Below are 58,217 nucleotides of genomic sequence, written 5' to 3' on the forward strand. Positions count from 1 at the left end.
CTACCCTCTACAGACCCCTACCCTCTACAGGCTAGCACTACAGACCCCTACCCTCTACAGGCTAGCACTACACCCCTACCCTCTACAGGCTAGCACTACACCCCTACCCTCTACAGACCCCTACCCTCTACAGGCTAGCACTACAGACCCCTACCCTCTACAGACCCCTACCCTCTACAGACCCCTACCCTCTACAGGCTAGCACTACACCCCTACCCTCTACAGACCCCTACCCTCTACAGACCCCTACCCTCTACAGGCTAGCACTACAGACCCCTACCCTCTACAGGCTAGCACTACACCCCTACCCTCTACAGGCTAGCACTACACCCCTACCCTCTACAGACCCCTACCCTCTACAGGCTAGCACTACAGACCCCTACCCTCTACAGGCTAGCACTACACCCCTACCCTCTACAGACCCCTACCCTCTACAGACCCCTACCCTCTACAGACCCCTACCCTCTACAGGCTAGCACTACACCCCTACCCTCTACAGACCCCTACCCTCTACAGGCTAGCACTACAGACCCCTACCCTCTACAGACCCCTACCCTCTACAGGCTAGCACTACAGACCCCTACCCTCTACAGACCCCTACCCTCTACAGGCTAGCACTACAGACCCCTACCCTCTACAGACCCCTACCCTCTACAGACCCCTACCCTCTACAGACCCCTACCCTCTACAGGCTAGCACTACAGACCCCTACCCTCTACAGACCCCTACCCTCTACAGACCCCTACCCTCTACAGGCTAGCACTACAGACCCCTACCCTCTACAGACCCCTACCCTCTACAGGCTAGCACTACACCCCTACCCTCTACAGGCTAGCACTACACCCCTACCCTCTACAGGCTAGCACTACACCCCTACCCTCTACAGACCCCTACCCTCTACAGGCTAGCACTACAGACCCCTACCCTCTACAGACCCCTACCCTCTACAGGCTAGCACTACAGACCCCTACCCTCTACAGGCTAGCACTACACCCCTACCCTCTACAGACCCCTACCCTCTACAGGCTAGCACTACACCCCTACCCTCTACAGGCTAGCACTACAGACCCCTACCCTCTACAGACCCCTACCCTCTACAGACCCCTACCCTCTACAGACCCCTACCCTCTACAGGCTAGCACTACACCCCTACCCTCTACAGGCTAGCACTACAGACCCCTACCCTCTACAGGCTAGCACTACAGACCCCTACCCTCTACAGACCCCTACCCTCTACAGGCTAGCACTACAGACCCCTACCCTCTACAGGCTAGCACTACAGACCCCTACCCTCTACAGGCTAGCACTACAGACCCCTACCCTCTACAGACCCCTACCCTCTACAGACCCCTACCCTCTACAGACCCCTACCCTCTACAGACCCCTACCCTCTACAGACCCCTACCCTCTACAGACCCCTACCCTCTACAGGCTAGCACTACACCCCTACCCTCTACAGACCCCTACCCTCTACAGGCTAGCACTACACCCCTACCCTCTACAGACCCCTACCCTCTACAGGCTAGCACTACAGACCCCTACCCTCTACAGGCTAGCACTACACCCCTACCCTCTACAGACCCCTACCCTCTACAGACCCCTACCCTCTACAGACCCCTACCCTCTACAGACCCCTACCCTCTACAGGCTAGCACTACACCCCTACCCTCTACAGACCCCTACCCTCTACAGGCTAGCACTACAGACCCCTACCCTCTACAGGCTAGCACTACAGACCCCTACCCTCTACAGACCCCTACCCTCTACAGACCCCTACCCTCTACAGGCTAGCACTACACCCCTACCCTCTACAGATCCCTACCCTCTACAGACCCCTACCCTCTACAGACCCCTACCCTCTACAGGCTAGCACTACACCCCTACCCTCTACAGACCCCTACCCTCTACAGGCTAGCACTACAGACCCCTACCCTCTACAGACCCCTACCCTCTACAGGCTAGCACTACAGACCCCTACCCTCTACAGACCCCTACCCTCTACAGACCCCTACCCTCTACAGACCCCTACCCTCTACAGGCTAGCACTACACCCCTACCCTCTACAGGCTAGCACTACAGACCCCTACCCTCTACAGACCCCTACCCTCTACAGGCTAGCACTACAGACCCCTACCCTCTACAGACCCCTACCCTCTACAGACCCCTACCCTCTACAGGCTAGCACTACACCCCTACCCTCTACAGACCCCTACCCTCTACAGGCTAGCACTACAGACCCCTACCCTCTACAGGCTAGCACTACACCCCTACCCTCTACAGACCCCTACCCTCTACAGACCCCTACCCTCTACAGGCTAGCACTACAGACCCCTACCCTCTACAGGCTAGCACTACAGACCCCTACCCTCTACAGGCTAGCACTACAGACCCCTACCCTCTACAGACCCCTACCCTCTACAGGCTAGCACTACACCCCTACCCTCTACAGGCTAGCACTACACCCCTACCCTCTACAGGCTAGCACTACACCCCTACCCTCTACAGACCCCTACCCTCTACAGGCTAGCACTACACCCCTACCCTCTACAGACCCCTACCCTCTACAGGCTAGCACTACAGACCCCTACCCTCTACAGGCTAGCACTACAGACCCCTACCCTCTACAGGCTAGCACTACAGACCCCTACCCTCTACAGACTAGCACTACAGACCCCTACCCTCTACAGGCTAGCACTACAGACCCCTACCCTCTACAGACCCCTACCCTCTACAGGCTAGCACTACACCCCTACCCTCTACAGACCCCTACCCTCTACAGACCCCTACCCTCTACAGGCTAGCACTACACCCCTACCCTCTACAGACCCCTACCCTCTACAGGCTAGCACTACAGACCCCTACCCTCTACAGGCTAGCACTACAGACCCCTACCCTCTACAGACTAGCACTACAGACCCCTACCCTCTACAGGCTAGCACTACAGACCCCTACCCTCTACAGACCCCTACCCTCTACAGGCTAGCACTACACCCCTACCCTCTACAGACCCCTACCCTCTACAGACCCCTACCCTCTACAGGCTAGCACTACACCCCTACCCTCTACAGACCCCTACCCTCTACAGGCTAGCACTACAGACCCCTACCCTCTACAGGCTAGCACTACACCCCTACCCTCTACAGACCCCTACCCTCTACAGGACTACCTACCCTCTACAGACCCCTACCCTCTACAGACCCCTACCCTCTACAGGCTAGCACTACACCCCTACCCTCTACAGACCCCTACCCTCTACAGACTAGCACTACAGACCCCTACCCTCTACAGGCTAGCACTACACCCCTACCCTCTACAGACCCCTACCCTCTACAGACTAGCACTACAGACCCCTACCCTCTACAGGCTAGCACTACACCCCTACCCTCTACAGACCCCTACCCTCTACAGACTCCTACCCTCTACAGACCCCTACCCTCTACAGACCCCTACCCTCTACAGGCTAGCACTACAGACCCCTACCCTCTACAGGCTAGCACTACACCCCTACCCTCTACAGACCCCTACCCTCTACAGGCTAGCACTACACCCCTACCCTCTACAGCTACACCCCTACCCTCTACAGGCTAGCACTACACCCCTACCCTCTACAGGCTAGCACTACACCCCTACCCTCTACAGACTCCTACCCTCTACAGCCCCCTACCCTCTACAGACTCCTACCGACTCCTACCGACTCCTGCAGACTCCTACCCTCTACAGACTCCTACCCTCCTGAGTGCTATGTAGCCTACAGACTCCAGTTCCAGCCAACTCTGTGGGTTCAGACCCATGGTCTTACATCAGATAAGGTTCCGAGTCCCCCTATCGTCAGTTGAGGGACGATCGGTGCATCGGAGTGACTCCACCTGGCGTAAGACAATGGGTACAGATGTGGATCCATATTGACCACCACTTACATTTTTACATTTTAGTCATTTAGCAGACGCTCTTATCCAGAGCGACTTACAGTAGTGAATGCATACATTTCATACATTTTTTGTTTTTCCGTACTGGTCCCCCGTGGGAATCGAACCCACAACCCTGGTGTTGCAAACTCCATGCTCTACCAACTGAGCCACACTTAGGTGTTTACTGTGCTCGCTATGCACAGTGCTGTGTGTTGGTGATGCTGAGCCATGCTGCTATTAAAACTAGCAACATTATCAAAGCTTTTCCATATTGCACTACTTCATCATTGATGGGGAAGTGTTTTGTGTCCCATTGTTTTATTATGCTGGCATTGGGAGTGCTGCTTATGTAGTGAATTAAGTCTGCACAGCTTGGTTTGACTGAGTTGTTTCTACTTGTTTTGATACCATTAATAAGGCCAACACTGGCTGTACATGGGAAATACTGTCAGGCATTAAAATGACTAATAAACAGGTGGAATTGATGGTTTTGTTAACAGACCTTTTTATTTATGCAGTTTTTTTTGTTTTTTTGGGGATAGATAGATTCACACACACACACAACCTGCTTATTAACTAGCTCAGTTGGTCCTGTTGTGGCGAAGACTAGTGTTTCTCAATTCTCATACTGTATGAATTAATTACGTTTTATGTTTGTGTCGACTCGCCAATTGACAACCCATCCCTTATCGGATTCTCGGGAACAGGCCCAAATCCCCATCATTTGCGTGAAGAAAAGTTGGAGAAAAAAGGGGGGTGGAGGTTGAGATGCCTTCTGAGAAAACCATCCGTTCCATTGGCCAAAGTACAAATAATATCGATGAGCTACGATCAAGATTATCCTACCAACGGGACATTAACTGTAATATCTTTATGTTTCACCGAGTCGTGGGTGAACGACGACACGGATAATATAGACCTGGCCGGGATTTACCGTGCACCGGAAAACCAGAAGCTCCCTCTGGGGTGGAGGTGTGTGTCTGTTTGTCAATAACACCTGGTGCTGTGATGTCTAATATTAAAGAAGTCTCGAGGTTTTGCCTCATGATAAGTTATGGTAAGACGAGGGGTGGAGGTGTGTGTCTGTTTGTCAATAACACCTGGTGCTGTGATGTCTAATATTAAAGAAGTCTCGAGGTTTTGCCTCATGATAAGTTATGGTAAGACGAGGGGTGGAGGTGTGTGTCTATTTGTCAATAACACCTGGTGCTGTGATGTCTAATATTAAAGAAGTCTCGAGGTTTTGCCTCATGATAAGTTATGGTAAGACGAGGGGTGGAGGTGTGTGTCTGTTTGTCAATAACACCTGGTGCTGTGATGTCTAATATTAAAGAAGTCTCGAGGTTTTGCCTCATGATAAGTTATGGTAAGACGAGGGGTGGAGGTGTGTGTCTGTTTGTCAATAACAGCTGGTGCTGAGATGTCTAATATTAAAGAAGTCTCGAGGTATTGCTCGCCTGAGGTAGAGTATCTCATGATAAGCTGTAGACCACACTATCTACCAAGAGGTAGAGTACCTCATGATAAGCTGTAGACCACACTATCTACCAAGAGGTAGAGTATCTCATGATAAGCTGTAGACCACACTATCTACCAAGAGGTAGAGTACCTCATGATAAGCTGTTGACCACACTATCTACCAAGAGGTAGAGTATCTCATGATAAGCTGTAGACCACACTATCTACCAAGAGGTAGAGTACCTCATGATAAGCTGTAGACCACACTATCTACCAAGAGGTAGAGTACCTCATGATAAGCTGTTGACCACACTATCTACCAAGAGGTAGAGTATCTCATGATAAGCTGTAGACCACACTATCTACCAAGAGGTAGAGTACCTCATGATAAGCTGTAGACCACACTATCTACCAAGAGGTAGAGTACCTCATGATAAGCTGTAGACCACACTATCTACCAAGAGGTAGAGTACCTCATGATAAGCTGTAGACCACACTATCTACCAAGAGGTAGAGTACCTCATGATCAGCTGTAGACCACACTATCTACCAAGAGAGTTCTCATCTATATTATTCGTAGTCGTCTATTTACCACCACAGACCGATGCTGCACTAAGGCTGCGTTCAGCTGTATACGGCCATAAGCAAACAGGAAAACGCTCATCCAGAAGCGGCGTCCCTAGTGTCATGCCGTTGGCCTGTGGGAAAGGCAATTCCAGTCCTCAAGGGCCTGATTGATGGTGTCACAGTTTTGCCTCAGCCCCAGCTAACACACCTGACTCCAATAAGCACCTAATCATGATCTTCAGGACAACAACCTCTCCCTCAATGTGAGCGAGACTAAGGAGCTGATCGTGGACTACAGGAAAAGACGGGCTGAACCGGCCCCCATTAACATGGACGGGGCTGTAGTGGAGCGGGTCGAGAGTTTAAAGTTCCTTGGTGTCCACGTCCCTAACGAACAAACATGGTCCAAACACACCAAGACAGTCGTTCAGAGGGCACGACAACACCCCCCCCCCCCCCCCCCCCCCCAGGAGACTGAAAATACTATGGTGGAACAAGCTCCCTCACGACGCCAGGACAGCGGAGTCAATCACCACCTTCCGGAGACACCTGAAACCCCACCTCTTTAAGGAATACCTAGGATAGGATAAAGTAATCCTTCTAACCCTTAAAAGATATAGATGTACTATTGTAAAGTGGTTGTTCCACTGGATATCATAAGGTGAATGCACCAATTTGTAAGTCGCTCTGGATAAGAGCGTCTGCTAAATGACTTAAATGTAAATGTAAATGAAGAATCTCAAATATGAAATATATTTGGATTTAACACATTGTTGGTTACTACATGATTCCGTGTTCTTTCATAGTATTGAAGTCTTCACTATTATTCTACAATGTAGAAAATAGTAAAAATATAGAAAAACCCTTGAATGAGTAGGTGTCCAAACCTTTGACTAGTACTGTACAGTTGAAGTCGGAAGTTTACATCCACTTAGGTTGGAGTCATTAAAACTCGTTTTTCAACCACTCCACACATTTCTTGTTAACAAACTATAGTTTTGGCAAGTCAGTTAGGACATCTACTTTGTACATGACACAAGTCATTTTTCCAAAAATGTTCGCTAGGTAGCCCTTGTTGTAGCCCATCATTGTTGTGCTTTCTAGCTAGTCTCACAGTACCTGCCTCTCATTGGCTCAGGAACATGAGGAGAGTTGTAGCTGATAGGCCTATACCCTAGTGGTTTATAATGTAGCTAGTCTCGTTCTTTCTACAATAGTTTTCTCTCTTGAATGGAGTTCCTCAAGTTTTTCTGGTTACACTGATATCATCAATGTCTCTATTAATTTTATATTTTTTTTATATTTCTTTGTGCGTTGATTAGGGAAAGCAGCTTACAACCAAGAGAAAATGTTGCTCTGAAAAAAGTCTCAACAGAAAGGTGGATAATGACAGAAGTTTCAGGGAGGAATGGATAGAATATTAGGCTTTCTTACCATATTTCTCCCATGTCAAACCAGAGTGTCTTGTTTGCAACGAAACGGTTGACATTTTTTGCTAATAATTAAACATTAGACATCCTTATGAATCTAAGCATGACACTATATGAAGTTACCTTTCCACCCAGACAGAGGCTCGACCTCACGCAGAAAAAGTTAGCTTCAACCGCTGGCTACTCCTCCATTGGTTGCATAAAACCAACAACAGAAATGCTTCCCTAACAGCTGCCTGGATTTAAACATGTTCTCTTTTTAGAAAGTGAAAAGCTCAATTAATAGGGACAGAATAGCAAAGTCCATTTTTTTTGGGGGGTTTCCTCGAATATTGAGGGCAGCTTCAGAATGTCATAGAGACAAATCAATATCCCCATATGCATGTTAAAGCTTGTTTCTAGCATAAGGCATCAAAGAGTTTAAACATTGTTATAGAAGGCTTTATATTATCTATACTGACAAATGTATGGATAGAATAACTGGGTCTGTCAAACAGGTAGGCCTACTCCCCTTTTTTTATATAAGAAGAAACACAGTCCAATTGTTAGTGAAGTGGAATAAAAATTAAGACAAATTACTTTCAGCACTAATTGCTGTCCACCCCTGTTTGATTAAGGAAAGCCTACAAATGAAATGTGTTATTCCGCATTTAACCCAACCCCTCTGAATCAGAGAGCCGCATGGGGCTGCCATACTTGTTCAGGGGCAGAACGACAGATTTTTTAACCTTGTCAGCTCAGGGATTCGATCTAACCACTTGGCTACCTGCTGCCCAAAGTTGATTATGCCACAGTCACTCTAAAGCTGTCTGCCCGCTTACCTTTTTAGGCCTCGTGTGGCTCAGTTGGTAGAGCGTGGTGTTTGCAACGCCAGGGTTGTGGGTTCAATTCCCACGGGTGACCAGTACAGAAAAAAAATATATGAAATGTATGCATTCACTACTGTAAGTCGCTCATGGATAAGAGCGTCTGCTAAATGACTAAAATGTAAATGTCAAAATGTAGTTGACTTTCTCCTGCACTCGCTCTCCTCATTAATAAGTTAATGATTGAAACTGTGTCTGTCTCATGACATGATGGTACATGTAGTCTATGGGTTACAGAACAACCAGATAGACTACTACTCTTTCTACCGTTTCCTCCATCTGCTAAATCACTTATGTTAAATCCATGTTATGGAGCGTTGTTGGAGCATCACAGCGCCGAGTCTCTCCACCGGCAGCCTGGAGAGGCGCGCTGGGAAACGGACAAGCTAAATATTTAGCGTCCCTGCCTTTGGCAAAACTGGCCACTGTTTATCACAGGGTGGCATCAACGATCAGCTAAACAGCGCTCATGCCACTAGGTGAGAGAAGATATCATTGTTTTTTGGGCAGACTATTGTGAGGTGTTATGTGTTGTTGGAAAATGGTGCTGTAGGCGGCAGGCCATGGGACCTAATCATAGTTATATTTACAGTCCCTATCAATTCAATATCTTCTCTGTGGGCCGAGTCATAAAGTTTTGTCATTTAACTTTTCAAATGTATTACCTTTTATTGTGGTATAAACACAACCAGTCATGATTTTTACCCCCATGGGATTGTCAAACAATCACTTTAAAGGTATTGTAACGACCCTGGGTTTATAAAACGTGGATATCGACTCTGCCGTTTGAGCATGTTTTTGCGGCACAGTCGACAGCGCGCTGGACTTCGGGCTAGAAGGTCGAGGGTTCGAGACCTGCTCCCTCCCTGCTGTTTCATTACAGTATTTTACTAGGCTACCTGCACACATTCCTCCACTCGCAATATATTATCCAAACACTGGGGAATGGAAAGGGACAAGACTTTTCTTTCTGGAGCCAGAACGAGGTCGGTGGTCTAAACCCCTTCATCGGTGACTGATCAACAGTCCGGTCATTCAACGAGATACGAGTCGTTTTCATGACTTTTTTTTGGTCATTGAAAAATACTGCACCAAACATCTTAGATGTAAAAATTGCGCGACTAAATTGTAAAGTTACTTTAGAAATCCTGAACGATTTGAGGAGGAAGTGTAGGTCTATTGGCTACGGCGTCTCAAAAAGGACAAACAATACTGTAACGAGCCTGGGTTTATAAACGCGGAGCTAGAAGGTGGAGGGTTCGAGACCTGCTCCCTGTTTCATTACAATACTGCTTTTTCTTGATTTTCAAGTGAAGGTCTTTTAAAACGCCAAATCCATCGAAAAGTGTATTTTTAAGAGTTCACACACGTGAGTGTCAACGCCATCATGCACTTCAAATTAGAAAGCGAGTCTATTTTTCCTCTTCTGCTGGTAGTAAAGTGAGCGCATTAATTGCCCAAAATATTGTTTGTGCATTTATGTCTGGAAAAGTGTATATTTAGTGTTAAGTTTATCTGCCAGTGGTAATAATACCTGTTTGAAAACAATAACCAGGTGAGAAAGTAAAGCGACCTGCTATAGAAATAGTGTCGGGTAAAACATGAGCCTGTCACAATAATGAAGACAAAATGTAGGCTATTACAGCATTATTTATCATTACCTTATGATTTATCATTACCGCATTATTTATCATTACTGCATTATTTATCATTACCGCATGATTTATCATTACCTTCATGATTTATCATTACCGCATGATTTATCATTACCGCATGATTTATCATTTCCGCATTATTTATCATTACCGCATGATTTATCATTACCGCATTATTTATCAGGCTGATCGACAGGCTCGTCCTCTGTTTCTAGACGCGTCTATCAGGCTGATCGACAGGCTCGTCCGCTGTTTCTAGACGCGTCTATCAGGCTGATCGACAGGCTCGTCCACTGTTTCTAGACGCGTCTATCAGGCTGATCGACAGGCTCGTCCGCTGTTTCTAGACGCGTCTATCAGGCTGATCGACAGGCTCGTCCACTGTTTCTAGACGCGTCTATCAGGCTGATCGACAGGCTCGTCCGCTGTTTCTAGACGCGTCTATCAGGCTGATCGACGGGCTCGTCCGCTGTTTCTAGACGCGTCTATCAGGGCGTCACAGGAGCTGCAGAAAGTTCTGGCACAGTCCGCCATATTTAAAGGACCGGCCGTCTTCCCGGACAGCACTGTTCAAGCACGACGTTCACTGGGACTTACGAGGAAGGTAAAATATACTTTATGTTACTATGGGTTTACTGGTGGAAAGGTAAAGAGACTTTATGTTGCTATGGGTTTACTGGAAAGGTAAAGAGACTTTATGTTACTATGGGTTTACTGGTGGAAAGGTAAAGATACTTTATGTTGCTATGGGTTTACTGGGAAGGTAAAATATACTTTATGTTGCTATGGGTTTACTGGAAAGGTAAAGAGACATTATGTTACTATGGGTTTACTGGGAAGGTAAAGAGACTGTTACTAGTGAATTGTAATATTTTGTTTTCTATATTTGCCTTTCATTAGAACAAGCTCTTTCGATTAAAAACAGACGACAGCTTACTAGCATTGCTAGACGAGATTCTAGTTTTAGTAGGCTAGTATAGCCAACTAGTATATGTGGCTATTTATTTCAAACATAACATTGTAGTTTTTATCGGTATTTCTAGCTACATGGTAGCTAATATTCCCGCTAATCTTTAACTTCAAAGAAGGAGGTTAGTTTTACTCGCTTTTAGGGCTAACAGTCATTTTTATTTGTTGTATCTAATTCTCACGTCTCTCTCCGGTTAGTTACTACAGATCCGACCACGGAGATGGTTAAAGAGACCGGTTTCTATGACACTTTAGGTGTGAACCCTAAAGCCACACCGGACGAGATTAAAAAAGCGTACAGAAAACTGGCACTGAAATACCATCCGGACAAGAACCCGAATGAAGGAGAGAAGGTAAGCTGACTGCAGACACGGCTATTTTAAAACAGCGCACATGGCTTCCAGGACTGACAGGGGCCATGTGATTCAGGAACATTCTGGAAGGAGCTGTGTGGTTTGCCAACCTGGTCTCAGAGCATTTCGTACTATTCTGTACGTATATCCGAGACACTCTGTTTAGTATGATGATGTTTATTTTTTTTATTTTTTTAATGGTATGTATTCATTTTGTCAATGTCCATCACCCATTTTGGTATGATAATACAACATGTAATTCGTAATTTATGTTACGACTTTGCAAAACGGATTTCCAAAAAGTACAATATGTTACATATTTGCTCAATGTATGTTACAAATTCTGTCTAGGTGGCTAACATTAATTAGCTAGGCCAGGGGGTTAGGGTTAAATTTAAGAGTTAGGTTAGGGGAAGGGTCAGCTAACATGCTAAGTTGCATAAAAGTGGCTAATTAGCGAAAGTTGTCAGTGATTCGAACTCACAACTGTTGGGTTGCAAGATGTTTGTGTTTTGTTTTGTTTCCATCCCAACCAAGCACCCAATTAAGTAACCATCTGCCTTTTTGTAACCAAACATAACTTATACTACACGGAACAAAAATAAACGCAACATGTAAAGTGTTGGTCCCATGTTTCATGAGCTGAAATAAAAGATCCCAGAAATGTTCCATACACACAAAAAACTTATTTCTCAAATTTTGTGCACAAACTTGTTTAAATCCCTGTTAGTGAGCATTTCTCCTTTGCCAAGCTAATCCATCCACCTTACAGGTGTGGCATATCAAGAAGTGGATTAAACAACCTGATCATTACACAGGTGCACCTTGTGCTGGGGGACAATAAAAAGCCACTCTAAAATGTCCAGTTTTGTCTCACAACACAATTCCACAGATTGTCTCAAGTTGAGGGAGTGTCAAATTGGCATGCTGACTGCAGAATATCCACCAAATCTGTTGCCTCCAACATTGGTTTTAGACTTCGGCAGTACGTCTGACCGGCCTCACAACCACAGACCACGTGTAAGGCGTTGTGTTGGCGAGCGGTTTGCTGACGTCAAAACGTTATGAACGTTGTGCCCCATGGTGGGGTTATGGTATCTATGGGCAGGCATAAGCTATGGACAACGGACACCATTGCATTTTATCGATGGCAATTTGAATGCACAGAGATGCCATGATGAGATCATGAGCAACATCGCCATTCATCCTCCTCCATCACCTCATGTTTCAGCATGATAATGCACAGCCCCATGTCCCAAGGATCTGTACACTATTTCTGGAAGCTGAAAATGTCCCAGTTCTTCCATGGCCTGCATACTCAGACATGTCACCCATTGAGCATGTTTGGGATGCTCTGGATTGACGTGTACGACAGCGTGTTCCAGTTCCCGCCAATATCCAGAAACTTCACACAGCCGTTGAAGAGGTGTGGGACAACATTCCACAGGCCACAATCAACAGCCTGATCAACTCTATGTGAAGGAGATGTGTAGCGCTGCATGAGGCAAATGGTGGTCACACCAGATACTGACTGGTTTTCTGATCCACACCCCTACCTTTTTTATAATAGGCGATGTCAGAGGAAAGCCCATAAAATTGTCAGACTCCAGTCACCCAAGTCATAGACTGTTTTCTCTGCTACCGCACAGCAAGCGGTACTGGAGCACCAAGTCTAGGACCAAAAGGCTCCTTAACCTCTCTGGTATCATTGGGACGCTAGCGTCCCACCGCGACAACAGCCAGTGAAATTGCAGGGCGCCAAATTCAAACAGAAATCCCATAAGAAACCATAGATATTTTCCAGCCAAGGAGAGGACTCACAAAAGTCAGAAATAGCGACTAAATTAATCACTTACCTTTGATCTTCATCTGGTGGCACTCCCAGGACTCCATGTTACACAAATGTTTGTTTTGTTTGATAATGCCCCTCTTTATGTCCAAAAACCTCTGTTTTGTTGGTGCGTTTTAGTTCAGTAATCCAAAGGCACAAAGCGTGCTCTTAACATCCAGACAAAGTCAAAGTACAATAAAAGTTTGTAGAAACATGTCAAACGATGTTTAAAATCAATCCTCGGGTTGTTTTTGTCATAAATAATCAATAATATTTCAACCGGACCAAAGCTTCGTCAACAGAAAAGGAGAAACAAGAAAGGCGCGCTCCCGGTCGCGCGCTGGACTCATGTCTGGAAATGTCCACTGTCCACTCATTGAAAGTGCTGTATCTCCCTCATTTTTCAGAGTAAAAGCCTGAAACAATGCCTAAAGACTGGCCACATGTAGAGGAAGCCATAGAGATCGTGAACTGGGTCCTAAGTCTTTGTATGGTGGATAGGCTTTCAATGGAAAAACAGGCATTTCCAAATAATAGTATTTCCTGGATGGATTTTCCTCAGGTTTTCACCTGCCATATGAGTTCTGTTATACTCACAGACATTATTCTAACAGTTTTGGAAACTTTTGTGTTTTCTATCCAAATCTACCAATTATATGCATATCCTAGCTTCTGGGCCTGAGTAGCAGGCAGTTTAATTTGGGCACGCTTTTCATCCAAAATTCCGAATGCTGCCCTCTATCCTAGTGAAGTTAAGGGATTGTAAGTAAGCATTTCACGGTAAGGTCTACACTTGTTATATTCGGTGCATGTGACAAATAAAGTTTGATTTGAGGTACATGTAGGTAGTTATTAAAGTGACTATGCATATATAATAACCAGAGTAGCAGCAGTGTAAAAAAGGGGGTGGGGGACAATGCAAATAGTCTGGATAGCCATTTGATTAGATGTTCAGGAGTCTTATGGCTTGGGAGGGTAGAAGCCTTTTGGACCTAGACTTGGCGCTCCGTTACCGCTTGCCGTCCGGTAGCAGAGAGACCAGTCTATGACTAGGGTGGCTGGAGTCTTTAACAATTTTTAGGGCTTTCCTCTGACACCGCCTGGTATGGAGGTCATGTGAAATCCATAGATTAGGGCCTAATGAATTTATTTCAATTAACTGATTTCCTTGTATGAACTGTAACTCAGTAAAATCTTTGCGACTGTTGCATTTTGTGTTTGTTTCCGGGACACTCAAATGTATACTGAACAAACGTTTACAATGTTACGTCTAGTCTGAGACCAGGGTGGGATTGCAGCGCCACCTTAGCTCTGCTCTAGGCTAGTTTAAATGTACTGGGTGAGCACTGAAAATAACACGCACCTGTTTGCTCTTCAGTTGTTCTCTCACCGTAAAATTAGCCTGAAGCCTAAGATGAGTGGTGTTGCATAAGGATTCATTTCTTCAGAGAAGCAAGGATACATTTATTTTCACACTGACTAGCTGTATTGATATGGCAGTTAAACTGGGGGATAATAAGGAAAGTCCACACTAATATTGAAAGGAAAAATCTATTCCATCTTTTACGTATTGCAGTAAAAGACACAAATGTTGAAATGTAGCTACAATTGTTATGGCGTTTGGTTATTACGGTGTTATAAGCATAAAAAAAAAAAACCTTTTTGGCATGATATTGACATAACGGTCTCTCGCCTCCAGTTCAAGCTGATATCTCAGGCCTATGAGGTTCTGTCGGAGCCTAAGAAGAGGGACCTGTATGACCAGGGTGGAGAGCAGGCTATCAAGGATGGCGGCATGGGAGGAGGCGGTTCTCCTATGGACATATTCAACATGTTCTTTGGAGGCGGAGGAAGAATGCCTCAGAAGGATAGGAGAGGTAATACTAAATGTTACAAATGTCCTGTCTCGTATTGGGGCGGTTTCACAGATGAGGTTTACACTAGTCCAGGGCTAGAAAGCAAGACCAATGGAGGAATGTCTATTAAATAAAAATAAAAAATAAAACGTTTTTAGTCCAGGATTAGGCTAATCTGTGTCCAGGAAACTGCCCCGTTATCTGTTATTTGTGTTACAGAAATATGATTGTGTGTTTGGTCCAGGTAAAAACGTGGTCCATCAGCTCACTGTGACCCTGGAGGAGATGTACAATGGAACCAAGAGGAAATTGGCCCTGCAGAAAAACGTCATCTGTGGAAAATGTGAAGGTATGTTGAGATCCAATATCGAAACAAAGCTTCCCCCATTATCAGAGCTGAGCCCATAGTCACAGATCTATCAGAGTACTGATGTAGGATCAGTTTTACCTTTGAAATCATAATGACTGACCCTGACCCTAAACCCTCTGACCCTCTGACCCCAACCCCCTAACCCCAACCCTGACCCCTGACCCCAACCCTGACCCCAACCCCCTAACCCCAACCCTCTAACCCTGACCCTAACCCTGACCGTAACCCTGACCCCAACCCCCTAACCCCAACCCTCTAACCCTGACCCCAACCCCCTAACCCCGACCCCTGACCCCAACCCTGACCCCAACCCTCTAACCCTAACCCCAACCCTGACCCCTGACCCCAACCCTGACCCCAACCCTCTAACCCCAACACTCTGACCCCAACCCCCTAACCCCAACCCTCTAACCCTGACCCTAACCCTGACCGTAACCCTGACCCCAACCCCCTAACCCCAACCCTCTAACCCTGACCCTAACCCCAACCCTGACCCCTGACCCCAACCCTGACCCCAACCCTCTAACCCTGACCCTAACCCCAACCCTGACCCCTGACCCCAACCCTGACCCCAACCCTCTAACCCTGACCCTAACCCCAACCCTGACCCCTGACCCCAACCCTCTAACCCTGACCCCAACCCTCTAACCCTGACCCTGACCCCAACCCCAACCCCTAACCCTGACCCCAACCCTCTGACCCCAACCCTCTAACCCTGACCCCAACCCTCTAACCCTGACCCCAACCCTGACCCCAACCCTCTAACCCTGACCCCAACCCTCTGACCCCAACCCTCTAACCCTGACCCCAACCCTCTGACCCCAACCCCCTAACCCTGACCCCAACCCTCTGACCCCAACCCCCTAACCCTCTGACCCTAACCCTGACCCCAATCCTGACCCCAACCCTCTAACCCTGACCCTAACCCTGACCCTAACCCTAACTCTAACCCTGACCCCAACCCTGACCCTAACCCAAACCCCAACCCTCTAACCCTCTGACCCCAACCCTCTGACCCCGACCCCAACCCTCTAACCCTGACCCCAACCCTCTAACCCTGACCCCAACCCCTGACCCCAACCCTCTAACCCTGACCCCAACCCTCTAACCCTGACCCTAACCCCAACCCTGACCCTAACCCAAACCCCAACCCTCTAACCCTGACCCCAACCCTCTGACCCAACCCTCTAACCTGACCCCAACCCTCTAACCTGACCCCAACCTGACCCAACCCTCTAACCCTGACCCCAACCCTCTGACCCCACCCTCTAACCCTGACCCCAACCCTCTGACCCCAACCCCCTAACCCTCTGACCCTAACCCTCTAACCCTGACCCCAACCCTCTAACCCTGACCCCAACCCTCTAACCCTGACCCTAACCCTGACCCTAACCCTAACTCTAACCCTGACCCCAACCCTGACCCTAACCCAAACCCCAACCCTCTAACCTCTGACCCCAACCCTCTAACCCTGACCCCAACCCTGACCCCAACCCTCTAACCCTGACCCCAACCCTCTAACCCTGACCCCAACCCTGACCCCAACCCTCTAACCCTGACCCCAACCCTCTAACCCTGACCCTAACCCCAACCCTGACCCTAACCCAAACCCCAACCCTCTAACCCTGACCCCAACCCCCTAACCCCAACCCTCTAACCCTGACCCCTAACCCCAACCCTCTAACCCTGACCCCAACCCTGACCCCAACCCTAAGAGGGATACCTGATCATAGAGCACATTTACTCCGTGGATACAGGTCCAGGTCTCGTGTCTTCCTTCCGCGTTCCACCCGGGTTCTGAAGTCCATTACTCTGGTTTTCTTTACTGCAGGTTACGGCGGTAAGAAGGGTGCCTTGCAGACGTGTGGGTCATGTAAAGGCAGAGGAGTGGAGATCAAGGTGCAGCAGATCGGTCCAGGAATGATCCAGCAGATTCAGACCATGTGCGCAGAGTGCCAGGGAGAGGGCGAACGCTTCAACTCTAAAGACCGATGCAAGACCTGCAACGGACACAAAGTTGAACGCAAGAAGAAGATTCTAGAGGTTCACGTTGACAAAGGTTTGTTTGAGGTCCTCCTTCCCTTGTTGGGATGTTTCAAATAAGTTATTTACTGTACAATACTAAGAAGATATAAAACCCCCCACCCCAAAGGGGATATTGATTTTCCCCAAATGCCCTAGAGTTTGAATATCAGAAGTTTCGACTTGCTGTAAATAATAGCAAGGGCGCCCTCTAGTGTCTAAAACTCCCGTCAGCTGTAGGCAGCAGAAAGGAACAGATACCAGTGAACTAACCAAGACATATTTACTGTAACCTGTAGGTAGGTAATGAACTAACCAAGACATATTTACTGTAACCTGTAGGTAGGTAATGAACTAACCAAGACATATTTACTGTAACCTGTAGGTAGGTATGAACTAACCAAGACGTATTTACTGTAACCTGTAGGTAGGTAATGAACTAACCAAGACATATTTACTGTAACCTGTAGGTAGGTAATGAACTAACCAAGACGTATTTACTGTAACCTGTAGGTAGGTATGAACTAACCAAGACGTATTTACTGTAACCTGTAGGTAGGTATGAACTAACCAAGACGTATTTACTGTAACCTGTAGGTAGGTATGAACTAACCAAGACGTATTTACTGTATCCTGTAGGTAGGTATGAACTAACCAAGACGTATTTACTGTAACCTGTAGGTAGGTATGAACTAACCAAGACATATTTACTGTAACCTGTAGGTAGGTATGAACTAACCAAGACATATTTACTGTAACCTGTAGGTAGGTATGAACTAACCAAGACGTATTTACTGTAACCTGTAGGTAGGTAATGAACTAACCAAGACATATTTACTGTATCCTGTAGGTAGGTATGAACTAACCAAGACGTATTTACTGTAACCTGTAGGTAGGTATGAACTAACCAAGACGTATTTACTGTAACCTGTAGGTAGGTATGAACTAACCAAGACGTATTTACTGTAACCTGTAGGTAGGTAATGAACTAACCAAGACGTATTTACTGTAACCTGTAGGTAGGTAATGAACTAACCAAGACGTATTTACTGTAACCTGTAGGTAGGTATGAACTAACCAAGACGTATTTACTGTAACCTGTAGGTAGGTATGAACTAACCAAGACGTATTTACTGTAACCTGTAGGTAGGTATGAACTAACCAAGACGTATTTACTGTAACCTGTAGGTAGGTATGAACTAATCAAGACGTATTTACTGTAACCTGTAGGTAGGTATGAACTAATCAAGACGTATTTACTGTATCCTGTAGGTAGGTATGAACTAACCAAGACGTATTTACTGTATCCTGTAGGTAGGTATGAACTAACCAAGACGTATTTACTGTAACCTGTAGGTAGGTATGAACTAACCAAGACGTATTTACTGTAACCTGTAGGTAGGTATGAACTAACCAAGACGTATTTACTGTAACCTGTAGGTAGGTATGAACTAACCAAGACGTATTTACTGTAACCTGTAGGTAGGTATGAACTAACCAAGACGTATTTACTGTAACCTGTAGGTAGGTATGAACTAACCAAGACGTATTTACTGTAACCTGTAGGTAGGTATGAACTAACCAAGACGTATTTACTGTAACCTGTAGGTAGGTATGAACTAACCAAGACGTATTTACTGTAACCTGTAGGTAGGTATGAACTAACCAAGACGTATTTACTGTAACCTGTAGGTAGGTAATGAACTAACCAAGACGTATTTACTGTAACCTGTAGGTAGGTATGAACTAACCAAGACGTATTTACTGTAACCTGTAGGTAGGTAATGAACTAACCAAGACATATTTACTGTAACCTGTAGGTAGGTATGAACTAACCAAGACGTATTTACTGTAACCTGTAGGTAGGTATGAACTAACCAAGACGTATTTACTGTAACCTGTAGGTAGGTAATGAACTAATCAAGACGTATTTACTGTAACCTGTAGGTAGGTAATGAACTAACCAAGACGTATTTACTGTAACCTGTAGGTAGGTAATGAACTAATCAAGACGTATTTACTGTAACCTGTAGGTAGGTATGAACTAATCAAGACGTATTTACTGTAACCTGTAGGTAGGTAATGAACTAACCAAGACGTATTTACTGTAACCTGTAGGTAGGTATGAACTAACCAAGACGTATTTACTGTAACCTGTAGGTAGGTATGAACTAACCAAGACGTATTTACTGTAACCTGTAGGTAGGTATGAACTAACCAAGACGTATTTACTGTAACCTGTAGGTAGGTATGAACTAACCAAGACGTATTTACTGTAACCTGTAGGTAGGTAATGAACTAACCAAGACGTATTTACTGTAACCTGTAGGTAATGAACTAACCAAGACGTATTTACTGTAACCTGTAGGTAGGTATGAACTAACCAAGACGTATTTACTGTATCCTGTAGGTAGGTATGAACTAACCAAGACGTATTTACTGTAACCTGTAGGTAGGTAATGAACTAATCAAGACGTATTTACTGTAACCTGTAGGTAGGTAATGAACTAACCAAGACGTATTTACTGTATCCTGTAGGTAGGTAATGAACTAACCAAGACGTATTTACTGTAACCTGTAGGTAGGTAATGAACTAATCAAGACGTATTTACTGTAACCTGTAGGTAGGTATGAACTAATCAAGACGTATTTACTGTAACCGGGGCTCCGCGTACGCCGTAGGTAGGATGAACTAACCAAGACGTATTTACTGTAACCGTGGTAGGTATGAACTAACCAAGACGTATTTACTGTAACCTGTAGGTAGGTATGAACTAACCAAGACGTATTTACTGTATCCTGTAGGTAGGTATGAACTAACCAAGACGTATTTACTGTAACCTGTAGGTAGGTATGAACTAACCAAGACGTATTTACTGTAACCTGTAGGTAGGTATGAACTAACCAAGACATATTTACTGTAACCTGTAGGTAGGTATGAACTAACCAAGACATATTTACTGTAACCTGTAGGTAGGTATGAACTAACCAAGACGTATTTACTGTATCCTGTAGGTAGGTATGAACTAACCAAGACGTATTTACTGTAACCGTGGTAGGTATGAACTAACCAAGACGTATTTACTGTAACCGTGGTAGGTATGAACTAACCAAGACATATTTACTGTAACCTGTAGGTATGAACTAACCAAGACATATTTACTGTAACCTGTAGGTAGGTATGAACTAACCAAGACATATTTACTGTAACCTGTAGGTATGAACTAACCAAGACGTATTTACTGTAACCTGTAGGTAGGTATGAACTAACCAAGACGTATTTACTGTAACCTGTAGGTAGGTATGAACTAACCAAGACGTATTTACTGTAACCTGTAGGTATGAACTAACCAAGACGTATTTACTGTATCCTGTAGGAGGTATGAACTAACCAAGACATATTTACTGTATCCTGTAGGTAGGTATGAACTAACCAAGACATATTTACTGTAACCTGTAGGTAGGTATGAACTAACCAAGACATATTTACTGTAACCTGTAGGTAGGTATGAACTAACCAAGACGTATTTACTGTAACCTGTAGGTAGGTATGAACTAACCAAGACGTATTTACTGTAACCTGTAGGTAGGTATGAACTAACCAAGACGTATTTACTGTAACCTGTAGGTAGGTAATGAACTAATCAAGACGTATTTACTGTAACCTGTAGGTAGGTAATGAACTAACCAAGACGTATTTACTGTAACCTGTAGGTAGGTAATGAACTAACCAAGACGTATTTACTGTAACCTGTAGGTAGGTATGAACTAACCAAGACGTATTTACTGTAACCTGTAGGTAGGTATGAACTAACCAAGACGTATTTACTGTAACCTGTAGGTAGGTAATGAACTAACCAAGACGTATTTACTGTAACCTGTAGGTAGGTATGAACTAACCAAGACGTATTTACTGTAACCTGTAGGTAGGTAATGAACTAACCAAGACGTATTTACTGTAACCTGTAGGTAGGTATGAACTAACCAAGACGTATTTACTGTAACCTGTAGGTAGGTAATGAACTAACCAAGACGTATTTACTGTAACCTGTAGGTAGGTATGAACTAACCAAGACATATTTACTGTAACCTGTAGGTAGGTATGAACTAACCAAGACGTATTTACTGTATCCTGTAGGTAGGTATGAACTAACCAAGACGTATTTACTGTAACCTGTAGGTAGGTATGAACTAACCAAGACGTATTTACTGTATCCTGTAGGTAGGTATGAACTAACCAAGACGTATTTACTGTAACCTGTAGGTAGGTATGAACTAACCAAGACATATTTACTGTAACCTGTAGGTAGGTATGAACTAACCAAGACATATTTACTGTAACCTGTAGGTAGGTATGAACTAACCAAGACATATTTACTGTAACCTGTAGGTAGGTATGAACTAACCAAGACGTATTTACTGTATCCTGTAGGTAGGTATGAACTAACCAAGACGTATTTACTGTATCCTGTAGGTATGAACTAACCAAGACGTATTTACTGTAACCTGTAGGTATGAACTAACCAAGACGTATTTACTGTAACCTGTAGGTATGAACTAACCAAGACATATTTACTGTAACCTGTAGGTAGGTATGAACTAATCAAGACGTATTTACTGTATCCTGTAGGTATGAACTAACCAAGACATATTTACTGTAACCTGTAGGTATGAACTAACCAAGACGTATTTACTGTAACCTGTAGGTAGGTAATGAACTAACCAAGACGTATTTACTGTAACCTGTAGGTAGGTAATGAACTAACCAAGACGTATTTACTGTAACCTGTAGGTATGAACTAACCAAGACATATTTACTGTATCCTGTAGGTATGAACTAACCAAGACATATTTACTGTATCCTGTAGGTAGGTATGAACTAACCAAGACATATTTACTGTAACCTGTAGGTAGGTATGAACTAACCAAGACATATTTACTGTAACCTGTAGGTAGGTATGAACTAACCAAGACATATTTACTGTAACCTGTAGGTAGGTATGAACTAACCAAGACATATTTACTGTAACCTGTAGGTAGGTATGAACTAACCAAGACGTATTTACTGTAACCTGTAGGTATGAACTAACCAAGACGTATTTACTGTAACCTGTAGGTATGAAGGGGGGTCAGAAGATACCATTCCACGGTGAGGGCGACCAGGAGCCCGGTCTAGAACCAGGTGACGTGGTGATCATCCTGGACCAGCAGGACCACCCAGTGTACCAGAGGCAGGACGATGACCTGCACATGAAGATGAACATCAAACTGGTTGAGGCCCTCTGTGGCTTCAAGAAGACCGTCCGTACGCTAGATGGAAGGGAGCTCGTCATCACCTCTCCACCAGGTAATGCCTTAGTGTGGCTGTTAGAAGAATTCACCCCCCCCCCCCCCCACTTGGATTAAAATTTACATTTTGTAACATTACAGCCTTATTCTAAGGAAATTTGTGTGATTGGACCTTCTCAAGTAGTACTAGAGTATCTCTGGCCTGTTATTCCACTTAGTGAACCCCTGCAAATTATGTGATTTGGTTAAACACATTTATACTGCTGAACTTATTTGGGCTGGCCATAACAATGTAGGTGAATACAACTATTTGTTTAACTTTTTTATTAATCAATTTGTAGAATTGTCTTTTTCACTTTGACTTTATGTAATATTAAGTGTTGTACAATCAAAGACAATATCAGCATTAATTTTGTTTCCTACTTTGTAACGCAACAAAATATGCAAGTTGCGTGATTGTGTGATCTTTCTGTTTCCAGGTAAAGTAGTGAAGGCCAACGATGTGAGGTGTGTCTATAATGAAGGTATGCCCATCCACAAAGACCCATACGACAGAGGACAGCTCATCATTCAATTCCAGGTTAGTAAGCTCTATTGGTCTGACTTAACTAATACATGAGGTGTGTGTGTGTGTGTGTGTGTGTGTGTGTGTGTGTGTGTGTGTGTGTGTGTGTGTGTGTGTGTGTGTGTGTGTGTGTGTATGGCTACACAATATGATTTAACATGATAAATAGTAGAGTTATCAAGATGCCAACATTTTTCAAACGATACCAGGCCAAGTATCGCGATACCGAGTAGTATCGCGATATCACAGTGGAAACATTTCCTCGTCCCCCCCGGACACTAGTTCCCGTTTTCAAAAAATCTCGCACTGAAAATTCACAATTGTATTCAATACAACACTTTGAATTTAACTTCACACTGTTCACTGTATAATAGAATCCTGATTTGATCATATTTGCAAAGGCCAACCTGTGATTTGGCTGGAGGAATGAGAGTAGACATGCATAATGGTCTGCATGTCAGTAAGGGGGAAAACTCTACATGAAACCTTCACTCGCTAGTTCGCGTGCTCTCTCTCGCTAGTTCGCGTGCTCTCTCTCTCGCTAGTTCGCGTGCTCTCTCTCTCGCTAGTTCGCGTGCTCTCTCTCTCGCTAGTTCGCGTGCTCTCTCTCTCGCTAGTTCGCGTGCTCTCTCTCTCGCTAGTTCGCGTGCTCTCTCTCTCGCTAGTTCGCGTGCTCTCTCTCTCGCTAGTTCGCGTGCTCTCTCTCTCGCTAGTTCGCGTGCTCTCTCTCGCTAGTTCGCGTGCTCTCTCTCGCTAGTTCGCGTGCTCTCTCTCGCCAGTTCGCGTGCTCTCTCTCGCCAGTTCGCGTGCTCTCTCTCGCCAGTTCGCGTGCCTCTCTCTCGCCAGTTCGCGTGCTCTCTCTCTCGCCAGTTCGCGTGCTCTCTCTCTCTCGCCAGTTCGCGTGCTCTCTCTCTCTCGCCAGTTCGCGTGCTCTCTCTCTCTCGCCAGTTCGCGTGCTCTCTCTCTCTCGCCAGTTCGCGTGCTCTCTCTCTCTCGCCAGTTCGCGTGCTCTCTCTCTCTCGCCAGTTCGCGTGCTCTCTCTCTCTCGCCAGTTCGCGTGCTCTCTCTCTCTCGCCAGTTCGCGTGCTCTCTCTCTCTCGCCAGTTCGCGTGCTCTCTCTCTCTCGCTAGTTCGCGTGCCTCTCTCTCTCGCTAGTTCGCGTGCTCTCTCTCTCGCTAGTTCGCGTGCTCTCTCTCTCGCTAGTTCGCGTGCTCTCTCTCTCGCTAGTTCGCGTGCTCTCTCTCTCGCTAGTTCGCGTGCTCTCTCTCGCTAGTTCGCGTGCTCTCTCTCGCTAGTTCGCGTGCCTCTCTCCTCGCTAGTTCGCGTGCTCTCTCTCGCTCAGTTCGCGTGCTCTCTCTCGCTAGTTCGCGTGCTCTCTCTCGCTAGTTCGCGTGCTCTCTCTCTCTCGCTAGTTCGCGTGCTCTCTCTCTCTCGCGCTAGTTCGCGTGCTCTCTCTCTCTCGCTAGTTCGCGTGCTCTCTCTCTCTCGCCAGTTCGCGTGCTCTCTCTCTCTCGCTAGTTCGCGTGCTCTCTCTCTCTCGCTAGTTCGCGTGCTCTCTCTCTCTCGCTAGTTCGCGTGCTCTCTCTCTCTCGCTAGTTCGCGTGCTCTCTCTCTCTCGCTAGTTCGCGTGCTCTCTCTCTCGCGCTAGTTCGCGTGCTCTCTCTCTCGCGCTAGTTCGCGTGCTCTCTCTCTCGCCAGTTCGCGTGCTCTCTCTCTCGCTAGTTCGCGTGCTCTCTCTCTCGCTAGTTCGCGTGCTCTCTCTCTCGCTAGTTCGCGTGCTCTCTCTCTCGCTAGTTCGCGTGCTCTCTCTCTCGCTAGTTCGCGTGCTCTCTCTCTCGCTAGTTCGCGTGCTCTCTCTCTCGCTAGTTCGCGTGCTCTCTCTCTCGCTAGTTCGCGTGCTCTCTCTCTCGCTAGTTCGCGTGCTCTCTCTCTCGCTAGTTCGCGTGCTCTCTCTCTCGCTAGTTCGCGTGCTCTCTCTCTCGCTAGTTCGCGTGCTCTCTCTCGCTAGTTCGCGTGCTCTCTCTCGCTAGTTCGCGTGCTCTCTCTCGCTAGTTCGCGTGCTCTCTCTCGCTAGTTCGCGTGCTCTCTCTCGCTAGTTCGCGTGCTCTCTCTCGCTAGTTCGCGTGCTCTCTCTCGCTAGTTCGCGTGCTCTCTCTCGCTAGTTCGCGTGCTCTCTCTCGCTAGTTCGCGTGCTCTCTCTCGCTAGTTCGCGTGCTCTCTCTCGCTAGTTCGCGTGCTCTCTCTCGCTAGTTCGCGTGCTCTCTCTCGCTAGTTCGCGTGCTCTCTCTCGCTAGTTCGCGTGCTCTCTCTCGCTAGTTCGCGTGCTCTCTCGCTAGTTCGCGTGCTCTCTCGCTAGTTCGCGTGCTCTCTCTCGCTAGTTCGCGTGCTCTCTCTCGCTAGTTCGCGTGCTCTCTCTCTCGCCAGTTCGCGTGCTCTCTCTCTCGCCAGTTCGCGTGCTCTCTCTCTCGCCAGTTCGCGTGCTCTCTCTCTCGCCAGTTCGCGTGCTCTCTCTCTCGCCAGTTCGCGTGCTCTCTCTCTCGCCAGTTCGCGTGCTCTCTCTCTCGCCAGTTCGCGTGCTCTCTCTCTCGCCAGTTCGCGTGCTCTCTCTCGCCAGTTCGCGTGCTCTCTCTCGCCAGTTCGCGTGCTCTCTCTCGCCAGTTCGCGTGCTCTCTCTCGCCAGTTCGCGTGCTCTCTCTCGCCAGTTCGCGTGCTCTCTCTCGCCAGTTCGCGTGCTCTCTCTCGCCAGTTCGCGTGCTCTCTCTCGCCAGTTCGCGTGCTCTCTCTCGCCAGTTCGCGTGCTCTCTCTCGCCAGTTCGCGTGCTCTCTCTCGCCAGTTCGCGTGCTCTCTCTCGCCAGTTCGCGTGCTCTCTCTCTCTCTCGCTAGTTCGCGCGCTCTCTCGCCAGTTCGCGCGCTCTCTCGCCAGTTCGCGCGCTCTCTCGCCAGTTCGCGCGCTCTCTCGCCAGTTCGCGCGCTCTCTCGCCAGTTCGCGCGCTCTCTCGCCAGTTCGCGCGCTCTCTCGCCAGTTCGCGCGCTCTCTCGCCAGTTCGCGCGCGCTCTCGCCAGTTCGCGCGCGCTCTCGCCAGTTCGCGCGCGCTCTCGCCAGTTCGCGCGCGCTCTCGCCAGTTCGCGCGCGCTCTCGCCAGTTCGCGCGCGCTCTCGCCAGTTCGCGCGCGCTCTCGCCAGTTCGCGCTCGTCTCTCTCTCTCGCCAGTTTGCGCGCTCTCTCTCTCTCTCGCCAGTTTGCGCGCTCTCTCTCTCTCTCGCCAGTTTGCGCGCTCTCTCTCTCTCTCGCCAGTTTGCGCGCTCTCTCTCTCTCTCGCCAGTTTGCGCGCTCTCTCTCTCTCTCTCTCGCCAGTTTGCGCGCTCTCTCTCTCTCTCTCTCGCCAGTTTGCGTGCTCTCTCTCTCTCTCTCGCCAGTTTGCGTGCTCTCTCTCTCTCTCTCTCGCCAGTTTGCGTGCTCTCTCTCTCTCTCTCTCGCCAGTTTGCGTGCTCTCTCTCTCTCTCTCTCGCCAGTTTGCGTGCTCTCTCTCTCGCTCGCCAGTTTGCGTGCTCTCTCTCTCGCTCGCCAGTTTGCGTGCTCTCTCTCTCGCTCGCCAGTTCGCGTGCTCTCTCTCTCTCTCGCTAGTTCGCGTGCTCTCTCTCTCTCTCGCTAGTTCGCGTGCTCTCTCTCTCTCTCGCTAGTTCGCGTTCATTCGTCGCCAAACCCGCTGGCTACAGGTTATCTACAAGTCTCTGCTAGGTAAAGCCCTGCCTTATCTCAGTTCACTGGTCACCATAGCAGCACCCACCCGTAGCACGCGCTCCAGCAGGTATATCTCTCTGGTCACCCCTAAAGCCAACACCTCCTTCGGCCGCCTTTCCTTCCAGTTCTCTGCTGCCAATGACTGGAACGAACTGAAAAAAAAATCACTGAAGCTGGAGACTTATATCTCCCTCACTAACTTTAGGCACCAGCTGTCAGAGCAGCTCCCAGATCAGGAGAAAGAAACCTCACCCAAATGTACAGCCCCGTTGGAAAATATAAAAAGGACTGTTTGAAAACGTGAATCACATTTGTACTTGGCGAGAGAGGAGAGTTGATACCCCCAATGGCATTGGGAATATCTGTTGTAGAGCATTTAACACTAAAAACATTAACCTATTTATTGACACCATGTAGAGTCCTGTAAAACTTAGTCTATAAAGACTACCGCATGACGCTCGACTTAAAGTCCGATCATTTATAACACATACATAAAGGCTTAATGATGTAAACACATAGTGGGCTATGTCACATTTGACAATGGTGGTTATGCCACATTTATGAACCCTTTATAAGGCATGAGAAACAGTTATAGGTTTTACAAATCATCTATGTAGTGTTTGAAGGCACATCGTTAAAAAGCGGTACAAATTTGACTAAGTGGCAGGTAGCCTAGTGGGAAGAGCGTTGGGCCAGTAACTGAAGGGTCGCTGGTTCAAATCCCAGAGCCTACTAGCTGAAAAATCTGAGTCCTTGAGCAAGGCACTTTACTATAATTGCTACTGTAAGTCGCTCTGGATAAGAGCGTCTGCTAAATGACCAAAAAAAAATAAAAAATAAACTAATACATGATAGCTTCTCACAACCAAAAGTATGTGGACACCTGCTCGTCAAACATCTCATTACAAAATCATGGGGCTCAGTTGGTAGAGCATGGTATTTGCAATGTGTTTGCAACGCAATGTGTTTGCAACGCCAGGGTTGTGGGTTCGATTCCCACGGGGGACCAGTACGGAAGAAAATAAAAATGTATGAAATGTATGCATTCACTACTGTAAGTCGCTCTGGATAAGAGCGTCTGTAAATGACTGAAATGTGAAAAATGAGTTGGTCTCCCCATTGCTGCTATAACAGCCTCCACTCTTCTGGGAAGGATTTCCACCAGATGTTGGAACATTGCTGTAGGGACTTGCTTCCATTCAGCCACAAGACCATTAGTGATGTTGGGCGATTAGGCCCTGGCTTGCAGTCGGCGTTCCAATTCATCCCAAAAGTGTTCGTTGAGGTCAGGGCTCTGTGCAGGCCAGTCAAGTTCTTCCGCACCGATCTCAACAAACCATTTCTAGAACTCGCTTTTAGCACAGGGGCATTGTCATGCTGAAACAGGAAACTGTTGCCACAAAGTGGGAAGTACAGAATCGTCTAGAATGTCATTGTATGCTGTAGATTTTCCTTCACTGGAACTAAAGGACCTGAACCATGAAAAACGGGCCCAGACCATTTTTCCTCCTCCACCAAACTTTACAGTTGGCACTATGCCTTTGGGCAGGTAGCGTTCTCCTGGCATCCGCCAAACCCAGATGAAGTGTGATTCATCACTCCGGAGAACGGGTTTCCACTGCTCCAGTGTCCAATGGCGGCGAGCTTTACACCGCTCCAGCATTGCACATGGTGATCTTATGCTTGTGTGTGGCTGCTCAACCATGGAAACCCATTTCATGAAGCTCCCGACGAACAGTTGTTGTGCTGACGTATTAAAGTGGGTGGAGTTGAGTCAGTATGTTGGCAGCAGCCACTCAATGTTAGTGATGGCTGTTTAACAGTCTGATGGCCTTGAGATAGAAGCTGTTTTTCAGTCTCTCGGTCCCAGCTTTGATGCACCTGTACTGACCTCGCCTTCTGGATGTTAGCGGGGTGAACAGGCAGTGGCTCGGGTGGTTGTTGTCCTTGATGATCTTTTTGGCCTTCCTGTGACATCGGGTGGTGTAGGTGTCTTGGAGGGCAGGTAGTTTGTCCCCGGTGATGGGTTGTGCAGACCTCACTACCCTCTGGAGAGCCTTACGGTTGTGGGCGGAGCAGTTGCCGTACCAGGCGGTGATACAGCCCGACAGGATGCTCTCGATTGTGCATCTGTAAAAGGTTTTTTTTTCGGTGACAAGCCATATTTCTTCAGCCTCCTGAGGTTGAAGAGGCGCTGCTGCACCTTCTTCACCACGCTGTCTGTGTGGGTGGACCATTTCAGTTTGTCCGTGATGTGTACGCCGAGGTACTTGTATACAAATATCACTACCAGAGAGATGTTTGTTTCTGTCGGCACAATGCGTGAAGAAACCGGGTGGCTGTACCGACTCAGACAACATATCCTGAGTGAGCCATGTTTCCGTGAAACAGAGAATGTTACAATCTCTGATGTCTCTCTGGAAGGCAGCCCTTGCTCAGACTTCATCTACCTTGTTGTCAGACTGGACATTGGCGAGTAGTATACTCTGGAGCGGTGCGCGATGTGCCCGTCTACGGAGCCTGACCAGAAGACCGCTCCTTCTGCGGCGCCGTTGTTCTGGGTCGCCGGCTGGGATCCGATCCATTGACCGGCGCAGCTCCAGCAGGGCAGAAATTTGACGAAATGACTTGTTTGAAAAGTGGCATCCTATGACGGTGCCACGTTGAAAGTCACTGAGCTCTTCAGTAAGGCCATTCTACTGCCACTGTTTGTCAATGGAGATTGTATGGCTCTGTGCTCAATTTTATACACCTATCAGCAACGGGTGTGGTAGAAATAGCCGAAGCCACTAATTTGAAGGTGTGTCCATGTAGTGTACATGATAGATGGCTACACAGTATGATTTAACTAATACATGAGATCAGGTTCAAGTCCGGACTCTGGCTGGGCCACTCAATGACATTCAGAGAGTTGTCGCGAAGCCACTCCTGCATTGTCTTGGCTGTGTGCTTAGGGTTGTTGTCCTGTTGGTAGGTGAACCTTCGCCCCAGTCTGAGGTCCTGAGTGTTGTAGAGCAGGTTTTCATCAAGGATCTCTCTGTACTTTGCTCCGTTCATCTTTCCCTCGATCCTGACTAGTCTCCCAGTCCCGTCTGCTGAAAAACATCCCTACAGCATGATGCTGCCACCGCCATGCTTCACCGTAGGGATGGTGCCAGGTTTCCTCCAGATGTGACGCTTGGCATTCAGGCTAAATAGTTCAATCTTGGTGTCAGCCCAGAGAATCTTGTTTCTGAGAGTCCTTTAGGTGCCTTTTGGCAAACTCCAAGCAGACTGTCATGTACCTTTTACTGAGGAGTAGTATGATTGAGTGCTGCAGATGGTTGTCCTTCTGGAAGGTTCTCCCATCTTCACAGAGGAACTCTGGTGCTCTGTCAGTGACCATTATGTTCTTGGTCACCTCCCTGACCAAGGCTCTTCTACCCCGATTGCTCAGTTTGGCCGGATGGCCAGCTGTAGGAAGAGTCTTGGTGGTTCCAAACTTCTTCCATTGAAGAAAGATGGAGGCCACTTCTTGGGAACCTTCAATGCTGCAGAGCCTGTATCGGTTTGTCTGAAATGCCACCTTATTTCCCTAGATAAGTAGAGCACTATATAGGGTGCATGGGCCCTAACCAACATCTCCAATCTCACCTCATTGATTAGACTCCAGGTTAGCTGACTCCTGACTCCAATTAGCTTTTGGAGAAGTCATTAGTCTAGGGGGTTTGACATATTTTTCCAACCTACACTGTGATTGTTTAAATGATGTATTCAATATAAACAAGAAAAATACAATTTCTGTTATTAGTTTAAGCAGACTGTGTTTGTCTATTGTTGTGACCTAGATGAAGATCAGATCAAATTTTAAGACCAATTTATGCAGAAATCCAGGTATTTCCAAAGGGTTCACATACGATAGGGAATAGACCCTATCAGACCCATAACCCATTTCTCTATGTTCCTCCTCGCCACCAGGTGGAGTTCCCAGATAAACACTGGCTGCCAGAGCACCTCCTCCCCCAACTGGAGGCCCTCCTCCCTCCAAGAGACGAGCAGCTGATCTCAGACGACATGGAGGAGGTAGACCTGAAGGAAATGGATCACAGCTCCTCTCAACAGAGGGGCGCCAGCAGCGGAGGAGGGAAGCCAAGCTTTGACGATATTGACGACGATGAGGGGGGAGGCCAGGGCGTGCAGTGCCAGCAGCAGTAGAATAGAGAAACTCATGCTGCACTGAATGTTTAGTTTGTTCAATTCATCTTTTTTTTTTTTAGATTCTATGTATACAAGTCACGTCAAACTCCAGGTCCTGAAAAACTGGGTTTGACAAAAAGCCTTATTCATTAGAGTTCAAAGTCCACTGTTATCAAGCGCTGCACTGAAATGCCTACTTTCACATTAATGTCATGTTGCAGTACATCCAAACCATATCAGCAGCTGTTTTCTTCCAGATACTATTCAACACGTCTGTTGTTTACCTTTTTATAATGAGGTTAGTTCACCTATGTTAAGGTTTAGGTAAAGGAAAATATGTTTTCCCCGACATGACCACTAGGTGGAGCTGTAGACCTACTCCATCTTGTCACAACTGGTAGTGTGATGGTCTGTTTACATTTCTATCATAACATAACACCTGCACTGTTTTTTTTTTCTCCATGTGTAAGTTGTGTGTGTATTGTTTTATTTCATATGGATCTGTTCATGAGAGATATACACTAGGAGGCACAGAAAACAGACTTGTTGCATTTCAATGATTGACTTAGGTCCATAACTCACCGGAGGAACCTGTATGCTTTCTATGAAGGTAATGTTACTTTCTCATCACAGGCGTTTCACCCGCTCTTGAAATGGATTGATTCTTTCACAAATAAAACCTCTCAAGAATGCCTTTTCGTTTTTTTTTTTTAAACAAAGTTTATTCAATTTAATCTGGTTCACATCTGCAGTTGTCAAATAACAGCATATATGCATTATTATGAGGCCGATATCAGTTAATGTATTATTATCTCCTTGAAGATTCGTCATGGATAAAAGTGGTAGACTATTGAAAGTAGGACACCTGATGCAGCAAGAGTAAGGCTTTTATTCTGAAAAGTGGACTGATGGCAGAAAGATCAGCTGTGTCATTTTACTATTCTTCATTTTTTTTTTTTATATCATTTTTCTCTACATTGTTGGGAAGGGCCGTAAGCGTTTCACTGTTCACCTGTTTATGAAGCATGTGATGAATAAAATGTTTGATTATATTCAAAACAAGATAATGACATTTCACATTCATTTGATCCATGGTATGATGTCATGACGTCAGTGTTCAACATCCGCTTCAATGCTGCTTCCTCGTGAATGAGCAAAACAACAGACAGGAAGTGATTAAACACTCAGAACAGTTCCACTTCTTTTATTCTACTGCTTTTGAACATGAAATCTGTTTTATTCCACAGGGAAATGACAGAACAGTTCTACACTGCTTCTGATTGGGTATTCTTGTTGTTTCCAGGAAGTGTTTCTACACTGCTCCTGACTGGGTGGTCTTGTTTCCAGGAAGTGTTTCTACACTGCTCCTGACTGGGTGGTCTTGTTTCCAGGAAGTGTTCTACACTGCTCCTGACTGGGTATTCTTGTTGTTTCCAGGAAGTGTTCTACACTGCTCCTGATTGGATGGTCTTGTTTCCAGGAAGTGTTCTACACTGCTCCTGACTGGGTGGTCTTGTTGTTTCCAGGAAGTGTTTCTACACTGCTCCTGATTGGATGGTCTTGTTTCCAGGAAGTGTTTCTACACTGCTCCTGACTGGGTGGTCTTGTTTCCAGGAAGTGTTTCTACACTGCTCCTGACTGGGTATTCTTGTTGTTTCCAGGAAGTGTTCTACACTGCTCCTGATTGGATGGTCTTGTTTCCAGGAAGTGTTCTACACTGCTCCTGACTGGGTGGTCTTGTTGTTTCCAGGAAGTGTTTCTACACTGCTCCTGATTGGATGGTCTTGTTTCCAGGAAGTGTTTCTACACTGCTCCTGACTGGGTGGTCTTGTTTCCAGGAAGTGTTTCTACACTGCTCCTGACTGGGTATTCTTGTTGTTTCCAGGAAGTGTTCTACACTGCTTCTTATTGGATGGTCTTGTTTCCAGGAAATGTTCTACACTGCTCCTGATTGGGTGGTCTTCTTTCCAGGAAGTGTTCTACACTGCTCCTGATTGGATGGTCTTGTTTCCAGGAAATGTTCTACACTGCTCCTGATTGGGTGGTCTTCTTTCCAGGAAGTGTTTTACACTGCTCCTGACTGGGTGGTCTTGTTGTTTCCAGGAAGTGTTTCTACACTGCTCCTGATTGGATGGTCTTGTTTCCAGGAAGTGTTTCTACACTGCTCCTGACTGGGTATTCTTGTTGTTTCCAGGAAGTGTTTTACACTGCTCCTGACTGGGTGGTCTTGTTGTTTCCAGGAAGTGTTCTACACTGCACCTGACTGGGTATTCTTGTTGTTTCCAGGAAGTGTTCTACACTGCTCCTGATTGGGTGGTCTTCTTTCCAGGAAGTGTTTCTACACTGCTCCTGACTTGGTGGTCTTGTTTCCAGGAAGTGTTTCTACACTGCTCCTGACTGGGTATTCTTGTTGTTTCCAGGAAGTGTTTCTACACTGCTCCTGACTGGGTCTTGTTGTTTCCAGGAAGTGTTCTACACTGCTTCTGATTGGATGGTCTTGTTTCCAGGAAGTGTTCTACACTGCTCCTGATTGGATGGTCTTGTTTCCAGGAAGTGTTCTACACTGCTCCTGACTGGGTATTCTTGTTGTTTCCAGGAAGTGTTTCTACACTGCTCCTGACTGGGTATTCTTGTTGTTTCCAGGAAGTGTTTCTACACTGCTCCTGACTGGGTCTTGTTGTTTCCAGGAAGTGTTCTACACTGCTTCTGATTGGATGGTCTTGTTTCCAGGAAGTGTTCTACACTGCTTCTGATTGGATGGTCTTGTTTCCTGGAAGTGTTCTACACTGCTCCTGATTGGGTGGTCTTGTTTCCAGGAAATGTTCTACACTGCTCCTGATTGGATGGTCTTGTTTCCAGGAAGTGTTCTACACTGCTCCTGATTGGGTGGTCTTGTTTCCAGGAAATGTTCTACACTGCTCCTGATTGGATGGTCTTGTTTCCAGGAAGTGTTCTACACTGCTCCTGATTGGGTGGTCTTGTTTCCAGGAAGTGTTCTACACTGCTCCTGATTGGGTGGTCTTGTTGTAGAACAGATAGGGCAGCCCTGCTTCTAGCTCCTTGGCAATTTTGCAGTATTTTGTTTTTTTTCTGTGTTATTTCTTACATTATCAGCCCAGGAATTACTTTTGGATATCAGAGCGCCGGTAACTCATCAGCATTACCAGCATTACAACCAGGAATACGACTTTCCCAAATCGGATCCTTTGGTCGCACCCCCCTGGGCAATTGAACTGGTTCCAGAGGCTGATCCAAAACACCACCAGTGGAGAAGAGGCATTCGGAGTATTCGACTCGCACACAATCAACCGCTTTCGAGTATATTACTCACTAATGTTCAGTCTCTGGATAATAAAGTTGATGAGCTCAGGGCGAGGATTTCCTTCCAGAGAAACATCAGGGATATTAAATCCGTCCCTTTCCCAGTCTGCTGTTCCCACATTTTTCAAGATGTCCACCATTGTTTCTGTACCTAAGAAAGCAAAGGTAACCGAACTAAATGACTATCGCCCCGTAGCACTCACTTCCGTCATCATGAAGTGCTTTGAGAGACTAGTCAAGGATCATGTCACCTCCACCTTACCTGACACCCTAGACCCACTTCAATTTGCATACCGCCCCAATAGATCCACAGACGATGCAATCGCCATCACACTGCACACCTATTTAAGAATGCTGTTCATTAGCTAACGCTCAGCATTCAACACCATAGTACCTTCCAAGCTCATAATTAAGCTGGAGGCCCTGGGTCTCAACCCCGCCCTGTGCAACTGGGTCCTGGACTTCCTGACGGACCGCCCCAAGGTGGTAAAGGTAGGAAACAACACCACCACTTCGCTGTGCCTCAACACTGGGGCCCCACAAGGGTGCGTGCTCAGCTCCCTCCTGTACTCCCTGTTCACCCATGACTGTGTGGCCATGCACGCCTCCAACTCAATCATCGAATTTGCAGACAACACAACAGTATTAGGCCTGATCACCAACAATGATGAGACAGCCTACAAGGAGGAGGTGAGGGCCCTGGGAGTGTGGAGCCAGGAAAATAATCTCTCACTCAACGTCAACAAAACAAAGGAGATGATTGTGGACTTCAGGAAACAGCAGAGGGAGTACCCCCCTATCCACATTGACAGGACAGTAGCGGAAAAGGTGGAAAGTTTTAAGTTCCTCGGCGTACACATCACTGACAAACTGAAATGGTCCAACCACACAGACAGCGTGGTGAAGAAGGTGCAACACCGCCTCTTCAACCTCAGGAGGCTGAAGAAATTTGGCTTGGCACCTAAATCCCTCACAAACTTTTACAGATGCACAATTGAGAGCATCCTGTCGGGCTGTATCACCGCCTGGTACGGCAATTGCACCGCCCGCAACCGCAGGGCTCTCCAGAGGGTAGTGCGGTCTGCACAATGCATCACCGGGGGCAAACTACCTGCCCTCCAGGACACCTACACCACCCGATGTCACAGGAAGGCCAAACAGATCATCAAGGACAACAACCACCCGAGCCACTGCCTGTTCACCCCGCTATCATCCAGAAGGCGAGGTCAGTACAGGTGCATCAAAGCTGGGACCGCTTTGCCAACAGGACTCTCAGACCATGAGAAACAAAAGAGATCCTTGATGAAAATCTGCTCAGGACCTCAGACTGGGGTGAAGGTTCACCTTCCAACAAGACAAACGACCCTAAGCACACAGCCAAGACAAAGCTGGAGTGGTTTCGGCACAAGTCTCTTTGCAATATAACATCTGGACAATGCCAATTTATCATACTCCAGTTGGATAGTCAGCCATCAGTAAATAGGATATCATACTGACGTCAAACTGACTTTGTCCAACTCGTTTAGAGGCCAACTAATACGTCAGAGACGGGCCGTAATTCATAGCGCCTTCTGTTAAAACCTTAAAAAACACATAGTTATGTTCGAGCTGCGGGTACGGTTCTGACATTATTTGTTGGCCTAGCTGAGGCGAAATCCAGAGTTTTGACTTGATAGGTAATTCGGAGCCTGAACAGCTGCCTGAATTAGTACTGAAAATACACTTTCTTAGGGGTCGCTACGGGGTCTCTGAAAGAGCTGTAGGCCAGAAACGTGTAGCATCCGTTTCTACGGGGAAAGGTGGTTTCAATGCACCTAGTCTTGTGTTTCTGGGACTTTCCTAAATGACGTGCAAAGTTTCAGAGCTCTAGGTCTGAAGGTTCTTTGAGGGTTCGAGGGCCCGGGAACTATAGCATGCTCTGTGTGTCTGTAAGCCCCACACTGTGTCACTCCATCTTGGCTGTGTGTGAGTGGTTGTTTTGGAGGTCTGATTGGCAGTGTGAGCACTTGTCAGGCTTGAGCATGTCTCTATGGCTGCTGTCTCTGTGTCATGGGGTGGTTTTTTGGGTCTGGTGCTGGTGCTCTCACGCATGCTTCAGTGTTGCTTGCCTCGAAGTGAGCATAAAATACATTTAGCCTATCTGGTAGGCTTGTGTCACTGGGCAGCTCGCGGCTGGGTTTTCCTTTGTAATCCATAATAGTTTGCTTGCAAGTCCTGTCACATCCAACGAGTGTCAGAGCCGGTGTAGTAGGATTCAGTCTTAGTCCGGTGTTGACGCTTTGCCTGTTTGATGGTTCGTCTGAGGGCATAGTGGGATTTCTTATAAGCGTCCAGATTAGTATCCCGCTACTTGAAAGCGGCAGCTGTAGCCTTTAGCTCGGTGCGGATGTTGCCTGTAATCCATGGCTTCTGGTTGGGGTATGTACGTACGGTCACTGTGGGGACGACGTCATCCATGCACTTATTAATGAAGCCGGTGACTGAGGTAGTGTACTCCTCAATGCCATTGGATGAATTACGAGACATATTCCAGTCTGTGCAGCAAATCAGTCCTGCAGTGTAGCATGCGCATCATCTCACCACTTCCGTATTGAGCGAGTCACTGGTGCTTCCTGCTTTAGTTGTTGCTTGTAACCAGGAATCAGGAGGATAGTATTATGGTCAGATTTGCCAAATGGAGGGCGAGGGAGAGATTGTTACGCGTCTCTGTGTGTGGAGTAAAGGAGTAGAGTTTTTTTTCCCTCTGGTTGCACATTTAAGATGCTGATAGAAATGAGGTAAAACGGATTTAAGTTTGCCTGCATTACCTTTATTTAACTAGGAAAGACAGTTAATAGCAAATTCTTATTTACAATGATAGCCTACTAAAAGGCAAAAGGCCTCCTGCTGGGACAGGGGTTGGGATAAAAAAATATATTTATATAGGAAAAAACACACATCATGGCGAGAGAAACACCACAACACTACATAAAGAGAGACCTAAGACAACAACACAGCATGGCAGCAACACATGACAACACAGCATGGCAGCAACACATGACAACACAGCATGGCAGCAACACATGACAACACAGCATGGCAGCAACACATGACAACACAGCATGGCAGCAACACATGACAACACAGCATGGTAGCAACACAACATGACAAGAACATGGTAGCAACACAACATGGCATCAGCACAACATGGTAGCAGCACAACATGACAACAACATGACAACAACATGGTAGCAACACAACATGGTAGCAGGACAACACATGACAACACAGCATGGTAGAAACACAACATGACAAGAACATGGTAGCAACACATCATGGCATCAGCACAACATGGTAGCAGCACAAAACAAGGTATAAACATTACTGGGCACAGACAACAGCACAAAGGGCAAGAAGGTAGAGACAACAATACATCACATGAAGCAGCCACAACTGTCAGTAAGAGTGTCCATGATTGCAGCTCGTTCCAGTCGCTAACTGCAGCGAACTGAAAAGAGGAGCGACCCAGGGATGTGTTCGCTTTGGGGACCTTTAACAGAATGTGACTGGAGGAACGGGTGTTGTATGTGGAGGATGAGGGCTGCAGTAGGTATCTCAGATAGGGGGGAGTGAACGGGTGTTGTATGTGGAGGATGAGGGCTGCAGTAGATATCTCAGATAGGGGGAAGTGAACGGGTGTTGTATGTGGAGGATGAGGGTTGCAGTAGATATCTCAGATAGGGGGGAGTGAACGGGTGTTGTATGTGGAGGATGAGGGCTGCAGTAGATATCTCAGATAGGGGGGAGTGAACGGGTGTTGTATGGGGAGGATGAGGGCTGCAGTAGATATCTCAGATAGGGGGGAGTGAACGGGTGTTGTATGTGGAGGATGAGGGCTGCAGTAGATATCTCAGATAGGGGGGAGTGAGGCCTAAGAGGGTTTTATGAATAAGCATCAACCAGTGGGTCTTGAGACGGGTATACAGAGATGACCAGTTTACAGAGGAGTATAGAGTGCAGTGATGTGTCCTATAAGGAGCATTGGTGGCAAATCTGATGGCCGAATGGTAAAGAACATCTAGTCGCTCGAGAGCACCTTTACCTGCCGATCTATAAATTATATCTCCGTAATCTAGCATGGGTAGGATGGTCATCTGAATCAGGGTTAGTTTGGCAGCTGGGGTGAAAGAGGACCGATTACGATAGAGGAAACCAAGTCTAGATTTAACTTTAGCCTGCAGAGAGACCAGAACACTACTCCTCTAACCAGAGTTCTACTGGGAAGAGAGACCAGAACACTACTCCTCTAACCAGAGTTCTACTGGGAAGAGAGACCAGAACACTACTCCTCTAACCAGAGTTCTACTGGGAAGAGAGACCAGAACACTACTCCTCTAACCAGAGTTCTACTGGGAAGAGAGACCAGAACACTACTCCTCTAACCAGAGTTCTACTGGGAAGAGAGACCAGAACACTACTCCACTAACCAGAGTTCTACTGGGAAGAGAGACCAGAACACTACTCCTCTAACCAGAGTTCTACTGGGAAGAGAGACCAGAACACTACTCCTCTAACCAGAGTTCTACTGGGAAGAGAGACCAGAACACTACTCCTCTACCCAGAGTTCTACTGGGAAGAGAGACCAGAACACTACTCCTCTAACCAGAGTTCTACTGGGAAGAGAGACCAGAACACTACTCCTCTAACCAGAGTTCTACTGGGAAGAGAGACCAGAACACTACTCCTCTAACCAGAGTTCTACTGGGAAGAGAGACCAGAACACTACTCCTCTACCCAGAGTTCTACTGGGAAGAGAGACCAGAACACTACTCCTCTAACCAGAGTTCTACTGGGAAGAGAGACCAGAACACTACTCCTCTAACCAGAGTTCTACTGGGAAGAGAGACCAGAACACTACTCCTCTAACCAGAGTTCTACTGGGAAGAGAGACCAGAACACTACTCCTCTAACCAGAGTTCTACTGGGAAGAGAGACCAGAACACTACTCCACTAACCAGAGTTCTACTGGGAAGAGAGACCAGAACACTACTCCTCTAACCAGAGTTCTACTGGGAAGAGAGACCAGAACACTACTCCTCTAACCAGAGTTCTACTGGGAAGAGAGACCAGAACACTACTCCTCTACCCAGAGTTCTACTGGGAAGAGAGACCAGAACACTACTCCTCTAACCAGAGTTCTACTGGGAAGAGAGACCAGAACACTACTCCTCTAACCAGAGTTCTACTGGGAAGAGAGACCAGAACACTACTCCTCTAACCAGAGTTCTACTGGGAAGAGAGACCAGAACACTACTCCTCTACCCAGAGTTCTACTGGGAAGAGAGACCAGAACACTACTCCTCTAACCAGAGTTCTACTGGGAAGAGAGACCAGAACACTACTCCTCTAACCAGAGTTCTACTGGGAAGAGAGACCAGAACACTACTCCTCTAACCAGAGTTCTACTGGGAAGAGAGACCAGAACACTACTCCTCTAACCAGAGTTCTACTGGGAAGAGAGACCAGAACACTGCTCCTCTAACCAGAGTTCTACTGGGAAGAGAGACCAGAACACTGCTCCTCTACCCAGAGTTCTACTGGGAAGAGAGACCAGAACACTGCTCCTCTAACCAGAGTTCTACTGGGAAGAGAGACCAGAACACTGCTCCTCTAACCAGAGTTCTACTGGGAAGAGAGACCAGAACACTGCTCCTCTACCCAGAGTTCTACTGGGAAGAGAGACCAGAACACTGCTCCTCTACCCAGAGTTCTACTGGGAAGAGAGACCAGAACACTGCTCCTCTACCCAGAGTTCTACTGGGAAGAGAGACCAGAACACTGCTCCTCTAACCAGAGTTCTACTGGGAAGAGAGACCAGAACACTACTCCTCTAACCAGAGTTCTACTGGGAAGAGAGACCAGAACACTACTCCTCTACCCAGAGTTCTACTGTGAAGAGAGACCAGAACACTACTCCACTAACCAGAGTTCTACTGGGAAGAGAGACCAGAACACTACTCCTCTAACCAGAGTTCTACTGGGAAGAGAGACCAGAACACTGCTCCTCTACCCAGAGTTCTACTGGGAAGAGAGACCAGAACACTGCTCCTCTACCCAGAGTTCTACTGGGAAGAGAGACCAGAACACTGCTCCTCTACCCAGAGTTCTACTGGGAAGAGAGACCAGAACACTGCTCCTCTAACCAGAGTTCTACTGGGAAGAGAGACCAGAACACTGCTCCTCTACCCAGAGTTCTACTGGGAAGAGAGACCAGAACACTACTCCTCTAACCAGAGTTCTACTGGGAAGAGAGACCAGAACACTACTCCTCTAACCAGAGTTCTACTGGGAAGAGAGACCAGAACACTACTCCTCTAACCAGAGTTCTACTGGGAAGAGAGACCAGAACACTACTCCTCTAACCAGAGTTCTACTGGGAAGAGAGACCAGAACACTACTCCTCTAACCAGAGTTCTACTGGGAAGAGAGACCAGAACACTACTCCTCTAACCAGAGTTCTACTGGGAAGAGAGACCAGAACACTACTCCTCTAACCAGAGTTCTACTGGGAAGAGAGACCAGAACACTACTCCTCTAACCAGAGTTCTACTGGGAAGAGAGACCAGAACACTACTCCTCTAACCAGAGTTCTACTGGGAAGAGAGACCAGAACACTACTCCTCTACCCAGAGTTCTACTGGGAAGAGAGACCAGAACACTACTCCTCTAACCAGAGTTCTACTGGGAAGAGAGACCAGAACACTACTCCTCTAACCAGAGTTCTACTGGGAAGAGAGACCAGAACACTACTCCTCTACCCAGAGTTCTACTGGGAAGAGAGACCAGAACACTACTCCTCTAACCAGAGTTCTACTGGGAAGAGAGACCAGAACACTACTCCTCTAACCAGAGTTCTACTGGGAAGAGAGACCAGAACACTACTCCTCTAACCAGAGTTCTACTGGGAAGAGAGACCAGAACACTGCTCCTCTAACCAGAGTTCTACTGGGAAGAGAGACCAGAACACTACTCCTCTAACCAGAGTTCTACTGGGAAGAGAGACCAGAACACTACTCCTCTAACCAGAGTTCTACTGGGAAGAGAGACCAGAACACTACTCCACTAACCAGAGTTCTACTGGGAAGAGAGACCAGAACACTACTCCTCTACCTCCTACCCCTTTACCTCCTCCTCCTTTACCTCCTCCTCTCCCTCCTCCTCTCCCTCCTCCTCCTCCACCTCCTCCTCTACCGTTGTCCTCTACCTCCTCCACCTCCTCCTCTGTGTCTCGCACTGTCCCACTGGGTGAGTCAGTAGCCCTAAACACCATCAATCCACAATGTGTTTGACAGTTACAATACAGGTACAGCTGGATTGTATGGGTAACAACAGACGTTGTATCCACTGAAACATCACACCTCCACCCATCTACCCTCCTCTTCTCGGATTCAAGAGCTGCATTCCTGGTGTTCAGTGTCAGACAAAGATAATCCTTGTTTGGCACCATGCCTGTTAAAATAGTTTTGAAAACACCGGTAGGAGTTCGACAAACAAGAATATCATTTATTTTATTTTATTTAACTTTTATTTAACCAGGCAAGTCAGTTAAGAACAAATTCTTATTTACAATGACGGCCTACCAAAAGGTCAAATCTCTCCTGCTGGTAGCAGTAGTAGTAGTAGTAGTAATAGTAGTAGTAGTAGTAGTAGTAATGGTAGTAGAAGCAGCAGTAGTAGTAATGGTAGTAGTAGCAGTAGTAATAGTAGTAGTATTAGCAGTAGTAGTAATGGTGGTAGTAGCAGTAGTAATAGTAGTAGTATTAGCAGTAGTAGTAATGGTAGTAGTAGCCGTTGTAATAGTAGTAGAAGCAGTAGTAGTAATGGTAGTAGTAGTAGTATTAGTAGTAGTAGTAGTAACGCTAGTAGTAGTAGTAGTAACGCTAGTGGTAGTAGTAGTAGTAGTAATGGTAGTAGTAGTAGTAGTAGTAACGCTAGTAGTAGAAGTAGTAATAGTAGTAGTAATGCTAGTGGTAGTAGTAGTGGTAGTAGTAGTAGTAACACTAGTGGTAGTAGTAGTAGCAGTAGCAGTAGTAGTAGTAGTAGTAGTAGTAGTAGTAGTAACGCTAGTGGCAGTAGTAGTAGTAATAGTAGAAGTAGTAACGCTAGTGGTAGTAGTAGTAGTAGTAACGCTAGTGCTAGTAGTAGTAGTAGTAGTAGTAGTAACACTAGTGGTAGTAGTAGTAGTTGCAGTAGTAATGGTAGCAGTAGTGGCAGTGACAGCAGCAGTACTGGTAGCAGTAGCAATGGTAGTGAAGTAATGGTAGTGATAGTAGTAGTAGTGGTAGTAGTAGTAGTAGTAGTAGTAATGGTATAAGTAGTAGTAGTAGTAGTAGTGGTATTAGTAGAAGTAATGGTATAAGTAGTAGTAGTAGTAATGGTATTAGTAGTAGTAATGGTAGTAGTAGTAGTAGTAGTAGTTGTAGTATTAGTAGTAGTAATGGTGGTAGTAGTAGTAGTAGTAGTAGTAGTAGTAGTAGTAGTAGTAGCAATGGTATTAGTAGTAGTAGTAGTAGTAGTGGTATTAGTAGTAGTAGTAGTAGTAGTAGTAGTGGTATTAGTAGTAGTAGTAATGGTATTAGTAGTAGTAATGGTAGAAGTAGTAGTAGTAATGGTATTAGTAGTAGTAGTAGTAGTAATGGTAGTAATGGTAGTAGTAGTAGTAGTAATGATAGTAGTAGTAATGGTATTAGTAGTAGTTGTAATAGTAGTAGTAGTAATGGTAGTAGTTGTAGTAGTAATGGTAGTAGTAGTAGTAGTAGTAGTAATAATAGTAGTAGTAGTAATGGTAGTAGTAGTAGCAGTGGTAGTAGTAGCAGTGGTAGTAGTAGTAGTAATGGTATTAGTAGTAGTTATAATAGTAGTAGTAGTAATGGCAGTAGTAGTAGTAGTAATGGTAGTAGTAGTAATGGTATTAGTCGTAGTAGTAATGGTAGCAGTAGTAGTAGTAATAATAGTAGAAGTAGTAATGGTAGTAGTAGTAGTAATGGTATTAGTAGTAGTAGTAGTAGTAGTAGTAATGATAGTAGTAGTAGTAGTAGTAGTAGTAATGGTAGTGATAGTAGTGGTAATGGTAGTAGTAGTAGTTGTAGTAGTAGTAGTAGTAGTAGTAGTAGTAGTAGTAATGGTATTAGTAGTAATAGTAGTAGAAGTAATGGCAATAGTAGTTGTAGTAGTAATAATGGTAGTGATAGTAGTAGTAATGGTAGTAGCAGTAGTAGTAGTTGTAGTAATAATGTTAGTAGTAGAAATGGTAATAGCAGTAATGGTAGTAGTAGTAGTAGTAATAATGGTAGTAGTAGTAATGGTAGTAGCAGTAATGGTAGTAGCAGTAATGGTAGTACTAGTAGTATTAGTAGCAGTAGTAGCAGTAGCAGACGTAATAGTAGTAGTAGTAGTAGCAGTAATGGTAGGAGTAGTAATGGTAGTGATAGTAGTGGTAATGGTAGAAGTAATGGTAGCAGTAGTGATTGCAGTAGTAGTGAAAGTACTAGTAATGGTAGTGGTAGTAGTAGTAATGATATCAGTAATGATAGCAGTACTGGTACTGGTAGTGATAGTAGTAATAATGGTAGTAGTAGTAATGGTATTAGTAGTAGTAATAATGGTATTAGTAGTAGTATTAATGGTAGTGGTAGTAGTAGTAATGATATCAGTAATGATAGCAGTACTGGTACTGGTAGTGATAGTAGTAATAGTGGTAGTAGTAGTAATGGTATTAGTAGTAGTAGCAATTGTAGTTTTGGTAATGGTAGTAAAAGTAATGGTAGTAATGGCAATAGTAATAGTAGAAGTGTTTTTCATTTAAAAAAATGATTTTACCTTTATTTAACTAGGCAAATCAGTTTAACTACACAAATCAGTTAAGAACAAATTCTTATTTTCAATGACGGCCTAGGAACAGTGGCTTAACTGCCTTGTTCAGGGGCAGAACGACAGATTTAGTAATGGTAGAAGTATTAATGGTAGTAGTAGTGGTAGTAACAGTATTAATGGTAGTAGAAGTAATGGTAGTAGTAGTAGTAGTAGTGGTAGTAGAAGTAATGGTAGTAGTAGTAGTAGCAGTAGTGGTAGTAGTAGTAATGCTAGTGGAAGTAATAGTAGTAGGTGAAGTAGTAGAAGTAATGGTCGTAGAAGTAATGGTAGTAGTAGTAGTCGTAGTAATAGTAGTAGTAGCAATAGTAGTAGTAGTAATGGTAGTAGTAATGGTAGTAATAGTAGTGGTAGTAGTGGTGGTAATGGTAGTAGGTAGTAGTAGCAATAGTAGTAGTACCAATGGTAGTAGTAATGGTAGTAACGGTACTAGTAGTAATACCTGTAATAGTAGTAGTAGTAATGGTAGTAGTAGTAGTAGTGGTAGAAGAAGTAGTGGTAGTAATAGTATTAGTAGCAGTAGCAAAAGTAGTATTAGTAGTCGTAGTAGTAGTAATGGTAGTAGTAAGGGTTGTAGTAATAATGGCAGTAGTAGTGGTAGTAATGGTAGTAGTAATGGTATTAGTAGTAATAGCAATAGTAGTATTAGTAATGGTAGTAGTAGTAATGGTAGTAATCGTATTTGTAGTAGTGATGGTAGTAGTCGTAGTAATGGTAGTAGTCGGAGTAGTAGTAGTAGTGGTTGTAGTAGTAGTGATAGAAGTAGTAGTGGTAGTAATGGTATTAGTAGTAGTAGCAAATGTAGTAGTGATAGTAGTAAGGGTTGTAGTAGTAATGGTATTAGTAGTAGTAGCAATAGTAGTATTAGTAATGGTTGTAGTAATAGTGGTAGTAGTAATGGTAGTAGTAGTAGTAGTAATGGTAGTAGTAATAATGGTAGTAGTAATGTTAGTAATGGTAATAGTGGTAGTAGTATTGGCAATAGTAGTAATGGTAGTAGTAGTAATGGTAGTAGTAGTAGTATCAATAGTATTATTAGTAATGGTTGTGGTAGTAATGTTAGTATTAGTAGTAATGGTAGTAGTAGTAGTAATGGTATTAGAATTAATGGCAGTAGTAGTAATGGTAGTAGTAGTAGCAATAGTAGTATTAGTAATGGTAGTAGTAGTAGTACTGGTAGTACTGGGAAGAGAGACCAGAACACTACTCCACTAACCAGAGTTCTACTGGGAAGAGAGACCAGAACACTACTCCTCTAACCAGAGTTCTACTGGGAAGAGAGACCAGAACACTACTCCTCTACCCAGAGTTCTACTGGGAAGAGAGACCAGAACACTACTCCTCTAACCATAGTTCTACTGGGAAGAGAGACCAGAACACTACTCCTCTAACCAGAGTTCTACTGGGAAGAGAGACCAGAACACTACTCCTCTAACCAGAGTTCTACTGGGAAGAGAGACCAGAACACTACTCCTCTAACCAGAGTTCTACTGGGAAGAGAGACCAGAACACTACTCCTCTACCCAGAGTTCTACTGGGAAGAGAGACCAGAACACTACTCCTCTACCCAGAGTTCTACTGGGAAGAGAGACCAGAACACTACTCCTCTACCCAGAGTTCTACTGGGAAGAGAGACCAGAACACTACTCCTCTAACCAGAGTTCTACTGGGAAGAGAGACCAGAACACTACTCCTCTACCCAGAGTTCTACTGGGAAGAGAGACCAGAACACTACTCCTCTACCCAGAGTTCTACTGGGAAGAGAGACCAGAACACTACTCCTCTACCTCCTACCCCTTTACCTCCTCTTTTACCTCCTCCTCTCCCTCCTCCTCTCCCTCCTCCTCCTTCACCTCCTCCTCTACCGTTGTCCTCTACCTCCTCCACCTCCTCCTCTGTGTCTCGCACTGTCCCACTGGGTGAGTCAGTAGCCCTAAACACCATCAATCCACAATGTGTTTGACAGTTACAATACAGGTACAGCTGGATTGTATGGGTAACAACAGACGTTGTATCCACTGAAACATCACACCTCCACCCATCTACCCTCCTCTTCTCGGATTCAAGAGCTGCATTCCTGGTGTTCAGTGTCAGACAAAGATAATCCTTGTTTGGCACCATGCCTGTTAAAATAGTTTTGAAAACACTGGAGGAGTTCGACAAACAAGAATATCATTTATTTTATTTTATTTAACTTTTATTTAACCAGGCAAGTCAGTTAAGAACAAATTCTTATTTACAATGACGGCCTACCAAAAGGTCAAATCTCTCCTGCTGGTAGCAGTAGTAGTAGTAGTAGTAATAGTAGTAGTAGTAGTAGTAGTAATGGTATTAGAAGCAGCAGTAGTAGTAATGGTAGTAGTAGCAGTAGTAATAGTAGTAGTATTAGCAGTAGTAGTAATGGTGGTAGTAGCAGTAGTAATAGTAGTAGTATTAGCAGTAGTAGTAATGGTAGTAGTAGCCGTTGTAATAGTAGTAGAAGCAGTAGTAGTAATGGTAGTAGTAGTAGTATTAGTAGTAGTAGTAGTAGTAATAGTAGTAGTAGTAGTAGTAGTAATGGTAGTAGAAGCAGCAGTAGTAGTAATAGTAGTAGTAGTAGTAGTAGTAATGGTAGTAGAAGCAGCAGTAGTAGTAATGGTAGTAGTAGCAGTAGTTTATGTGTAACTCTGTGTTGTTTGTGTCGCACTGCTTTGCTTTATCTTGGCCAGGTCGCAGTTGTAAATGAGAACTTGTTCTCAACTGGCCTACCAGGTTAAATAAAGGTGAAATAATATAAATAAAAAAGCCTCCAGATATAATTAAAAAAAGGTGGTCACTGGTGAATCTGTATTTTATTCTAACAGAGAAGACATATTGAGACCTAGGACTCTTTTACAAATACACCCTGTATGATACAACAAAAATATACAGTGAGGGGAAAAAAGTATTTGATCCCCTGCTGATTTTGTACGTTTGCCCACTTACAAAGAAATGATCAGTCTATAATTTTAATAGTAGGTTTATTTGAACAGTGAGAGACAGAATAACACCAAAAAAATCCAGAAAAACGCATATCAAAAATGATATAAAATTATTTGCATTTTAATGAGGGAAATAAGTATTTGACCCCTCTGCAAAACATGACTTAGTACTTGATGGCAAAACCCTTGTTGGCAATCACAGAGGTCAGACGTTTCTTGTAGTTGGCCACCAGGTTTCCGCACATCTCAGGAGGGATTTTGTCCCACTCCTCTTTGCAGATCTTCTCCAAGTCATTAAGGTTTCGAGGCTGACGTTTGGCAACTCGAACCTTCAGCTCCCTCCACAGATTTTCTATGGGATTAAGGTCTGGAGACTGGCTAGGCCACTCCAGGACCTTAATGTGCTTCTTCTTGAGCTACTCCTCTGTTGCCTTGGCCGTGTGTTTTGGATCATTGTCATGCTGGAATACCCATCCACGACCCATTTTCAATGCCCTGGCTGAGGGAAGGAGGTTCTCACCCAATATTTGACAGTACATGGCCCCGTCAAATGATGCAGTGAAGTTGTCCTGTCCCCTTAGCAGAAAAAAACCCCCAAAGCATAATGTTTCCACCTCCATGTTTGACGGTGGAGATGGTGTTCTTGGGGTCATAGGCAGCATTCCTCCTCCTCCAAACACGGCGAGTTGAGTTGATGCCAAAGAGCTCCATTTTGGTCTCATCTGACCACAACACTTTCACCAGTTGTCCTCTGAATCATTCAGATGTTCATTGGCAAACTTCAGACGGGCATGTATATGTGCTTTCTTGAGCAGGGGGACCTTGCGGGCGCTGCAGGATTTCAGTCCTTCACGGCGTAGTGTGTTACCAATTGTTTTGTTGGTGACTATGGTCCCAGCTGCCTTGAGATCATTGACAAGATCCTCCCGTGTAGTTCTGGGCTGATTCCTCACCGTTCTCATGATCATTGCAACCCCACGAGGTGAGATCTTGCATGGAGCCCCAGGCCGAGGGATATTGACAGACCTTTTGTGTTTCTTCCATTTGCGAATAATCGCGCCAAATGTTGTCACCTTCTCACCAAGCTGCTTGGCGATGGTCTTGTAGCCCATTCCAGCCTTGTGTAGGTCTACAATCTTATCCCTGACATCCTTGGAGAGCTCTTTGGTCTTGGCCATGGTGGAGAGTTTGGAATCTGATTGATTGATTGCTTCTGTGGACAGGTGTCTTTTATACAGGTAACAAGCTGCGGTTAGGAGCACTCCCTTTAAGAGTGTGCTCCTAATCTCAGCTCGTTACCTGTATAAAAGACACCTGGGAGCCAGAAATCGTTCTGATTGAGAGGGGGTCAAATACTTATTTCCCTCATTAAAATACAAATCAATTTATAACATTTTTGACATGCGTTTTTCTGGATATTTTTGTTATTCTGTCTCTCACTGTTCAAATAAACCTACCATTAAAATTATAGACTGATCCTTTCTTAATCAGTGGGCCAACATACAAAATCAGCAGGGGATCAAATACTTTTTTCCCCCACTGTACACATTATACCCAACATACATACATACACATATATCAAATCAAAGTTTATTTGTCACTTGCGCCGAAAACAACAGGTGTAGACCTTACAGTGAAATGCTTACTTACAGGCTCTAACCAATAGTGTGAAAAAAAGGTGTGTGTGTGTGTAAGTAAAGAAATAAAACAACAGTAAAAAAACATTTGAAAATAACAGTAGCAAGGCTACATACAGACACCGGTTAGTCAGGCTGATTGAGGTAGTATGTACATGTAGACATGGTTAAAGTGACTATGCATATATGATGAACAGAGAGTAGCAGTAGCGTAAAAAGAGGGGTTGGTGGGTGGTGGGACACAATGCAGATAGCCCGGTTAGCCAATGTGCGGGAGCACTGGTTGGTCGGACCAATTGAGGTAGTATGTACATGGGTGTATAGTTAAAGTAACTATGCATATATGATAAACAGAGAGTAGCAGCAGTGTAAAAGAGGGGTTGGGGGGGGCACACAATGCAAATTGTCCGGGTAACCATTTGGTTACCTGTTCAGGAGTCTTATGGCTTGGGGGTAAAAACTGTTGAGAATCCTTTTTGTCCAAGACTTGGCACTCCGGTACTGCTTGCCATGCGGTAGTAGAGAGAACAATCTATGACTGGGGTGGCTGGGGACTGACAATGTCTAGGGCCTTCCTCTGACACCGCCTGGTGTAGAGGTCCTGGATGGCAGGCAGCTTTGCCTCAGTGATGTACTGGGCCGTACGCACTACCCTCTGAAGTGCCTTGCGGTCGGAGGCCGAGCAGTTGCCATACCAGGCAGTGATGCAACCGGTCAGGATGCTCTCGATGGTGCAGCTGTAGAACCTTTTGAGGATCTCCAGAAACATGCACATCATATATCAGGAAATGAATAAGTCGGAAGTTTACATACACTTTAGCCAAATACATTTAAACTCAGTTTTTCACAATTCCTGACATTTTAATCCTAGTAAAAATTCCCTGTTTTAGGTCAGTTAGGATCACCACTTTATTTTAAGAATGTGAAATGTCAGAATAATATTAGAGAGAATGATTTATTTCAGCTTTAATTTCTTTCATAATTTCTTTCATCACATTCCCAGTGGGTCAATACACTCAATTAGTATTTGGTAGCATTGCCCTTACATTTTTAAACTTGGGTCAAATGTTTCGGGTAGCTTTCCACAAGCTTCCCACAATAAGTTCGGTGAATTTTGGACCATTCCTCCAGACTGAGCTGGTGTAACTGAGTCAAGTTTGTAGGCCTCCTTGCTCGCACACGCCTTTTCAGTTCTGCCCACAAATGTTCTATAGGATTGAGGTCAGGGCTTTGTGATGGCCACTCCAATACCTTGACTTTGTTGTCCTTAACCTGTTGGGGCTAGGGGGCAGTATTTGCACGGCCAGATAAAAAAACGTACGCGATTTAAACTGGTTACTACTCTTGCCCAGAAACGATAATATGCATATAATTAGTAGATTTGGATAGAAAACCCTCTAAAGTTTCTAAAACTGTTTGAATGGTGTCTGTGAGTAAAACAGAACTCATATGGCAGGCCAAAACCTGAGAAGATTCCATACAGGAAGTGCCCTGTCTGACAATTTCTTGTCCTTCTGTTGCATCTCTATCAAAAATACAGCATCTCTGCTGTAACGTGACGTTTTCTAAGGCTTCCATTGGCTCTCAGAAGGCGCCAGAAAGTGGAATGACGTGTCTCCTGTCTCTGGGCGAAGAACAGCAGGAGATTTTGTGAGTGGTCAGGCTGAGAACAGTGACACTGGAGATGCGCGTTCATGAGAATTATTTTTTCTTTCAGTCTTTGAATGAATACAACGTCGCCCGGTTGGAATATTATCGCTATTTTAAACAGCGTTTGACATGCTTCGAAGTACGGTAATGGAATATTTTGAAATTTTTTGTCACGAAATGCGCTCGCGCGTCACCTTTCGGATAGTGACCTGAACGCACGAACAAAACGGAGCTATTTTAATATAACTATGGATTATTTGGAACCAAAACAACATTTGTTGTTGAAGTAGAAGTCCTGGGAGTGCATTCTGATGAAGAACAGCAAAGGTAATCCAATTTTTCTAATATAAATTCTGAGTTTAGGTTGTCCCAAACTTGGTGGGTGTCAAATTAGCTAGCCTGTGATGGCCGAGCTATCTACTCAGAATATTGCAAAATGTGCTTTCGCCGAAAAGCTATTTTAAAATCTGACACCGCGATTGCATAAAGGAGTTCTGTATCTATAATTCTTAAAATAATTGTTATGTATTTTGTGAACGTTTATCGTGAGTAATGTAGTAAATTCACCGGAAGTTTGCGGTGGGTATGCTAGTTCTGAACATCACATGCTAATGTAAAAAGCTGGTTTTTGATATGAACTTGATTGAACAAAACATGCATGTATTGTATAACATAATGTCCTACGAGTGTCATCTGATGAAGATCAAAGGTTAGTGCTGCATTTAGCTGTGGTTTTGGTTTTTGTGACATATATGCTTGCTTTGAAAATGGCTGTGTGATTATTTTTGGCAGGGTACTCTCCTGACATAATGTAATGTTTTGCTTTCGCTGTTTTGCTTTCGCTTTTTGAAATCGGACAATGTGGTTAGATTAACGAGAGTCTTGTCTTTAAAATGGTGTAAAATAGTCATATGTTTGAGAAAATGAAGTTATAGCATTTTTGAGGTATTTGTATTTCGCGCCACGCGATTCCACTGGCTGTCGCCCAGAAAGGTTAAGCCATTTTGCCACAACTTTGGAAGTATGCTTGGGGTCATTGTCCATTTGGAAACCCATTTGCGACCAAGCTTTAACTTCCTGACAGATTAACTTCCTAATTAACTTCCCCCCGTGCTTCATGGTTGGGATGGTGTTCTTCGACTTGCAAGCTTCCCCCTTTTTTTCTCCAAACATAACGATGGTCATTATGGCCAAACAGTTCTATTTTTGTTTCATCAGACCAGAAGACATTTCTCCAAAAAGTACGATCTTTGTCCCCATGTGCAGTTGCAAACCGTAGTCTGGCTTTTTTATGGCAGTTTTGGAGCAGTGGCTTCTTCCTTGCTAAGCAGCCTTTCAGGTTATGTCGATATAGGACTCGTTTTACTGTGGATATAGATATTTTGTACCTGTTTCCTCCAGCGTCTTCACAAGGTCCTTTGCTGTTGTTCTGGGATTGATTTGCACTTTTCGGACCAAAGTACGTTCATCTTTAGGAGACAGAACGCATCTCCTTCCTGAGCGGTATGACGGCTGCGTGGTCCCATGGTGTTTATACTTGCTTACTATTGTTTGTACAGTTGAATATGGTACCTTCAGGCATTTGGAAATTGCTCCCAAGGATGAACCAGACTTGTGGAGGTCTACCATTTTTTTTCTGAGGTCTTGGCTGATTTCTTTTTGATTTTCCCATGATGTCATACTATATATTATGTGTTTGTATGTATGTTGGGTATAATGTGTATATTTATGTTGTATTTGTAAAAGAGACCTACTACTACCACTAACATTATTTATACTATTACTACTACTACTACTACCATTACTACTACTGCCATTACTTATACTATTACTACTACTACTACTACCATTACTACTACTGCCATTACTTATACTATTACTACTACTACTACTACCATTACTACTACTACCATTACTACTACCACTACCATTACTACCACTACCATTACTACTACTACCATTACTACTACTACCATTACTTATACTATTACTACTACTACTACTACTACCATTACTACTATTACCATTACTACTACTACCATTACTTATACTATTACTACTACTACTACCACTACCATTACTACCATTACTACTACTACCAAAAAGTTTATTTAGTGCTTTATCCGTGTAGCTGGAAAGTAGAGCAATGCCGTAGTCTAACCTAGAAGTGACAACAGCATGGATACATTTTTCTGCATCATTTTTGGACAGAAAGTTTCAGATTTTTGCAATGTTACGTAGATGGATAAAAGCTGTCGTTGAAACAGTCTTGATATGTTCGTCAAAAGAGAGATCAGGGTCCAGAGTAACGCCGAGGTCCTTCACAGTTTTATTCTTTCTCTATACCCATTCAGCATCGTTCAAACACACTCTTAAACTTTAGCCACACCAATCTCGTTTCGCTCTCGGAGTGCACACCTAACGCTCTAGCCGATGATTTGTTTACCTCTGGATAACATGAAAACAGTCTAACCAGCTCTGCTTGCAACATTTTCATTATGCTTTTTTGCAGACATTTACTGAAACTGGCCATATTCAACGGGAGTTGTACACACGTCAAAAAATGTTAGCTAATGAGCCAGCCGGCTAATGTTAGCTAGTTAAACAACAATGAACAAATTGTCAATAATGCCTAACATTAGGCTCGAACTAGAAAAGCAAACAGCTCTAGGAAACGAATAATAACGTCCGCTAGGGAGCCAGCTAATGTATCTAGGTGCATGTCGCAAGTCACGACTTAATTGTTTACCTAGCTAGCTAGCTATATGTCTTAAGTTAAAGTGTACTGTTAGCTAGCTAGGTAAACAACCTACCATTACTGTCACTGCTAGCTAGCTAGCTATGTGTCTTAAGTTAAAGTGTACTGTTAGCTAGCTAGGTAAACAACCTACCATTACTGTCACTGCTAGCTAGCTAGCTATATGTCTTAAGTTAAAGTGTACTGTTAGCTAGCTAGGTAAACAACCTACCATTACTGTCACTGCTAGCTAGCTAGCTATATGTCTTAAGTTAAAGTGTACTGTTAGCTAGCTAGCTACTGTCACTGCTCCCGTTCTACCTCCCCTGATATAGAGGTACTGTCACTGCTCCCGTTCTACCTCCCCTGATATAGAGGTACTGTCACTGCTCCCGTTCTACCTCCCCTGATATAGAGGTACTGTCACTGCTCCCGTTCTACCTCCCCTGATATAGAGGTACTGTCACTGCTCCCGTTCTACCTCCCCTGATATAGAGGTACTGTCACTGCTCCCGTTCTACCTCCCCTGATATAGAGGTACTGTCACTGCTCCCGTTCTACCTCCCCTGATATAGAGGTACTGACACTGCTCCCGTTCTACCTCCCCTGATATAGCGGTACTGTCACTGCTCCTATTCAACCGCCTCCTCTACCTCCTCCTCCTCTACCTCCTGTATCTCCTGTTCCTCTACGTCCTCCACCTCCTCCTCTACCTCCTCCTCTATCTCCTCTTCCTCGTCCTCTATCTCCTCTTCCTCTACCTCGTCCTCTACCTCCTCCATCTCCTCTTCCTCTTCCTCCTCCTCTACCTCCTCCTCCATCTCCTCTTCCTCTACCTCCTCCTCCACCTCCTCTTCCTCTACCTCCTCCTCTTCCTCCTCCTCTATATCCTCCTCTTCCTCCTCTTCCTCTACCTCCTCTATCTCCTCTTCCTCCTCCTCTATCTCCTCTTCCTCTACCTCTATATCCTCCTCTACCTCCTTTACCTCCTCCTCCCCTACCTCCATCCAAGAGCCAACATTGTCAATACAGCTGACATCATTTTTATGTAATCTATAACTCTGAATGATTTTACTGACTGGTGTGAGTAGTTATCTAAAACTAAACTCTGAATGATTTTACTGTCTAACCCTAACCCTGTTTCCTAAATCGGAATGAATCTAACTGCTTCTCCTCTACCTCCTTTACCTCTTCCTCCTCCTCCACCTCCCCCTCTACCTCCTCCTCTTCCTCCTCCTCTACCTTCGTCCTCTACCTCCCCACCTCCTTCTCCTCCTCTGTCTCCTACTGTCCCACTGGGTGAGTCAGTAGCCCTAAACACCATCAGTCCACAAAGTGTTTGACTATGTGGAAAGACAAACAGAAACGTCACCCATCTACAGTTGTAGTGGGAAGTTTACATCCCCTGAGGTTGGAGTCGTTTACATTCACGGAGGTTGGAGTCGTTTACATCCCCTGAGGTTGGAGTCGTTTACATCCCCTGAGGTTGGAGTCGTTTACATCCCCTGAGGTTGGAGTCGTTTACATCCCCTGAGGTTGGAGTCGTTTACATCCCCTGAGGTTGGAGTCGTTTACATCCACTGAGGTTGGAGTCGTTTACATCCCCTGAGGTTGGAGTCGTTTACATCCCCTGAGGTTGGAGTCGTTTACATCCCCTGAGGTTGGAGTCGTTTACATCCCCTGAGGTTGGAGTCGTTTACATCCCCTGAGGTTGGAGTCGTTTACATCCCCTGAGGTTGGAGTCGTTTACATCCACTGAGGTTGGAGTCGTTTACATTCCCTAAGGTTGGAGTCATTAAAACTCGTGTTTCAACCACTCCACACATTTATTCTTAACAAACTATAGTTTTGGCAAGTAAGTCAGGACATCTACTTTGTGCATGACAAGTAATTTTTCCAACAATTGTTTACAGACAGATTATTTCACTTATAATTCACTATCACAATTCCAGTGGGTCAGAAGTTTACATACACTAAGTTGACTGTGCCTTTAATCAGCTTGGAAAATTGCAGAAAATTATGTCATGGCTTTAGAAGCATAATAATCAACATAATTTGAGTCAATTGGAGGTGTACCTGTGGATGTATTTCAAGGTCTACCTTCAAACCCAGTGCCTCTTTGCTTGACATCATAGGGAAATCAAAAGAAATCAGCCAAGACCTCAGAAAAAACACTGATAGATCTCCAGAAGTCTGGTTCATCTTTGGGAGTAATTTCCAAATGCCTAAAGGTACCATATTCAACTGTACAAACAATAGTACCCAAGTATAAACACCATGGGACCACGCAGCCGTCATACCGCTCAGGAAGGAGACGCATTCTGTCTCCTAGAGATGAACGTACTTTGGTGCGAAAAGTGCAAATCAATCCCAGAACAACAGCAAAGGACCTTGTGAAGATGCCGGAGGAAACAGGTACAAAATATCTATATCCAAAGTAAAATGAGTCCTATATCGACATAACCTGAAAGGCCGCTCAGCAAGGAAGAAGCCACTGCTCCAAAACCACCATAAAAAGCCAGACTACGGTTTGCAACTGCACATGGGGACAGAGATCGTACTTTTTGGAGAAATGTCCTCTGGTCTGATGAAACAAAAATAGAACTGTTTGGCCATAATGACCATCGTTATGTTTGGAGGGCAAAGGGGGACGCTTGCAAGATGAAAAACACCATCCCAACCATGAAGCACGGGGGTGGCAGCATCATGTTGTGGGGGTGCTTTGCTGCAGGAGGGACTGGTGCACTTCACAAAATAGATGGCATCAGGAGGATGGAAAATGATGTGGATATATTGAAGCAACATCTCAAGACATCAGTCAGGAAGTTAAAGCTTGGTCGCAAATGGGTCTTCCAAAACTGTTCGCTGCTCTGGCACCCCAATGGTGGAACAAGCTCCCTCACGACGCCAGGACAGCGGAGTCAATCACCACCTTCCGGAGACACCTGAAACCCCACCTCTTTAAGGAATACCTGGGATAGGATAAAGTAATCCTTCTAACCCCCCCCCCCCCCCCCCCCTTAAAAGATTTAGATGCACTATTGTAAAGTGGTTGTTCCACTGGATATCATAAGGTGAATCCACCAATTTGTAAGTCGCTCTGGATAAGAGCGTCTGCTAAATGACTTAAATGTAAATGGGCAATGACCCCAAGCATACTTCCAAAGTGTGGTAAAATGGCTTAAGGACAACAAAGTCAAGGTATTGGAGTGGTCATCACAAAGCCCTGACCTCAACCCTATGGAACATTTTTGAGCAGAACTGAAAAAGTGTGTGTGAGCAAGGAGGCCAACAAACCTGACTCAGTTACACCAGCTCTGTCAGGAGGAATGGGCCAAAATTCACCCAACTTATTGTGGGAAGCTTGTGGAAGGCTACCCGAAACGTTTGACCCAGGTTAAACAATTTAAATGTAATGCTACCAAATACTAATTGAGTGTATGTAAACTTCTGACCCACTGGGAATGTGATGAAAGAAATTAAAGCTGAATAATCATTCTCTCTACTATTATTCTGACATTTCACATTCTTAAAATAAAGTGGTGATCCTAACTGACCTAAAACAGGGAATTTTTACTAGGATTAAAATGTCAGGAATTGTGAAAAACTGAGTTTAAATGTATTTGGCTAAAGTGTATGTAAACTTCCGACTTCAACTGTACCTCTCCACCCATCTACGCTCCTCTCCTCTGATGCAAGAGCTGCATTCCTGGTGTTCCGTGTCAAACAAGGAAAATCCTTGTTTGGCACCATGCCAGGTAAAATAGTTTTGAAATAGTGGAGGAGTTGGACAAATAAGGATATGACTCAATGTTTGACGGTCTTTGATGTAAAGCTAGAGCAACATTACAACCTTTATTGACTGATTATTGATTACCAGGTTACAGTGAGCATACATCGTTTATTGAGGATGTCCTCCCTGACTGACGTACTTTGTAACTTCATTTCAACTCCCTCAATGAACTGGGTTTCACTAATGCATTGACATCAACGTGTGCCTGTATATTTATCTGGCAGGGGAGACATTTTCATCACAAAAGAGGTTCACCCAAGGCGAGGCTTGGCAATTACACTCTGGCAGTGCTGAATACATTAAATAAATAACAACAAAAGGACATTTACTGAAGGAAATGTGGTGCGCTTGATAGTCCTGAAGTAATTATGGACGGAAAGTAGTAGTAGTAGTGGCAGTGACAGCAGCAGTAATGGTAGAAGTAATAATGGTATTGGTATTGGTAGCAATGGTAGTGAAGTAATGGTAGTGAAAGTAGTAGTAGTAGAAGTGGTATAAGTAGTAGTAATAGTAGCAACAGCAGTGGTAGTAGTAATGGTAGTGATTGTAGTGGTAGTAATGGTGGTAGTAGTAGTAGTAGTAGTAGTAATGGTATAAGTAGTAGTAGTAGTAGTAGTAGTAGTAGTAATGGTATGTAGTAGTAGTAGTAGTAGTAATGGTATTAGTAGTAGTAGTAGTAGTAGTAGTAATAGTAGTAGTAGTGGTAGTATTAGTAGTAGTCGTAGTAGTAACGCTAGTGGTAGTAGAAATAGTAGTAGTAACGCTAGTGGTAGAAGGAGTAATGGTAGTGATAGTAGTGGTAGTAGTAGTAGTAAGCTAGTAGGCAGCAGTAGTAGTAGTAGTAGTAGTAGTGATAGTAGTGGTAGTAGTAGTAGTAATGGTAGCAGTAGTAATGGTAGTGATATTAGTAGCAATGGTAGTGAAGTAATTGTAGTAATAGTAGTAGTAGTAGTAGTAGTAGCAGTAATGGTAGCAGTAGTAATGGTAGTGATATTAGTAGCAATGGTAGTGAATTAATGGTAGTATAGTAGTAGTACGTAGTAATGATAGTAGTAGTAATAGTAGTAGTAATGGCAGAAGTAGTAATGCAAGTAGTAACATTAGTGATAGTAGTAGTAGTAATGGTAGTAGTAGTAGTAGTAGTAGTAGTGAC

General features: G+C 45.1%; 1 protein-coding gene across 1 annotated transcript; it reads left to right on the forward strand.

Moving 5' to 3' along the window:
- The first annotated feature begins 10,250 nt into the window (after positions 1-10,250).
- On the forward strand, positions 10,251-31,749 carry dnaja (DnaJ heat shock protein family (Hsp40) member A). Its single transcript, XM_082968236.1, has 8 exons — positions 10,251-10,488; positions 11,052-11,206; positions 14,737-14,914; positions 15,138-15,242; positions 17,095-17,322; positions 22,402-22,632; positions 23,054-23,154; positions 30,839-31,749. The coding sequence occupies exons 2-8, from the start codon at positions 11,075-11,077 to the stop codon at positions 31,073-31,075; spliced, it is 1,212 nt and encodes a 403-aa protein (XP_082824362.1). The 5' UTR covers positions 10,251-10,488; positions 11,052-11,074; the 3' UTR covers positions 31,076-31,749.
- Positions 31,750-58,217: the final 26,468 nt, after the last annotated feature.

This window comes from Salmo salar, chromosome 23 (assembly GCF_965601325.2).
Source record: "Salmo salar chromosome 23, fSalSal1, whole genome shotgun sequence".
Taxonomy (NCBI): Eukaryota; Metazoa; Chordata; class Actinopteri; order Salmoniformes; family Salmonidae; genus Salmo; species Salmo salar.

What these genes read in the sequence shown, in the direction of transcription:
- dnaja (XM_082968236.1), top strand. Translation starts at nt 11,075, where the DNA reads ATGGTTAAAGAGACCGGTTTCTATGACACTTTAGGTGTGAACCCTAAA. An exon ending in CGTCATCACCTCTCCACCAG is followed by an intron (nt 22,633 to 23,053) that starts GTAATGCCTTAG and finishes TTCTGTTTCCAG; the next exon opens with GTAAAGTAGTGAAGGCCAAC. An exon ending in AGCTCATCATTCAATTCCAG is followed by an intron (nt 23,155 to 30,838) that starts GTTAGTAAGCTC and finishes CCTCGCCACCAG; the next exon opens with GTGGAGTTCCCAGATAAACA.